At 38.0% G+C, this 60,189-nt stretch overlaps 1 protein-coding gene across 1 annotated transcript; it reads left to right on the top strand.

Annotated features, from left to right (window-relative positions):
• Positions 1-457: 457 nt before the first annotated feature.
• Positions 458-58,238, top strand: SLC41A2 (solute carrier family 41 member 2; the record flags this gene model as incomplete). The annotated part of the gene is made up of 10 exons (XM_082486999.1): positions 458-1,012; positions 3,747-3,854; positions 11,283-11,354; positions 12,219-12,363; positions 14,950-15,096; positions 25,099-25,246; positions 25,832-25,911; positions 46,815-46,946; positions 47,836-47,984; positions 57,997-58,238. 10 exons carry the CDS (start codon positions 458-460, stop codon positions 58,180-58,182), a joined length of 1,722 nt encoding a protein of 573 aa, XP_082343125.1. The 3' UTR covers positions 58,183-58,238.
• Positions 58,239-60,189: the final 1,951 nt, after the last annotated feature.

The following is a 60,189-nucleotide window of genomic DNA, read 5'->3' on the forward strand; positions in this document are numbered from 1 at the left end:
CACCGATTCACTTACAGTCCACATTGCTGTCTCTTTCTTTCACTGGAAAGTACACTGGTTTGTGAAACTTCCTCGCCCACCAACTCTCCCTTTTTACCTTCTCATTTCTTTCAACTTAGGTAGTTGAATGTTGGAGAAGATTGGTATTTCTATGAATACTTGCTTTGGAAAGATACTGGGTGATCTGAAAATGCAAACCAGTATCTTGTGTCTTCTGTAGAGTTAAAATATTTTAAAGCTTGAATATATATGTTTTTCTTTTTTGCAGATCCAGTCTTGCTTATGGAATTCTTGAAGATCTGAGATCAATGAAAAAACATTTTTGCATGCAAAAAAGGATCGTTTTGGTTTATTTGTTTTAAAATCATCAAGTGCAGGGCTTGATGACTCATCTACAAAATTTCTTCACTGACGTCTGAAGAACAAAGTGCTTTTCAACCTGTACTTCCGTAGCACTATGACTAACTGTAAAGGCAGATCTCCTATCTCCAAAACAAATAGCAAATTTCATGACAGAGAAGGTTTTGTAAACTGGACCATAAATCTCAATACAATTCAGTCCGATAAATTTTTGAGGCTGCTTTTGAGTATGGTTCCTGTTGTTTACCAAATAAACCAGGATGAAAGACATAAAAAAGCGAATGGTGTCTGGCAAGAGGGATTGCAACCAGCAGGACACAATTTTAATGTTAGGTCTGAACAACACACAGAGTACCATCACTTCTCAGAACCAAGTTTTCATGGTAGCAATGGACACAGCTCGTCTAGCTGTAGCCCTAAGTATGATGATTTTAGCAGTTATAATTACTGTGATGGAATGGACACTTCAGAAACAGATGCCATGTTGCAGGAAGACAACCTATCTAGTGACAGTAATGAAGATATCATTGTGGAAGGAAGTAGAAAACAACCCAAAGAATCCAGCAGTATTATGGCGTTACAGATACTTGTACCTTTTTTGCTAGCAGGATTTGGAACTGTTTCTGCTGGCATGGTTTTGGATATTGTGCAGGTTGGTATTTGCTTTGAAAGATGGCTTTTTAACAGGGTGAGGTTTATGTGGGGTTAATGATTCTGACACGTGATATTGTAGATGTTTACAATATTGAGGATTAATTAGGTCTATATATGGTTGTGCTACTATGAACTCCTTTTCCCCCAACCTCTTCTTAAACAGTTCCAATGTTTAATTTGGAGTCATGCAAGTCTTGGTAAATGTTGTCATTTAGCCACAGTGGGCTGGTGAATAAAACTGTTACCTTCTGCTTTAACTAAGGATAGAAATATACTAACGATTCAAAATTCTGTGGACACTAATAAATATATGGATAGTCAAGTGGGACTTGTAATTAACCATGGTGCCAGAATACATAGGTGTTTAAAAAGATTAGAAGAATTCATTGCATAATCTCATCTCCTTGCGTGGTTAAAGTCTATGCAATTTCTGAAATACTGTGTAATTAATTTGGTGCATGAAAATGCAGATGGTATATGAAAACGTGCATTGTATTTGTATGCTATATGAAATTCATATGAAGTGATTTAGAGCTTTTTTGAATATTCAGGTGTATGTAAGTGACTTTTTTATATAACATTAGGTATACTGAAGACCCAGAATTGCAAACATCAGTGGTGTGAACAGGGCTGCAAAGTCACATCCACCTTGAAATATAATTGTAGTAAGTCCAGAGCAGCCACATTATCTTGGTTTGTGGTAGCAGTTTTAATGATGATAGTTGTTCAGGAGTAAGCTAAATAGAACTTTCTCTGAATTTTAAGACTTAGTATTTTTAAAACCTGTTTTGGAGTATTATGTCACCAAGATCCTACTAATATGGAACATTTTTAGGACTGGTTTCTATCTTAACACAGTTGTAGGTGTCAACAGCATTTCAGTAGTGTTATAAGTAACAGTTGGTATGAAATAATTCTGTGGTGGTATTTGAAGAAAATTCTGGAGAAAGTAACAGTTAAGAAAGGTTTATTTGACTAGCATATTTTCTAGCTTTCTTTTTGCATTTTGAAGGCTATATTTGCTTTTATTTCCTACCTAATTTCTGCATTTAAAGAACAGAAATTTGTTAAATACAAACCTCATGGATTCTTATTCCTGTGTGAGTAGATTAACAAAAATTATTCAAAAATATGAAATAACCACAACATTCAAACTGAAAGACAGTAGAGAAATTAATCTGTTTTTTTTCTTTTTTTTTTTTTTTGTTTCATTCAGCTTTAGGGTTTTCTTTAGCAACACTGAAGGGTTTACAAAGATAATTTAAAGAGGAGTAAGAGGTGACCATCTTTGTCACTCAAAATCTTGAGACTGTAAAGGAAGCTTGGACTTCAATCACTTGCAATGAAAAGTCACTTTTATACAGCAAGGAAAAGGAAAATAAAAATTGACGTGCAAACTTTACTGCTTCCTTGCACTGTTTTACACCAATCTTGTGTTTTCTTCACTTGCATCTTATCAATTTATTCTTTATACAGATGCTTTGTTTGTATTCTGTTAATATATGATACTGCATAATGATCAGCCAAAAGAGGCAGTTGTGCCTACTGCCACTACTGACTTCCAACCAAATGTTTCCTCTTGCCTTCCTTCCCTTAAGGGAGTGTAAGTGTTTGCATAGCTGGGTTTTGAGCTGGATTGAGATATATCTTGATTTTTCCTTCTATATTACTTTTAATCTTGATTGGTTTCCCAGTCCAGTTCACCATGAGTGAGAGAGATGTAACACAAAGGCAAAAATAAATAGCTAGCGTCAGTACTACCTTTTTTCACCTTAAACTAAGATTAATCTGTGATATCAGTATAGCAGGATTTTGAAATGTGACAGAACACATTTTGAAAATGAAAATTTGAAGACAACAAAGCATTCTAAACTTGTTTTTTACAAACTATTTCATGGCTATTCATACAAGCCATTTCATGGCTATTCTTTCCCAGTTGGAAATACATATGTAACTTGACATATAGGAAATTCTCAGATGTTGTTTACTTTTAAGAATTGAATAATTTTATTTTCATTAATAATTTAAATGATTGCAAATCCATGAATGTAAAGACAATTCACAGTTTTGTTAGTTTAGTTAAAGTTGGTAAATGATTACAAATTAAATACATGGATTGAAAGATATACAAAGTAGCACAGTATTTCAGTGCTGAGAACTCAGTGCCCACAAAAAAAATTATGGGAGAGTTTGTCTTTGTTTGCTTTATAAAATCTGCATTCTGGAAAACTGTACTTTTCCAAATTTTATGCTTAGAAATAAAAGAATAAAGTGAAGCTATTTTTAGTTACAGGCTCTCTTCATTTGACAACTAATTCCTTGCTGTTTTTACGTGACGTTTCTACACAGCTGGAAGGGAAAAGATGAAAATATTATTGTAAATTAAGAGCAGAATTCAAGAACAGTCATAGCACCTGGTACTATTTTAAAGTCATGAAAAAAAAAGACTTCAAATTAATGACATCTTTTTTTAACTAGGTTTGTTTTAAGGCTAAGTTTTGTATCTCTTACTTTTCGTATTCTCATCTTTGAAGTAGTAATATGCAGTCATAAATCTATTTTGTCTAGACAGATAACAGTTCTGGCTTTAGACTTTTAGGTCCAATATAAAAAGATTGATTTTTTTTTTTTTTAGAGGCTTAAGTTATGAGTTGCAGGTTTTTTTTAATACTTTGTGGATGGTCTAAAGAGTATTTTTCAATTGAATGTTTCCCACTGTATCCTTTTTGTAGCATTGGGATGTGTTCAAGAATGTTACTGAAGTTTTTATTTTGGTTCCTGCACTTCTTGGTCTCAAAGGAAATTTGGAAATGACCTTAGCATCACGGCTGTCAACTGCTGTAAGTAACTTTCTCTTCCCCTTCACTCTTCAGATATATGTTGTAAATATTTCAAAAGGAAACAAATCTATGGAGCACAAGTGTTTTATGTTTATGGCTTAATCTGGCTGTGACGGGGGCTCTTTAAATCTGTTATTAAATTGGCAAAGTTAAAAAGGCGATCCTCTTCTAATGTCCATACATCAAAATTTTACTTCTTCAGTCTCTTCTGAGTCATCATTCAGAACAGATAAAGTAGATTTTTGAGATTTACATGTGTATTTTGTAAGGTTGACAAATCTCTTTGGCCTTGATGGGGTTTGAATAGGCTAACAAAATACGTACATTTTGAACACATTTTTCTAAAGACCACTTGTGTGGCACCAAAATAAAGCATTGCTAACATTGCTACTCCAGACCTTTGTTGGTCAAGCTGTAAGAAACTCTTTTGTAGCTTTCTGTCTAAATAATTTTATTCCCTTTTTTTTTTTTTGGTGGGTTTTTTTTTTGAGGGGTTTGCTTATTTTTTGTATATCTGTCAACACTAACATAGCATAACTACATTTTTTCTGTGTCTTCTTTCTTGCATATTTGTCATAGTTCTTTTCTGCATCTCGGAGAATGTTTCATTCCTTCCTTTTTCTAGCCTAGTCAAGCCAGATTACCTTACCATGTATTTTTTGTGTGTGCATGAATAACTATAGTCAACAGAATGTTATAATAACATGGCTAAACTATTTCTGGTACCTGAACTGGGTATCTCTGTAAGACACCGCATAATGCAGCATTTCTCCATTGTAAGATAATTTTTCCATTCTCCAGCAAGGCCCCCACTATTTCTCCTTTTGTGTTATTTCCAGCTGTCACTCCCATTTTCTGGAAGAAATATTATTAGTCCATAAGTGCATGACCTTGCATTTCTACTGTTGAATTTCATGTGTTTTCATTGTTGTAATCCTCAAGGTCATCCAATTTTGGTATGATATTACAATGCTTTGTATTGACAAAGTCTCTCAATTTTCTGTCATTAATAAATTTCATTGTCACATTATATTGAGTTATTGCCCAAATGCACACCGTGATGGACAGCCTTAGCAATCCTATGAAGGTTTGCTTGTGTCATGCCCATTATAGAAACTGATTACTTTTGCCCCATAGCCATTCTTTCATACATAAGGACTGACATGTTTTGTTGTATTTTTATTAATTTCAGCCTTAGCTATTCAGTCTTGTTTTCTGTTCAGTTTTAATGCTCTTACTTCTCTGAGTATTCTTACTGTTTCTTAACATTATTTTGTATTTAAAACTTCCTGCATTTACTGTCAGGCATGAATACTTTTGTCTTTTACCTCACTCTTTTTTGGTGTTGACCGATTGCTTAATTTGTTCCTGTGGGCTGAGGATTGAAAGTGCTTGTATTGCATAGTGAAAAATATAACAAGTCCAAGATCTACCAGTGCCTTACTAAAGGCTTAGAAAAAGAGGGTCAGAATCAGCTCCACCACTTCTGCTTCAGTTAATGAGTTGTTTTCTGTTCAGTTTTAATGCTCTTACTTCTCTGAGTATTCTTACTGTTTCTTAACATTATTTTGTATTTAAAACTTCCTGCATTTACTGTCAGGCATGAATACTTTTGTCTTTTACCTCACTCTTTTTTGGTGTTGACCGATTGCTTAATTTGTTCCTGTGGGCTGAGGATTGAAAGTGCTTGTATTGCATAGTGAAAAATATAACAAGTCCAAGATCTACCAGTGCCTTACTAAAGGCTTAGAAAAAGAGGGTCAGAATCAGCTCCACCACTTCTGCTTCAGTTAATGAGTTGTTTTCTGTTCAGTTTTAATGCTCTTACTTCTCTGAGTATTCTTACTGTTTCTTAACATTATTTTGTATTTAAAACTTCCTGCATTTACTGTCAGGCATGAATACTTTTGTCTTTTACCTCACTCTTTTTTGGTGTTGACCGATTGCTTAATTTGTTCCTGTGGGCTGAGGATTGAAAGTGCTTGTATTGCATAGTGAAAAATATAACAAGTCCAAGATCTACCAGTGCCTTACTAAAGGCTTAGAAAAAGAGGGTCAGAATCAGCTCCACCACTTCTGCTTCAGTTAATGAGTTCTTTAATTCTTTGTCTCAATTGAGCTTATGACCTTTGCCAGATCATCACTCCAGAACTTCTTCTCTGGGCCGATAAATGGCTGATTTCCTCATCTCATTTTTGAACCTCCCATTTGGAAAAGGGTCATGCTGGCCCGTTTTCTGCACTGTGAATCCTGACCTTGGTTCATAGTATCCATCAACTGTTACCAAAAGTCAAGGAGGTGATCCCCCTCACAGACACACAGAAAAAGAATAATGGAGTTTTCCCAGCATGTTCAGTGGTTACCTAAAGTTGGCATCATGAGGTTCAGGTCAATTCCTCTCAGCCCAAAATGGCATTCTTAAGAATATCCCTTTAACTGTGTGATAACATGATCTGTAGATGTCTTGAATGTGATTTTTCAGAGTCAATTTGTCCATTTGAAGCCTAGGCTCCTATCAAGACTCAAACAACAGCCCATTCTGAGAGGGCTTATTTTTAGGAGTGTTACCGGTGCCACTCACCACTGTCATTAAGTCTCACAAAGACATAAATCAGCTGATGCTTCAAAGGTTTTTAATAAAGCATGCTATGAAGGCTTCCTCCCTGGTAGCAGAAATTGTCATATGTCTGTCTTGGCCAAATCGCATTAGCCAGCTCTGTTCACGTCTTTCCACAATGAAGGTTAATTAACTGGCCACAAAGAGGTCAGTGTAACTGACCAGTGTTACCAGTGTTACCAGGCCAGTGTTACTGGCCTATAACCAGTGGTGTCCCCCAGGGGTCAATACTTGGTCCAATTTTGTTTAATATATTCATTAATGACCTGGATGAGGGGACAGAGTGTATCCTCAGTAAGTTTGCTGATGATACCAAACTGGGTGGGGTGGCTGACAGCCCAGAGGGCCGTGCTGCCATCCAGCGTGACCTGGACAGGCTGGAGAGCTGGGCAGAGAAGAACCCAATGAAGTTCAACAAAAGCAAGTGCAAGGTCCTGCACCTGGGGAGGAAGAATGTAAAGCACCAGTATAGGTTAGGGGCGGACCTGCTGGGAAGTAGCTCGGAGGAGAAGGATTTGGGGGTTGTGGTAGACAGTAACTTATCCATGGCCCAGCAATGTGCCCTTGTTGCCAAAAAGGCCAATGGAATCCTGGGCTGCATAGGGAAGAGTGTGGCCAGTGGGTCGAAGGAGGTCATTCTCCCCCTCTCCTCGGCACTGGTGAGGCCACAACTGGAATACTGTGTCCAGTTTTGGGCTCCCCAGTTCAAGAGGGACAGGGAACTGCTGGAGCGAGTGCAGCGAAGGGCAACTAAGATGATTAAGGGCTTGGAGCATCTGCCTTATGAGGAAAGGCTGAGAGAGCTGGGACTCTTTAGCCTGGAGAAGAGAAGGCTGAGGGGAGACCTTATTATGGCATACAAATATCTAAAGGGTGGGTTGAAGGAGGATGGAGCCAGGCTCTTTTCAGTGGTTGCCAGTGACAGGATGAGGGGTAATGGGCACAAGTTAGAACACAGGAAGTTCCGTTCAAATACACGGAAAAACTTCTTTACGGTGAGGGTGACAGAGCACTGGCACAGGCTGCCCAGGGAGGTTGTGGAGTCCCCTTCTCTGGAGGTTTTCAAGACGCGCCTGGATGCAGTCCTGAGTAATGTGCTCTAGGCAATCCTGCTTTAGCAGGGGAGTTGGACTAGATGATCTCTCGAGGTCCCTTCCAACTCTGAAAATTCTGTGATTCTGTGAAGTGTATTTCTTCAGACATTGCTATGTGGCATGTAGGAGCTCCAGTTTCTTTGGCATTGCCTGTAGTCACGGTCACAGCACAACTGGTACCAAGCTGCTTCCCAGCTTTGCATCAACAGGCTTGTGGGGTTTTTTTCGTTTGTTTTCTAACACCTCTAATTTCCTTGTATGACCTGTTTTCTTCAAGAATCATGACAGACCCTGGACTATGTTACAAGTAATTGAAATACTTTCCCGGACTTCCTTAGTCATATTGTGAGTTTGTTGGACATCCTTCACAGGGAGGAGGTAGAGGCTTGTCATGGTTGTGTGAACGTTCTCTCTCTCCTTTGCTAGTGGTGGCTCTAGTTTGTTTAGCTGGTGAAGAGCTCATCAGTAAATGTTGTAGAGTGTGTGTGTATGCGCATGTGCACAACACAGTTGAGATTTAAGAGAACAGTATTGTATAAAATAAGAATAGTATAGATAGGTCATTATCAAGATAATGCTAATAAGATTATATTTAGTATTTATATGTGAAAAAACAGGAAAAAAAAGGATTTTATCTTGCAAAGAACCTTCCAAATTATGTAACCTTTTTCATGCTCAACACCAGTTGCAATACGCAGAGCTTTGCGAGCTGGTGGATAGACAGCCACGTGCCCTGAGTGCTACTGCAAAGGCAAATGAATACACAAGAACTCAGTCATGTTTTTAATTGTTAGTTAAAAAACAACAAAACAAAAAACTATGGAAACCTGTTACATATAACTGCTTACAGGTGACAACTTTGGCTTAGTTGCCAGATACAAATTCAAACTCCAGGACATTGCCTTGATTGCTTTGCTTCCCCCAGGTTTTAAAAACAGGTACTGTGTCATACTGTATCATTCCTTACTGGAGAGTTTAATCAAAAAGCTTGCTAGTGGACCTGCAATTTATGTGCCAGTTCTCTCAGACCTCTATGAAAGAGGCTATTCTGTCCTTTGCACTCTTCACATTGATTTCATTGACCCCAACTCTCTTAAGCCATCCAATCTTTGGTTCTGTCATCCTCATCCTAAGAGAAAACTGAAGGAGTATATTCATTCAGGGGTATCTAAATAGTAATTTGGAGGCAGTTGTATGATTAATCTTCCTTTCTTTGACCTAAATTTGTAGTAACTGGCTCTGCTCCAGATACCATCTATAAAGTAAATGCAAGGCTGTGCCCCTGTGAATATCTTTACCTTCGAGGAGGAAGTTTCTAATGAGTTCAGCATTGGAGATAATTCATACCTTTCTTGCTCCGTTAGTTTATAATTGCATCTGAATTTGTAGACAGGTTTATGCTCTTGGGACTGTAAAGTAATTATCTTTACTCCATTGTAATTATGTAGTCAGCCATAAAGTAATGTCTTGTTAGCAAGTTTCTGTCATCCATAATATATCTGGGCTTGAGTTTTGCCTGATCACCTTCAGTCATCTTGTTGCCCAAACTCCTATTTTGGCTGCTTGTCACTCAAAATTTCCCATCCACTTTAGAATCAGTAATTTCACTAAACATATCTCAAGACTGTGGTTTTAATTTACCGCATGGCATAGCTTGTACTTCTTATGGCATAGCTTGTACTTCTCACTGGTATTAGTGTTAATTTAAACTGTTCTCCCTTCTTCCACTGCTGTGCTGGTGTAACTGTGTGAGGTGTACTTAGGTCAACTGCCCATTCAAGCACAATATTTATATTGTGCATTTTGTATTCTTCAGCTTTGTTCTGTAGTTTGAGTCACTCTCATTGTCTCAGTTCACACTGTTGCCTGTTCTCCCTATTCCCTTTTCTTTTTTTTTGAAGAGGAAGTGAAAAACCCCAACAAACCAACAGTAAAACACCACTCATCCAGTCATCCCTGTAAACTTTTGCAGGCTCTTGTTTTCACTGTGTGTTATCAGGGTTAGGCATTAGCAATATGACTTTACAAACTTTTTGTTTATATCCACCTATTCCACAGTATCACAGTAAACTTCATCTTACTTTATGGAAATCTGCAGCTGAAAGGAGTCAGCCTGCTGGTTTTCTCCCTCCTAAACCCTAAGAGCATTTGTGCATGGTTACATGATTGCATATGATAGATCAGATAATTTTGTAGAAGGCTGATCAGATAGTTTTTTTGGATAGATCAGATAACTTTGTAGAAGACAACCCCTTTTTGCTCCCTGAAAAAATGCACTTTCCATCAATACATCATGCAAATGTATTTTGCCATGAACTCACTCATGGAGTTGGTAGGTCAGGTTCAAGAAAGAAAATGTGACTATATAGCTGATAGTAGGGGTGAGAAGAACTATGCCTTTTGGCAGCAGTTCACTTTTAGGCTGGATTATGCATTTTGCAAGATTACTGTTTTAGCAAGGATTTTTTGCCTACTTTTAAAAAACTTCTTCAAAGGAGAAAAAGAGTGAAGGTCTCTGTAGCCTGCCATTTCATTCATTTAGCATATATATTTAAGAAGGTTGCAAAGGAGATTCTTATCTGCACTTCCTTAAATATTGCTGTAACACTTAAATTTGGTGCTTGTATTTGCAGAGCTTTGACTGTACTTTGAATACTGGAAAATATTTATAGTGTAGATTGAGATAAAGTGTCTTATTTTATTTCTAAGGTTTTAAGTCAGCGTTTCTTTTAATACTTTGTTCCTTGCAAGTCACTACTATCACAAAATGGAACAAAGTGGAAAAGAAATGGAAGTGAAACCAACTGGAAAGAAATTATCAGAAGAGGAAAAAAAAAACATTAAGACTTTCTGTGTTTTGAGACGTATGTTATCTTATAAATTAGTATTCTATGGGAAAAAACACACTAAAATTTGTGATCAACATAGAAAAAATTGTACGGTTATCACAAAAGGGAAGTTATTTTAAATATAGCCATACTGAAGTGGTATGTACAGTTTTTCAGCTCTTGTCCTCTAACTCAAAAAAATAAGTAAAAGTAGGAAACATAAAAGAGTATGTATGAACTTCTTCATTTCTTAGAATAATTTATTTGCTGTCTTTCCAGCTAAGGCTAGACTTATATAATTACAGCATCATAAGTCTCTAGCTGTATTGTATAAATGAAAAGTTAGAATCCTAAACAGTATTAGATGTGGTTTCTGATCTTCTTTAAGCACTTGCTGTTTCTCTGTGCAGGTAGTTTCATTGCAATCAACACACTTGAACGAGACTGTGTGTGTCCACACACACAGGTATCTACACATTTTTCTGTTGGCTCATAGAATTTAAGGGCCATAGAAGCAAGGTCTGTCTAAAGTGGCTGAACACTGATAAGTTTCCCTTCCAGACATTGATCTAATCACTGGTGGTGCTTGGACATTTCTGGAGTGTAAGGTGGCTAGTATACCTTGCACAGTAAGCTAACATTAAACAAGTTACTATGTGAAACTGCATCAAACGTATCTACTTTTGGCTAGATACTTTAAGTACAATTTAAAATCAACAGCAATGCTTGACTCGAACAAAAGTATAGGTTGGTTTTAACTTGCTTTCAAAATGTCTCTTTTTTGTGTGTGTGTGAGTTGAATTATTTATGGGTTTCTGCCTTATTGGTGCATTTTTAAGTAATACAATTTTAAAGGCAAATCTCTGAAATTCTTTTGTAATTTTGACAGGTAAATATTGGAAAAATGGATTCTCCCATTGAGAAATGGAACCTAATAATTGGCAATTTAGCCTTGAAACAGGTAAAAATAATGGACTTATTTGATTAATTCTTGTAAGCCAGCAAAGTTATTGAAAAAATCCATCACAAGCATTGGTAAGTATGGAGACAGACAGTGTTAATGGGAAACTAGCTCTGCTACATTGGCTTATACTTATCATACAATGTTTATATGACTGATGTTTTTGAACAGTGTAGTTCTCTAAAACAATATAAGCTTCTGTTTATCAGAATAAGAGGTAAAGTATTCTTTGTGATGGTATCAAGGATATTTCCTTTTTAATTTTTCTCAGAGAAGATCTGAGGATGATTAGAGAAAAATTTCAGATTTGGCAAAACCTTTTGAATTTGACCTCTTAAATATTTTCAGTATTGTATTTGCATTGGATTCAATGTTTAAAGGAAGTATGCAACAGAGCTTTTGGATAATAAACAATATTTTAAATAGCTGGGTCATTTGAGGAAAGGAGTATTTGTTCTCCAAAGCAGCTATTTCTTAAGATTAAGAACTATTTAATTTTCATGTGTTATAATACAACATGCTCAAAAAATAGTCAAAATGTTTATGCTGTAACTTTGCTGTTTTAAGTGGCTTAGAAGCGTCTTCAGGCATTTCAACTTTGGCTTCCGGTAAATCCTCCACAATTTTCCCTGATTTTACTTTTGTTATTCTTGAGTCTCTGAAATGTTGGCAAAGCCTTTTCTGCCAACATAAGATTTTTCTTCTTGATCATCCAAGGTTATAATCTCTACAAAATGGATGAGCACGCTGCATTAACACCTTGCAAATAAATTTAGATAGGAGGAAAAAATAAAAGAAAATGATTCTGTAGTACTCTTAAATCTATCCATTTAAAGAATTTTTCACCTTCTTTTTCTTTTCCAGGTTCAGGCAACAGTAGTTGGTTTTCTGGCAGCAGTGGCAGCAGTTATATTGGGCTGGATTCCAGAGGGCAAATATCGTTTTGATCATTCAATCCTTCTGTGTTCTAGCAGCGTAGCAACTGCCTTCATAGCTTCTCTTTTACAAGGTAAAAGGAGCATATATGTTACTCTTTACAGTTATTTATTTTTCTGTGGATGCTGAATGTATATTATGTTGCTATTCCTTGAAAATTTAAATCCAGTAAGACGCAATGCATCTGAAACTCGGCTGAATATAGGATGCCCTTTTGCAATTTCCATGTAGGCCTGCATATTGCAATCTCTCCTGTCATATTCTTCGAAAAGGCCCAATTTGCATGACCTCCTGAGCATATCTAAACCAAAAAGTTTTGGTTGTTTTTTGTTTGTTTTTTTTTTTTTACATTTTACCTCATGTGACGGAGTACTTTTCTCCCCTGCTTTGTATATTCATTAAAATACAAAATATATTCTTAGTACCAAACAAGTAGAACTTATTTGTAGTTAAGCTCAAGTAAGCATGGATGTTAGATCAGCTGAAGCCAAACTTCCTGGTTGCCTGTGCTGCTTATATGTTAGTTTGTGCTCTGCTTTGTATCAGAAGTGAACAAATGGGCTTGTTATGGAAAGGGTTTGGGCCAAGTTCAAGTCCCCCTCTACAAACAGTGCCAATGTCTGTCTGGAGCCACATGGCGTGATGAATTTAATCTTCTCCTGCAATTGTCAGGAAACATTTAACCATAAAAGATGGTACTTAATGGACATGAGGGGGGAAAAAAGTACCTCTACTTGAGATATATTCTTAATGAAAATACATAGTCAGTAGTCTTAACAATACCAAGTCAGATAAAATGTTTGCTTTTTTTTTTTACTAATCTGATATGCTTACTTATGTGAAAATTTAAAAATTGCTGAAGTTTTGCATGGAATTAAGAACACATGTTTTTTTTAGTGACTACAAAGCCATTGAGTTTGATCATGCACAGAATTAAGAGCGGCAAGAGAACTGAGGAACAGTGCCCTTTTTTAATGTCTCATGTAGAATTTGGACAGGGAGAGGAACTTTTGTTTTTATCTGGTGATGGGCCAGCTCAGGAAATTACTTTCTAAACTTCATCCTCCTACACATTAAACAGGTGCTTTTGAAATATTGTGATCCTACAGGATCATTTCAATTCTTTCTTTTGAGGATTTAATGGAGTGTAATGCTTTAGACAGTTTCTCTAGAAGTGAACTTCTAAGGTAGCCTACAATACATAATATTGCTAAAATACATGAAAATTGTAATACCAATTTTTCAAAAATTCTTTGAAATAACATGAAGGATGGTATACAGAGTTGAAGCTCTTATGTGTATTATGTGGTGAGAAGGAAATTACTGAAGTTATTGCAAAGAATGCTATTAATAGAATTGTGAATTTTATTTTTAGTAACCACTTGCATTCTGCAGAGAAATGCCTCTTAAAAAGTGTTTGTTGTAGACAGTAACTTATCCATGGCCCAGCAATGTGCCCTTGTTGCCAAAAAGGCCAATGGAATCCTGCGCTGCATAGGGAAGAGTGTGGCCGGTAGGTCGAAGGAGGTCATTCTCCCCCTCTACTCTGCACTGGTGAGGCCACAGCTGGAATACTGTATCCAGTTTTGGGCTCCCCAGTTCAAGAGGGACAGGGAACTGCTGGAGCAAGTCCAGCGAAGAGCAACTAAGATGATTAAGGGCTTGGAGCATCTCCCTTATGAGGAAAGGCTGAGAGAGCTGGGACTCTTTAGCCTGGAGAAGAGAAGGCTGAGGGGAGACCTTATTATGGCATACAAATATCTAAAGGGTGGGTTGAAGGAGGATGGAGCCAGGCTCTTTTCAGTGGTTCCCAGTGACAGGACGAGGGGTAATGGGCACAAGTTAGAACACAGGAAGTTCCGTTCAAATACACGGAAAAACTTCTTTACGGTGAGGGTGACAGAGCACTGGCACAGGCTGCCCAGGGAGGTTGTGGAGTCCCCTTCTCTGGAGATTTTCAGGACCCGCCTGGATGCAGTCCTGAGTAATGTGCTCTGGGCAATCCTGCTTTAGCAGGGGAGTTGGACTAGATGATCTCTCGAGGTCCCTTCCAACTCTGAAAACTCCGTGATTCCATGATTCCGTTGCTGTTTATAAGAAAAGAAGTGGAAACAAACATCCTCAATTTAAAATGTTTCAACTGTATAGCAAGTAACATTTTTATATGTTGCCTAGTTTTTAATTTATGATGTAGCTTCTTGACTATTGGTGCTAAGTCCACGACTGGAAATCTTGCACAATATCAGATGTTGAAGTTTTTAATCTTATGTTGTTTTCAGCCTAGTGTAATTTAAATTTCAGTCAGCTAAAGTTAATACGGTGTAGAAATAATACGTTGCATATTTTTTTCTTCAGGAAATGGCTCATTTACAATTTCAATAGTGCTAATTCTAATCATAAGCAAAATATTTCATTGTACAGAAGGCTCTTGATTCTTTTGTGTGTGTATGCTTATTGTATTTTTTTAATATATAAACTCATTTTTTAAAATGGCTAAAACTTAAAAATGTAGACATCAGTCAGGTGGGAAGAACAGTCACCCTGGGACAAAAGCACTGACTTCTTACTTATCAAGTTTGAAAGTGCCATTTTCTTGGAAATTTCTGTGGTGTTAGCACAGTAAATATGGTTACTGTTCTGTCTTCTTTGTTGATTGTAGGAATAATAATGGTTGGAGTTATTGTTGGATCAAAGAAGACTGGTATTAATCCTGACAATGTTGCCACTCCTATAGCAGCAAGTTTTGGAGATCTTATCACTCTAGCTATACTAGCATGGATAAGTCAGGGTCTTTATACTTGCCTTGGTAAGTATGTTTCTAAGTGGGTATGTATGTCTCCCTAGGAACCTCTTTTGGGTTAGGATGGTGGGGAGAAGGCAGGGAGGGAGAGATTTAGAAAACCTTTTTGTTTGACTGGCTTTTTTGTCAACATTTATACCGTTGAATGATTTATCTTGGGTTGCCACATTATGCCATGATCTTCTTTAAGATGATAGAAGTCGCTAACCACAGTCTTGGCAGAATATACTAGTATCTGGAAGACTCTTACAGTATCACAGTCAATCTACATGTGAATTCGAAACTGTAGTTGCTGAATTTACTCTGCTTTCTTAGGGGGGACAGAAGCTGTCTTCACCCAAGTTTTCTTGAATGCCCACCCCTAAATCAAATATTTACTTTTGAAGTGTTATCCTTGCACTAAGGGGAAGGAATTGAATTGACTGTCTTGATCAGCTACTGGGAGAGGAGTTCTGCTTTGAGAATTTTTTTTTTGTTAGGGTGTGGTTTTAGACAAAATTTGAATATATCTTGAGCTGCAGCTGTGCCCACAAATAAAAATAACAATAATTTAAGTACTATGAGTAACAATAGCAAGTCTACAAGTATGTATTCAAAGAAGTGAAGCCTAATTTTAGATAGATTTGTGCTTTGTTATTGCTATGACTTTTAAATTATTCACTCAAAGACCATTGTGAGTTTCCTTCTGATTCCTTCCAAGTGTTTTCCACCTCCCATTGCAATACCTCCTTGTTTCCTCATCTTTCTTATTCCAGCTTCCAATACCAGTTTCCTCAGCTCTTTCCTATCTCATTTCCCTCACAGTGTGACACTTCCACGTCTCTCCCATTCCCTGCGTCTGTGCTTGATTTTACCAGCATTTCCTTCTGCTTTTCACTAAACAAAGTAGCCACTTCCAGCTTCTCCAAATGATATGCCTACTCCCTTCTGTTTTCTTTGTTTTGTTTTGTGTCATAACATTCAATGACTATATTTCAAACATAAATCTGCTAATTTAGCTGTAACTTTCTACATAACAGTGGTTCTGCCATGAAAGATGAAACAATGTATAACCACTTTGAATAGCTAAGCAGCAAAGGGGAGGCCTTTGCTGACTACTGACTACAGAGGGCAATGATCTAATCCTACTTCATGGATGAATTCTGTCTGGCTTCTTGATGACACTTTTTTACTGCTTGCTTATTTTCCCACTAAAAGCTGTGAACAGGTGAATTACACATACACAGCTCCAAACTAATTTTCTGATTAATTACTTGTTGGGTTTTGTTTTTTTTTTTTCAGTCTGCAATTCTTCTCTTCTACTAGTTGTTTGCATGTTTATATAGTCTCTTTGAAACTCTTTTTCTGATTTCTAGAACTTGTACTGTCTAAATACTACTCTCTTAAAGGAGCAGACCACTGAAGAATGTTCATCATCACAATGTCTGCTAAAAAGGAATACACTTATAGTTATTATTATTAGAAGCATGCTCAGATAGTAGCTGATGTAATGAAATGCTTGGTTGTCACAAAGGAGGTGTGAGCTTGGAAAATGAGAATGGGGAACTCAAAAATCAGTCTTTTTCTTCCTGCTTCATCTCCCCCATGAAGAAACAAAAAGTATGAAAACATTTTCTCATAGGAGAAGAATGTTCAGAATAATATTTAAAATTAAATTATTGATGCAAATGACTCCTTCCATAGAAACATATTTAGAAAGTATTCATCCTGGGGTGCATCAAGAAGAGTGTGGCCAGCAGGTCGAGGGAGGTCATCCTCCCTCTCTACTCTGCCCTGGTGAGGCCACATCTGGAGTATTCTGTCCAGCTCTGGGCTCCCCACTTCAAGAAGGACAGGGAACTGCTGGAGAGGGTCCAGCAAAGGGCTACTAAGACAATTAGGGGATTTGAGCATCTTATGAGGAAAGGCTTAGGCACTTGGGTCTTTTTAGTCTAGAGAAAAGAAGAATGAGGAGGGATCTTATCAATACTTACAAATACTGAAAGGAAGGGTGCCAGGTAGATGAGAACAGTCTTTTATTTTAAGTGATGCCCAGTGATAGAGGTAACGAGCACAAACTTGAACGTAGGAAGTTCCATCTAAACATGAGGAGGGACTTCTTTACTTTGAGAGTGGCAGAGCACTGGAACAGGCTGCCCAGAGAGGTTGTGGAGTCTCCCACTCTGGAGACATTCAAAACCCGCCTGGACACCATCCTGTGCAACCTGCTGTAGGTGACCCTGCTCTGGCAGGGGGGTTGGACTAGATGATCTCCAGAGGTCCCTTCCAATCCTGACCAGTCTGTGATTCTGTGACTTGATGTCAGTTTAAATGTATCAGTGTGCAATACAGCCATTTTTAGTATTTTCAATATTTTTGTTGACTTAAATTGTATTGTTTATTTTGTAACTATAAATACTTTCTATTATATTCTAATAACTTATTTCTCAAATACTTCATTTAGATACTTCTTTTAAGGAAGTTTATAGACTTGCAGTGAAAAGAAAATTAATAAAGATTTTTTTAACCTCTCTTCTTTCTTTTTTCTGATGAGAAGAACAGAAAGGAAGTCTCTATTCTCATGAAATTTGGTGCCTCTAGCTAGTGCTAGGGCTGGGATAATAGAGTTTAGAGACTGTTTATCTAGATTAATTTCTGTGCCCAAAGGTCTTACCAGACTGGAACATTGGGTTGTTCTGCTTAAAATAGATCTCAGGTCCCAATAATTGATGTGTTTGATTGGAATTCAGTTCAAAATTAGGGTTTATGCTAGTCAATGAAGTGCCAGGGAAGTTGGTATACCAGCTATATGGAAAGGAGCTAGCTATGATTATTGGCATATACTAGCTATATGGGTAGGTGTGGAGTTGGAAGAGGTTGCCAAATTTGCATTAACACTGAGATTAGATTTGGGGCTAGGGTTATGATTAAAATTTATTCTGGTCAGGACCATGTTTGATTTAAAATAATTAATGCTAGACTTCAGGCTTTAAATATTAACTAGTAAGTATTTCAAACGATGTTTCTTAGAAACCTGTGCCCTATAGTTCAAACTTCATTTTAGTTTTTAAAATTTTGCTTTGTAAACTACATTGTAATGAATATTCCAGTGATTTTTTCATTTGTTTCCTAAATCTTTTCCCTATAAATATTAGTTTCTTATGTATTTGCATTGTAATGTTCTCTGTATAATTGCTTAAGTTGAACCCTTACGTCTCAAAGACAGTAAATCATGAATATTGAGTCTTACTGTTTTTAAACAGCTTCCTACTCCTTTCCATTTTTTTAATTGTGGCCACAGATAAAACTTAGTTACATGTACTGGTATTTTAATGGTAGCTGAATTTTAAAAGCAGCTACATTTGTCATTTGTAAATAAACAATATATATTATCTTGTGACTATATCTAGCACTGCTTCCTATTCTTTATATAAATTACAGATAATATGTTTCTTTTTTTAAAGTAGTAACTAATTACTACTAATATTTCAGGAAATTTCTAAAGCATGGGGGGTTTGCCTTTTTTTTTTTTTAATCTAAAAAAGCCAAACAAAAACCACTCAACCCCAAAAAGAAGATGAGGAAAGAAATTTGGACTTCTTTCTTCTTTTCACACGTTTCCAGAAATTTACATCTGTAGTTACAGGTGGCCTAATGTATCTCAGAGGAATAAAAAAAGAAGTGGGGCCAGTTTGAACTGACCTTTGCTACTTTTACAGCTGTCGTTTTACTCAGCCACTGCAGCTGAAAAGCAGATCCCACGCATGTGCAGGGGGAAGGATTAGTGCGCTCAAGTACACTTCTAAGAGTTATTCCCAATTTTCTTTCTATATGGTCTTCTGGAAATAATTCTCTTTTGGTGATGTATGTAATGATCTAGATACTGCTAAAATGGCTGCTTCTGCTGTTTATGGTTTTTTTCAATGTCTTTGTATTTCTTTCTTTTGGGAAACAGAGACTCTTTCTAAAGTAAGAACATACCACAAAGCCCTAGGAAATGTGTGGTTTCCAAGATGCATGTATTTGAACTATGAAATAGTAACAAGGAATAAAAGTATGGAGTAGCTTCAGGTCAGGAGAGGTGTATAAAGTTGTGAATGGCAGGGAAGAGGCATTCAGAAAATGATTAGGCAACAGGTTAAAAAAAAGTTAAAGAAACTTTATACACAATACAGGACTGGGATGTGGAACTTACTGCCATGATATATTAAGAGGACCAGAGTGATTTTAGAGACCTATTTGGATAAGTTAATCAGAGAATAATCCATTAAGCAGTATTGAACAGGACAATGCAGGCAGAAACTTGAGTGATGAAATCCCTGAGGCAAACAGCGGCAGAAGCTGGCAGAGCACACTGAAAGAAGCATCACTAAACTTGTAATTTTCTTTTCTTCTTTCTACAAGCCTGAACTGTTAACCCTAGTCAGACACAGGATACTGGACTAGATGAGACCTTTGGCATCACCAAGCACAGATGCTCTTACGTTCTTTCTGTCATTTCCCTGCTTTCTCAATGCCAGAATAACAAACACAATGGGAATGTTATAAAGAAACCCACAGTTTATGGGCTAGTAATGAAGCAGGTGAGATTCACTTCTGAACTGTATTCTGAATTAACTATTTTCCCCTATGATTTATTAGCCTAACTACTCAAATGTACTGAAACAAAGTGTACGTTTCTGGCTCCTTTCTTCAGGGGAAGAGTTGTTTTCAGATAACAAAACTGGAAGGGGGAAATTATTTACGTACAAGCTTTCCACTTGTCTGTAACAGAGCTGTACACCTGTCCTCAGCCTTTGGTTTGAGAAGATGCTCCCTGACATACCCAGAAGAGGCGGGGGAAAGGACTGTAGTATTTCTACCTAGGCTAGGGCCAAATCAAACATCTTGTTTGGCCACCATCATATATATATATAATTTCTTAAAAGTTCTTAGGGCCACTAAGATGATTAAGGGATTGGAGGATCTCCCTTATGTGGAAAAGCTGAGAGAGCTGGGACTCTTTAGCCTGGAGAAGGCTGAGGGGAGACCTTATTATGGCATACAAGTATCTCAAGGGTGGGTTGAAGGAGGATGGAGCCAGGCTCTTTTCAGTGGTTCCCAGTGACAGGAAGAGGGGTGATGGGCACAAGTTAGAACACAGGAAGTTCCGTTCAAGTACACGGAAAAACTTCTTTACGGTGAGGGTGACAGAGCACTGGCACAGGCTGCCCAGGGAGGTTGTGGAGTCCCCTTCTCTGGAGGTTTTCAAGACCCGCCTGGATGCAGTCCTGAGTAATGTGCTCTGGGCAATCCTGCTTTAGCAGGGGAGTTGGACTAGATGATCTCTCGAGGTCCCTTCCAACTCTGAAAATTCCGTGACTCTGTGATTCCGTGCCCTGAGTACTTGAAAAATAACGGCAAAGCTATCAAACACGGGGATTTAAATAGTAAAAGGTTATCAGGTCTTTTTGCCTCAACAGCTCCCTAAAAAGAACGATTATCTGTGAATCCTTGTTAAATAGCTGGGGGAAAGCACTAGAGGGCTCCCCAGGACCGTCTCAGCGACCCGGCTCCAGTTCCTCGAACAGAACACGGGGAACGCTCTGGAATAGGAAGACCCAGTGTATTTATCATGGAGGTCCGTGTTGCTTGTCATTTCTCAGTAATCATCTCAGTAATGACTTCGTTTAAAGCTTCCCTTTTTTTCTCACAGAACGTGGCTTAAATACATGCATTTATCTCTCATGCATGTTGGATCCAGGTTGAGAAGACAAATTGTGTGATTCACATTATTATTTTCAGGTTCCTAGCAGTTGCTTTGAAGTAGTATGTTTCCAATTTACCTCTAATTCCTACTAGAGGTTGCATTGTTTTCAGTGGCACTGCACTGAACAGTAAGTCACAGTAGATACCCGGCACAAGGAGTAAAACATTAAGCATCTGAGTTCTCTGAACTAGAAGATTAATTTGTATTACTGTTTACTGAAGACTTGAGGGCTTGAAGTAAATGAAGATCAGTAAGGACCCAGTTGAGAACCTCGTCTCTTTCCTATTTTAATTTAAGGTCACAGTCAGAAGCTCATTGAAGAGTTGAGTGCTTTTAGGAGTTGATCTTCCACTGTGAGATGGTACAAATTCTACAGCAGAGCCAGGTTGAGCAATATTCCTTTTACCATGTAAGCTACATGATATAAATCTGTCAAAAATGGAGTGAAGTGAGCCCTAAAAGAGGAGTAATTTATTCCTTCTTCCCATTCTCCAGCTATTGTAGAATACTTTTTCTTCTTCTGTGCTCTTTTCCCAAGAGTTAGACTGGAGCTGAGTAGTTTCATGGGTCTTGTAGGTAACTGGTGTCTATCATTGCTCACTTGTGACAGATTCTGTAATATAATTCTAAACTATTAGTTGTTTCTCTAGTTCTGTTTTTAATTAAATTTAATAGACAGGCAGTAGAATTTGAAGTTCTGGTAGGCAGCTGCCTTGCCTTAATTTTTACATAATCTTTGCCTTAAAAAATCTGAGCAGGGTGATCTTCAGTTGTCTAGTCTAAAACTTGTAAACAGATTAATAGCTATACCTGATTTCCTTCTTGTTTAGCAGCATGGGGATGATTGGTGACCTATTTATTTATTTATTTATTTATCATTCCCTCTAGCACTTTAGAACAGAGAATCCCAATAAAATGCTTATATCTTATCATAGCAGAAGGTTTTTTTAAAAAAGAATCTAAGCTGTGGCTGTGTCCTGTTCTTGGAGATCCCCCACTCCTGAGAGCCACTCCTGGATTTTGTTCTTTTCCGGCAGACTTGTGACAGTATTGCAAAAAATGGGGTAGCTTTTATAATCTGTTAATAGGACTTGGGTATAAAACCTATTTTGTAAGTTTTCTCTGTACTTTTCTCCATGGTGAAATGAAGACGTTTATATATACTAAAATGTTGAACAATAAGGCCAAAAAAATTAACTCCTTTCACTTGCTGTTAACTTAAAGGGATAAAGCTAAGCCATAACTGAGTAGTCTTGAAAGTCCTATCTTAGTGTGTAAAAAAAAAAAAAAACAAAAAAAAAAAAACCAACCCCCAAAAAACCAACAAAACACCCCTCCACAAACCAAAAACCACCATCACCAAAAAAAAACCCAAACAAAACACCAACCAAAAATTCCCAAAACAAAACAAAAACCTGATTGCATCGTTTCATGTCATTGTCTTTTATGTCACTATGCACCTTAGTTTTATTGCTATAAAGCTCATATTCGCTCTCTTGAAAGTTCATCTAAATTTTGCTTTGTTTCCTGTAAAAATGACAGTTTGTGTCATTTTATGGGTGCATATTTTCTTATTTCCTGTAGCTGCTGTTAACTAGCTTAAAATATGTTGAATTCAGCTAGTGAAAGGTTTGATAATCAGACATAGGTTAGTCATGTAAAGCTGCCCTTGCTTCTGGCTACTTGCTGACTTCTGAAATGGTCCTGTTGCACTGCAGATATGAATTATATTTATTTTGGTTATAATTCATGAATCATTATATACTAGTGAGACTGTCTTTTTTTTCTTTTTTTTAAACTTCTTACAAATAATTTCTGTAGCAGGATGATGTGTGTATATATATTTTATATTTTACATAGATATTATTTATTTAGAAGTTTCCTATTAAATAATTTTTGGTTCATATTCATTGTTCATTTGCTGGACTGATTTCAGTTTTATCTATGTGCGCTTTCTTCACCCACTCCCTCCTCCCTGCTCAGAAGAAAGGAATTATATGATACACTTCACTTATTTTTACTGTTCTTTATAATTCTTGGACTACATTCTTGGACTAGCTCTGCAAGCTTGGAGAGAGGCGCGGATAGTTAAATATTCTCCCTTTTTTCATTAACATGTTCTAACAAGTTCTTTAGTTGTTAGTGGGATTAAAAAAGAAATTATTGTAAAAGGCATACTTTTTTTGAACTATACTTTCTTTTCCTGTGTTGGTAGAAGTCCGGTAATAAAGAGTACAGTGGGCTAATTGTTCATGTACAAGTGAAAGAATTTCAAAAATCAGTGATTAATTAGGGAAATGCTCCCCATTACATTTGTATTTTGCTGTTCAATGTTTGCTTGCAACAGAGGATCTTTGCTGACCAGCAGATTTTACCTTTTAATAAAATTGGCAACCTCTCCAAAAATGTGGCAAAGACTCGGAACTTATTTTGTGCCCATTTATATTTTACTAAATGTACTACATTAGAGTCGTTCTCTCATTCTGACCCTTAAATCAGTTATTGGGTTTCTGGTACATACTAATGCTCACCTTGGTTCCATATGAGAGGAACAGACAGAGAGGAAGAAAGAAAAAGTAGCAGGGATGTAGTATGATTTATGTCTTGGGGGGAAAAAAAAAAAAGAGAGGGGGAAAAGGAGAGAAGTTTCAAAATTTTAAATAAATAGATGTAAATGAATGGTAGCTTTCCATGTGACCAATTTTAGTGCACACAGGGATCTTTCTTCATTGCAAGTAGAGAGAAGAATGTGTTTACCTAGGCAGTAGGTAGTTGAAGAACTTTACATCAGTATATTTTTGTCCTTTTTAGTAAGTTGGATAAAACAAAACTATAATTATCAAATAAAGGAATCATGTATTGTGTGTAGTCTTTTGAGTAAGATCTCTTTACATTAGGCTCACCGTGTAGTTCACAGAAAGAGGAGAAAGGAGGAAAAAAAGGCACCACAAAGGAAGAAGGAGATAATATACTGTAGAATAGTTAGATAAGGAAAGGAAAAAATTATTTCTCTTTTGGGCTTTGAGTCTCATTCTCATTCTAATAGCTTTCTACTTTTAGCTTACCCAGTGAAAGGTACCTTACTATCTTTTCTGCTGGCTCTGCTGCAGAGGTTACCAGTCAATGCAGAAGGATAGTAACTCCTAAAAACTCTACAGCAATTCTTCCAGGAGTAATTTTAACTCCACCAAGATAACATTAAAGTAGTAATTGCTTGAACTTGCAGCCTTTGTAATAAACCATTATACATGGGTGAGAATACTTTCTATATACTAAATATTATTCTTCTTTGTAAAGTGTTTGTATGCTTTACATTAAGTACTTCAACCTGTTAATTTAAAGCATATTTTGCTTTAAGACTTGTCCAAATTCTGAAAGTTTAGGCAAAATGTATTTAACATTAAATACATGACCACATTTCTCATAAAACTAAGTATATGTGAAAGTGAAATATTTGCATAGTTTATATATATATATATATATATATATTTGCCATTAGGATGATTTTTCCATTATTTACCTCACTGTTGAATTAGGAAGTCTTGGATCACTGTAATAGCTTCTGTGTGGATGGGATTATAAAACCAAGTAATCCAGAAACATAGTATTCTTTCTGTGGAGGCAGCTGTTCGCCTTATAAGATCAGCTTTATGATGGTACTCACTGCTGTTTGCAGTTGTGTTCCTATGAAATATGATGCAATTCTGATGAATAGGTGCAAGCAGCAGAATAGTTGCTGTGAATTTTCAGACTCAGGTTATAAAACAACTGAACTACTGATATAAATGTCTCAATATTACACATTGTGCTTGCATCATTTTAGCTATGCTATTTCTGGGAAGATTATCATATTATCTGTGCTTTGGAAAGAAGGGGGTGTACATATGCTATGAATTTGTGTATAAACAAAATGCGTTTTCAGTACATTAAGTTACTTTTTTTTTAGTAGATATGTTACAAAATAATGTTTTATATTCCACATCCTTATTGCATTTTTATCATAAAGCATCATAAAAAAACCCTCTTCAAAATTCCAACTTTGCACAGATAGTTCTGTCCTTGAGAAGATGGGAGACAGCAATCACAGATGGCAGATGTTAACCATCTTGTTTAGTGCAATAGTTGAAACTTTAGGTGCAGTAGTGATAAAGACTATTAAAATTCCTCAATTGCATGATGTATGTTAGAATTTATTTTAGTGTTCCAAATTAGGAAAAACTTATGTCTTGAAAGTAAAACAGGTTTGTGTTTTTTTTTTTTTTTCTATATTATTATTTTAGAGACATATTACTATGTATCTCCTTTGGTTGGTGCCTTTTTTTTGGCTCTGACTCCGATGGGGATTGTCATAGCTGCCAAACACCCAGCTACCAGAACTGTTCTCCATTCAGGATGGGAGCCTGTTATAACTGCCATGGTTATAAGCAGGTAAGTCTATTTGTCTTACTTCATCTTGAGAGTCACCCTGTGTCTCTATATATCTTATTGAACACCTGATTGTACTTAAAAGAAACATTTAAGGAGCCTCTAGAATGTAGAGTGTGAATAAACTGTAATCTTCCCAAAACAAGGAGGTTACAAAGTTAAGTCACAGGTGGGAAGGAGTTGAGGAGACAGCAGCAGCCTGTGGCAACAACTGAGCGGAAGTGTGCCCATCAAATGAAGAAAATGGGGAGCTATTTATCTCCTGCAGTTTCCAGTCAAGATTGCACGCAGATCTAAAAGATTACGTAGTCAAACGAATCTTAAAAATGAATCTTAAATGAATCTTAAAAGTGAAGTGATTGGCTGAAATTTTATGGTCTTTGTTATACAATAAGTCAATTTTGATATATAAATAACTATAGCAAAGTTAGTCTGTAGCTGAGAAAGAAGTAATGTCGGGGGGAAGATGAATTAAGAAGAAAATTGTGGCTTGAAGATGTTATAAGATAGATTGCTAAAAAAGTTTTGAAATACTAATTCATGTAACTACTTGCTTTATTTCAAATACTGTACTTTTTTTTTTTTCAGTATTGGTGGCCTTATTCTGGACACTACTGTATCTGATCCTAACTTAGTTGGAATTGTCGTTTATACCCCAGTAATTAATGGTAAGACTCTGGCAGGATTATGTGCTACTATAGATTAATTGATATACCTTGGTTTGAGAAAAGTCTATTACAGTAAATTTCTGTTATGTTAATTAGTATCTGGTATATTAATTTCAAGTGTTTATTTTGATGTCAACAGCTGTTTATTTGAACACTTAAGAAGTGCTTCCTGATCAATGATGAAAACATGATAGACAATGTGAGAAGTAGGCACCTAAAGCATGCATTAAGAAACTGAAAGTGTAAATAGTGAAGTAGTATATTAAAATGTTAAATGATCAAATATTATATTGAAATGGTTTTTCAAAGGATTTTCTTATGAATATCCAAGGACAAATTTTAAAAAAGTAATTTACTCTTTACATGTAATGTAATGTACATAGATATAAGGACTAACAGGAATGCTACGGGCAAGTAAATAGATTTCTCAGGAAAAAAGTCTGTTGTCTCCCATGCTTGGTATGCACTTTCCATGTGTGTAAGAATGTGTTTGTGAAAATTTGGTCCTTAAGCATTCTATCTTCTAACAATAACAACATGGCAAATTTTGTAAGAATAGTTAATATCTTAGACTGATGCAGTTTGAAAATGGTTGGGTTTTTTTTGTATCACAGGGTTGATACATATTTAGTTGCAATAATTATAATCAGCAGATCTGTTCCCACTGTAGAACAGCCTAGCTGTTCTTTTCCCCTTTTGTATTTCTCTGTTTGATTTCTTACATTATTTTGCACTTTTATGTATTGTTCATTTTTAAACCATTTCTCCAGTTACCAGGATGATTCTGACTTCTAATTTTTGGCTTACAGAGTGGTTTTTACTTAACTTGGCCTTTGTAAATTCCATTTGGGTATGTTCTATTCTGATCTCTAAGCTATCAATTAAATGAATTATGACCACTTGTTTTCCACCTTGATAACAAAATATTAATACGGACACCGAGTTTTAGTTTTGAACCACATTGCCCTGATACAACTAATTTTCCAGAGGCTGCTAATTTAAACGCAGCATAGGATAGCACCAAAACATTTTGATAAGCTTTACTACGGTTGAGAGTTAGTATATCTATTGCTGCGACCATTAGGCAAGCTGTTCAGTTAGAGGAGGAAACTGTATTGTTTTGACAGAAGCATGTTCTTGGCAAATTCATGTTATCTCTTGTTTTACATCTTTCATATTTTCTATATGCTTATAAATCGTCTTTTTAATACTTTGTTCTAATACTTATGTAGGAATATAAATTTCACTGATATACAGGTTCCCCAGATCATCCTTTTTGGCCTTTTTTAAAGATACGTTTTCCGTTTTCCCCATTACAGCCCTGATATACAGATTCCCCAGATCATCCTTTTTGGCCTTTTTAAAAGATATTATTTTCTGTTTTCCCCATTACAGCCTTCTGGTATTCTATAACCTCCAAGGTAATCAGTTTGAAAAAACAATCACTAATTCCTGGATTGTTGATCTAGCTCTCTAAGGATGCACTAAATTTAACTTACCCTCAGGCCCTAATACATACCACTTTGTGATCAGATACCACCATTTTTATGAAGGCAGCAGACAAAAGAAACTGAGTGTTTCAATCTTCCATAGAGCATGTTGCTTATTCTTCTTTCCCGTTAAGGTCCTGTATTTCCTTTCTTCTTATTTTTAATATGAAGCATTTCTATGTTGCCCCTTGTGTTCCTTGATAACTTTAAATTACTTTCTACACTTCAGCCTTTATGTTTTCTTGCCTGTACCTTAATTGTATATTCATTCAAAATTGCAAGTACTTGCACCTACCTTTTGTGTGTTTCCATTTTGATTTCCAGATACCTCAAAACCAGGGCAGACATGTTGATCTTAAACTTTTTTCTGCTTTACATCTGTAACATTTCTTATAATAGTCCTTTTTGGTAATCCTCTGGATTTGCTTCCTTAGAGAAGAGGATTGTTTTTTCTTTTTAGGCAGGTGTACCCAAATCCACTTTTATGAGTGGTCCTGCTTTCCTAGATGATATGCCTTGATTATAAAAGCCAACAACCCTCTGGTGATTGTTTCTTACTGTTTCCCCATAGGCTTGTATTTCCACTCCAGTGCGGTACCAGAATACTTCTGGATTTTCTCGGTAGACTCGCTTATTCTAGACTTCCTAAGTACAATGGATACAGGTTGTGTGGATACACACCTTTCTAAAGACCTCATGCTCCTTCCAGATGTTGCAATGATGATGATCTTTTACCCTCTAGCAGTTATGGACTGCTCTTGTAAGTGGAACTATGCATCCTATTCAAGGTCATTTTCTTTCACAGAAACTGGCTGTGAAACCTGGATTGCCTGTGTGTTTACATTTTACCTTTTTAACATTTTTAACATTTTTAGCTAATGATTGGACTTAACTAAATAATTTTAATTGCTAAGAATGACCACTTACTATAAACATGCCTCTAGAGAAAAGGGTAAATGTACCACTTTGTTTCTTTCATAAGTTTTTCAACGGAATTAAGGCAACTTGCATACATTCCTTTGAGCTCTTTAGAGAAAAAGAACTAGCCAAAAGCTATATGTAGACCTGGATTATGAGCTGACAAGTGAAAGAGATCCTTGAAGAATGAGGCAGATGGAAGAGAGGGAAAGCTGGGGCTGTTGGAGCAGGCAGGGAAAGAAAGAATCCTTCAAGAAGGCACGGACAGCCAGAGGCGTGCTTGTAGCTGTGGCAGTCCCACAGTGGTCCTCTGGTGATGATTCCTCTGGTGATTGTACCACCCACATTGAAAATATTGCTTTTTCATAAGAAGTTTTGCATTTCTAGACTGCTCTTGGCCTTTGCCATCTGCCCCCTGAAGAACTACACAATACCTGAGAATCTTATTTTCCACACCACACCACACTTCATTGTTCATCTGTATTTTTCATGCTTAGCTCCTTCTTTTTTTGTTATGCTTAAAGCAGTCTATTCCCAGCTCTCAAAGTTTAACCTTCTTCAGTGACTAGTAATGAACTGTCAGCGAGTTGTTTGTAGTCCTGTGTCTGTATTTTCAGGACCTTTGCTATTATCCCAAACTTAAACTGTACACTGTGAGAAACCTCATACCAAGCTCCATTTTGGAGCTCATGACAAGCTCACAACAAGCCTAATAGGCCAAGACTAGAGTCTTGCAACAGTACCATAAGGTAAAGCTCGCCTAAGCCCTGTGCGATAATGCTTTTGCGGTGCCACTGGGCAACAACAGAAGCACAAAGGAATTCTGGTTTTCCTTCATCCACAAAAGAGCAGAGGGGACCAATGTGTAAGTGTTGGATGTGCGTGTGCTAACCCCCTCAACCCTCAGAATTCTAAGGATAGAGGCATTTCTATTGGAAAATGTTGAGAAAATATGTTCGGTGTAGAGGATGCAGAGTGGCCATGTTTTATGGTACACCTCCTGGAAAAGGAAATTGTAGGTAGGTGATTTTTTGTGTTGCTGTTAGATTAGCCTCTCCTGGGTTTCATAATTCTACTAGCGCCTTCTGATATTGCTCATCAGTATAGTGTAGTAAACTGGAGTTTAGGAAATCTTTCAGTTAAAAAAGCACATCTGTTGACACTTTTTTACGGACACAAAAGGTGTGCTAGACCACTTAACAGATGGCTTTTTAAATATTACTGTTGCAGAAAGCTTTCTCTACCACTGCTTTTCTGGTCTTGGAATTCTTATTGTAAGCATAAGCAGTGAAAGAAGCTGAAGTTTTCCCCTCAAAACACTTCTTAGATGCCTTTTCCTTTCACTTACCTTAAAGTTTGTTACTCCTATGGCATAGAAAACCTGAAAGATGGTTTCTTCCAGGGAAACATGAAAGAAATATCGTAACCTATTGGGATTGTGTCCTGATTTGAGGACAGTGTAAATTTGTCCAGGATTTGAAGGTGACACTGTTTTTTTCAGTGGCAGTGGCCTTATCTCGAAATCCCAAACAGTATGCACTGCAAAGCTGTCAGGCGTTAGGCTTCCTGTGTGAACCATTAAGTAGCTTTCAACCTGGTCCTGTCTAGGTGACTTGCGTATTCTTAGATGTGAGACAAATTACTTTCATCACATATGTTACAGTGTGGAGCCATAAATCTTTTGGTTTAAGAAATATTGGTCTGGAATTTGAGCAACCTCAAAGGTTCCTACCCCTATTAACAATAACTGCAAATATTTGCCAAGAATATTAAAATAGTTCATAAGCAGGCAGGCATTTATAGTCAGCTTTATTGCTGGTGGCCAGGAGTATTTGACGACTGCTTTTCCAATTTCCCATGTTAATCCCATTTCTTGAGATGAATAATTATTTTTAATTCTGTGGTTGTTTGGGTTAAATCGTAACTCTGCTTTTTAAAAATAAATAAATAAATTTGTGGTTTCAGCCACTGTGGTGCTTAAAAACTACTTGAGATTTAGATGTCCGTGTTTGATGTGCTGAAGTTCTGAATAAAATAACAAAGCCCAAGTGTGGCTGTGCTTCAGCCTAGATACTCAAGTTGATCTTTATGTTTTTTAGTGGATGAGATGGTTAAAATTTGCAAATCCTCTAACCGCATCCCAGTGTGTTGAATTTGGCTCAGGAAGTGCAATTTGCAAGTAACTGAATTCCTTTTGTGCAGAAAAAAGATAATGCCTTAAACAATTATATGCTTCTGAATATGCAGCAGAAATGAACTAAGGTGCAGTTACCAGATAGAGCCACTTTCCTCTCCATTTTCATTGTATGCTTAGACAAAACATTGTGAGATAACTTCTAAGTATTTGCATTTCAGGAGTTACTGCATAAGAACAAATATTTTGGTAGACCTTACCCATTTTTTATGCATTTTGTAGAATGGGGGATCTGCAAATTAATTCTGAAAACATCTGAAAATCAGAAATGCTTTGCAGGTTTTATGTAGAAAAATTTGCCTTTGCAGGTGGTTTGAAGCGATACTCTTTAAGGGTAACATAAAACTGTTGTAGTGTTTCTTACTTATTGGCTGTACATATTGTAAGATTATTTGATATCTGGAGGGAATAAATGTAGATCAAGGAATATGAGAAACCCATATGAGAAAATCTAACACAAAACTTACTGAATGTCTATTGTCTGGGAGATGAAAGTTAAGCTTACATAGTATATTCCCCAAACCTTACCTTTTTTATCTATTAGTAGGACAAATTGCATGACAGACTTTCAGGTTTTTCAGAGAGCTTTTGCTGGAAATTGTTGGAGAATATAGAAAGAAAATACCCAGAAACCACTCCTCCTTGAAAAAGAAAATGCATTTTTTAATAACTTTTTATATCTTAATCTCTTATAACATAGTTGTACTCTCAGCTTTCATACAACAGAGAAGTGCTTTAATTAGAAGATAACCATTGTCTCAGACAGTTGAGCATTTGAAATTTGCCTCTGTAAATTACAAGGGAAAGCATTAGTGTACCTCTATGGTAGTAGAGCAATTTGGCTGGCTAGCAAATTAGTTTTTCTGTGTCCTGAATTGGAAAGAATGTGATAGTCTCAGAAGGCTCCTATACTGTACGAAAACTTTATCATTCAGTCTTTATTTTCACATGAAAAAAGAGGAGGGGTTTGATTCTGAATATTTAATTTCAATGCATTATTGGGTTATAGTTTTTCTACTTTTTAGTTGCTAGCCTTTACAGGTAAATCTGTATATTCTATGCTATTATAGACGTGTTCTTTCTTTTATATCTTACTTGTAAATTTTTTACAAGATTTCAGTAATTACTACTTTTCATGTCAAAATTATATCTAGAATATTTTCATTTTTTGACAATCAAGGAACAATTTTTACTTAGGTATAAGAAAGAAATTATTTATAAGGCAAACGAAACAGAAACTACTCCATTTTAAAATGTAAGAGTTTGCATATATAATATTGTCTCAAAGACTTCTCTTAAAAAACATCCCTAGAGGAAAAGCTAATAATTTCCAACTGTCTCCCCCCCAAAATTTTTAAGTGTTAAAAGTAATGCTATAAAATGCAAAGGAAGATAGAAGAAAAGCGGATGAAAAAACAACACAAAAAGTACCTAGTTAAGCTAGGCTACTATTCTAAGTATTTTACTTGCATAAAGCATGATTTTTTGAAGTTAGTGGTAGAGAGGTCAGGGCAAAAATTGATCTTGAATTTTCTGAAAGATAATCTGATTATTCAAAAATACAGAGGTTTTGGTCACTGTTGTAACTGAGATTCTTTTCCTTCCTTTTCATTTCATTTTTGTAATACAAATGACATCAAAGAGCAAGTTGTTGAACTCTAGAAAGACTAATTGGCACAACTGACTGTTTTGAACTACGGATCATATGCAGGAGTGCACAAAAGTGAGAATGTTCTTGCCTTCCTTCTCTTGATAGATTTATAAGAAAAATGAATTTGGGAATTGCATTGGTCTAATTCTTCCCTTATGTGGGTATTAATTGAGTTTTGTCCCATTGCACAAGCTATATTGCAGATGCTTGGGAAAGCAACATGGTATTCTGTTGCTGGCTAATCTCTCTCCATAGAACTGGATTGCTAAAAATCTTTGATCTCAATGAATTGATATGCATATGGTTTGCCATTCCTACATGATTATTTGTGTGTCACATCATACAACTGTTCTTTATAGTCTCGTGAACAGTTATAGCACTGGTCATTAAAGCTGAGTGTGTAGAGTTTATCTTGTGGTCTCAGTGCTTTCATAGGAGGCAGTTTTCTGCAGGAACCTTCTTCATTTATATATATTTAGGAAAAAGTAAAAAGGAAGCATGAGATGGTGACCTATGGGAGAGGAACTGACCTCATAAAAAAGGTAGTCGAATACTTCTTTGGAAAATCGTTCTTACCTATCATACAGTTCTTCACTGGTGCTAAACAAGTACCTTAAACCAGATTTTTTATTAATTAATAATAATTTAATTCTCTTTTTCTGGAATCCCTGATTAGAGATTCTGGATGTAACTCACAGAAATACTAAACATTTATTGGTACAAATGAATTAATTGAGAAGTCTGCTTTAAATACTAAAGCATTTTGGAAAAAAAAAAAAGACAAATATTTTACATTGGATATCCAAAACTGATAAATGCTCTTTGCAGAGAGTACAAAAATATGACTTCACAGGTATGTTTTAAAAATAAATGCATTAATGTTTGTAAAGCACTCAGATTTATAGTTACAAGCACCACTGAAAAGCAGAAAGGAAGCTAGAAAGTCTCTATTCAGTCCAAGCTTTGAACAGTGCATATTAAATAAGACTATCAGGTATTCATTGTATTCTAGGGATAACACAAATTATCAAAGTGATGTTTAGTTAGGCAATACTTTGTGGCACTGAATTAGAGGTCTGAGAGGAAGAATAGTAGTCGTATTATTCAACTGCATCATAATTTATTCCAATTCTACCTATGGAGCATTTACAGATAGGTTAGAGGCCTGCATCTACTATGAACGCTGGCTTTGGAACACCTTGATTCTGGGTGCCTGGTCTGCGGATAAACTAAAACCCTGAGTAAGGGGCTCCCAACAGTGTCTGAAAGACAGTGAGCTGCCTTGGAAAAGCACAGGAAGACAAATACCTTCTCTGCTCGAGATTCAAAATTTAGAGTCCCTTTCTAAGGTTATGTGGATACAGGTTTTCTTCAAAAGCAGTAAGTAAGTAGTGCTTACTCTGCTCATTTGAAACATAGCTGAAATAAAGTTGGAAGAGGTGGATTTATTTACTTTTTATAAAAACACAGAATCATTTAGGTTGGAAGAGACCTTTTGAGATGTAGTACAACCCCTGCTTGAGCAGGGTCCACTAGAGCAGGTTGTCCAGTACTGTGTCCACTATGGTTTTGAATATCTCCACAGATGGAGACTCCACAAACTTTCTGGGCAACCTGTTCCAGTGCTTCACCACCCTCACTGCAAAAAAACGCAGGGTTTTTTCTATTCAGATGGAATACCTTGTGTTTGATTTCTTTTTTCTCATTGCCTCTGGTTCTGTCAGTGGTTACTACTGAGAAGAGCCTGGGTCCCTTGTCTTCATCCGTCCCCTCAGGTATTTATATACATTGATAAGATCTCCCTGAGCCTTCTCTTCTCTAGGCTGAACAGTCACAGCACTCAGCTTCTCCTCATATAAAAGATGCTACAGTCCCTGTGGTCCTGTGTTGGACTCACTCCAGTAAGTCCATTTCTTGTACCAGGAAGCTCAGAAATGGACATGGTACTCCTGATGTGGCCTCACCAGTGCAGAGTACAGAGGGAGCATCACTGCTCTTGGCCTGCTGCTGATGCTTTTCCCAATGTAGCCCAGGATGCTGTCAGCTTTCTTTGGCATGAAGATGGATTGCAGGGTCATGGTGAACTTGTCCTCCAGGACCCCTGGGTCCTTCTCTGCAGAGCTGCTTTCCAAATAGTTGCCTCCCAGCCTGTACTGGTGCATGGGGTTATTTCTACCCAGATGCAGGACTTCAAGTTTCATCTTGTTGACCTCCATGAGATTCCTCTTGAGTCAGTTCTCCAGCCTATCCAGTACCCTCTGAATCACAGTACAACCCTCTGGTTTGTCAGCCATTCCTCCCAGTTTCCCCTGGAAAATGTTACCCTGTTTGTCAAAATCTGCAGTGTGAGATCTGAGGAAAAAAGCAGCCCAATGGGTTACCCAGAACATTGGATTGTCTTAGGCTAGTCTGCATCAGCAACACCCATCCAGCTTCCCTTAAGTTCTGTTTTTACCTGTAATGAGGGTTATGAGACACATATTTGCTCTGAAATATTCTTTAAGATGCATAGTTATAAAGTATTTCTAATGTGGTTTTCAGAATAACATGGTTACTTCTATTATTAGAAAAAAGTACTTTTTCTGGATAATAATTAAAAGAATCACGCCCATAGGCCTATTCGCAAGTACATGATGTGGTTTTGGCTCTACATTGAATATGGTTTTCTGTGCTTGTTATACAGAAAATAACTGTGATAACAATTTTCAGAAGTATTTATTCTTGCTTAGCCTTTAACTGGCTCGATAAAATGATGATCTCAATTTTCTTTTAATGTTGTGAGTCAACATGACATCTTTCACACTTTAGCAGACAATGTCTCTTCTGCTTATTGACAAAGTAGCACTCTCATATTGAAGTTAAACACATCTGCTGTTCTGAGAGGAATGCAGTAACAGTTACAGGATTTTACTTTTGAAAGAAATTCTTTTCCTCTGTGTTGTAGTTCTCATGAGAATGAAAAGAAACTAAGAAAGTTAGCCTTTATTATAAAGTATTTGCTATGACGACTGAAATACTGTTTTCCAGGAAAAAAAAATTCCTGACTTAAACGTTGATGGAAACAGGCCTCATAAATTTCTGCAGAGATTTTCATAGTATGAGCAGCTACTGAGCACACAACCATTTTGTGCATTCAGAGGATGCTGAGAAGCTGTCAATTTTGTGTATTGACATCTTGTCAACCTACGCAATGTTATCTGTTTTCTGCTTCTTGAAAGGACCTGATTAATCAAATACTGCCAAGATAACTTTGCATGCACAGTAACTGCTGTTACAAAACAAACTGAATATGTCTGTACATATTGAAGTGATTTATTCAATGCAAGCACAGCTTTATACAAGTCATTCTATGACCAGCAGAATAATGAAACCTGATTCCATGCTGATTTGTATCCTGAGTTTTTAGAGCACCAGGTAGCCCTTTTCAAGCCCCAGGGTTCCCTATGGCCTCGTGTCCCTGCAATACCCCCTGCTCACGACATTCTCTCTGTTGTCCCTCTGCTTTCCACAACATCATCGTTTCTGTTCTGTGTCACTGAACTACTGGATGAGCAAGAGGCATCATGCCTAGCTCCAAGCTAGGTGCTGACTGGCCAGCTGGCACACTTATACTGTTAACTATGCAGCTCATATTACTGCCTTTGTCTCACTGAGGGCACAGGTTTGAATCTTTCTCTTTATTTACCTGCCCACTGCTTCCTTTTTGTTAGCATGTTTAACCATACTTGGAGATGGTTAGTGTTAGTATCTCTAGGAATCCTTCTGTCAGACATGGTTGACATTGGCCCAAATGTTAAAAAATTGTTAGAAGGAAGAATTGGCAGCTGGGTGGACAGAGCGAAAAGACAGTGTGACTGCTGCTGCCCATCACCATACATTGCCAGCTGGTTGAGACTGAGCAGGATATATGGATTCTAGAAGCTTTTTACACTTCAGTACACCTGCCTGTCTCCTGTGAGTGTTAAAATATCCACATTCCACTAAGACTAGATTATTGAGACTAAGAACAAATGAAATTTAAAATAAAGTTTTTTAACATATGAATATTTCATTTCTATTTAGCTAAAATAGATTGCATATGTTCAACTTAGCTGTAGTTAAAATAGAAAAGAGTGTTACACCTCTTGAAATCACACTCCACACTGGCTGTTTTGGTTAGCGTGTCAGCTTCCTTTGCAGAGCAGATATTGCCTCCTTTTTACCAGTGTCCCATGGTGTCGTGGTTTGGCCTCAGCCAGCAACAGAGAACCACGCAGCCGCTCGCTCGACTCCCACAGCCGTGGGAAAAATCAGCAGAAAAGGGCAAAACTCGTGGGTTGAAATATTATAATTTAACAGAACAGACAAAGGGAAAAAGAAAGAAAAGAAAGAAAGAAAAACAATAACACCGGTAAAGGAATACAAGAACGCGATTACAGTACCGCCGCGAAGCGCACCGACCGGACCCGCACCTCCACAACCCGCCCCCGAGTGGCGACTGACTCCCCCGCCCCGGCTATCTCCTTTTATAGCGGGGCATGGGTCACGTGGTATGGAATACGTGCCTCCCCTGCCGGCTCCTTGGAAATTAACCCCATCCTTGCCGGAACCAGGACATTATCCACCCCTTATTCCATACCATCTATGTCATGCCCAGATCTTTCAGTTCTCATAGTCTATGAGCCATCCCTTAAAAATGTCCATTAAGCTCACGTAGTCCATGACGGTAGGCTCCAGCAGTGAGAACAGTCTCTCAGGGCACATAAGATGATGTGTAGTGCTGAACTGGTGGGTGCTGTATTTGCAGCTCGTGACTGGGGAATGCAATAATAATGATAACATACACCAGCAAGGTTATTTAATTTAACATCATAAAATTATTCACTGGCTATTCTCACCCAAAATCAAATCCCCATGAGGTACACATCGGACCTCCCCATCCTCTCGCATCACCCACCAAGTGCACCCGGGTCCTTGTGCAAAAGCAATCCCACGGATGGGTTTGCCTTTGCCTGAGGCAGGGCTAACCCAGACTGTCTTTCCTAACATATTCTTCATATGCACTACAGGGACTTTATCCCCTTCTACTGTACGTGGAAGTTTTGATTGGGCAGGGCCAGCTCGATTGGCAGATCCCCTAGTGTTAACTAACCAGGTGGCTTTTACCAAATGGGTATCCCAATGTTTGAAGGTCCCACCCCCCATGGCTCTCAGGGTAGTCTTTAGCAGTCCATTATATCGTTCTATCTTACCCGAGGCTGGTGCGTGATAAGGAATGTGATATACCCACTCAATGCCATGCTCTTTGGCCCAGGTGTCTATGAGGCTGTTTCGGAAGTGAGTCCCGTTGTCCGACTCAATTCTTTCTGGGGTGCCATGTCGCCATAGGATTTGCTTTTCAAGGCCCAGGATAGTGTTACGGGCGGTGGCATGGGGCACAGGGTATGTCTCCAGCCATCCAGTGGTTGCTTCCACCATTGTGAGCACGTGGCGCTTGCCTTGGCGAGTTTGTGGGAGTGTGATATAATCAATCTGCCAGGCCTCCCCATATTTATATTTTAGCCATCTTCCTCCGTACCAAAGAGGCTTTAACCGCTTGGCTTGCTTAATGGCAGCACACGTTTCACATTCGTGGATAACCTGTGCAATAGTGTCCATGGTCAAGTCCACCCCTCGGTCACGAGCCCATCTGTATGTCGCATCTCTTCCTTGATGGCCTGAGGCATCGTGGGCCCACCGAGCTATGAATAGTTCACCCTTACGTTGCCAGTCCAGATCCACCTTAGCCACTTCAATTTTAGCAGCCTGATCTACCTGCTGGTTGTTTTGATGTTCCTCAGTGGCCCAATTCTTGGGGATGTGGGCATCTACATGACGTACTTTCACAACCAGATTCTCAATCCGGGCAGCTATATCTTGCCACAGTTCAGCAGCCCAGATGGGCTTACCTCTGCGCTGCCAGTTGTTCTGCTTCCACTGCTGTAACCACCCCCACAGAGCATTTGCCACCATCCATGAATCAGTATAGAGGTAAAGTACCGGCCATTTCTCTCGCTCAGCAATGTCCAAAGCCAGCTGGATGGCTTTTACCTCTGCAAACTGACTCGACTCACCTTGTCCTTCGGTGGCTTCTGCAACTCGTCGTGTCGGACTCCACACAGCAGCCTTCCACTTTCGGTGCTTTCCCACAATTCGGCAGGACCCATCAGTGAACAGGGCATGTTTCTTCTCATTTTCTGGCAGTTCATTATACGGTGGGGCCTCTTCTGCACGCGTCACCTCTTCCTCTAGTGATATTCCGAAATCTTTGCCTTCTGGCCAGTCCATGATCACTTCCAGTATGCCTGGACGACTGGGGTTTCCCATTCGAGTTTGCTGGGTGATCAGTGCAATCCACTTACTCCACGTAGCATCAGTTGCATGATGTGTGGCAGGGACCCTTTCTTTGAACATCCAGCCCAGCACTGGCAGTTGAGGTGCTAAGAGGAGCTGTGCTTCAGTGCCAACCACCTCCGAAGCAGCTCGAACCCCCTCGTATGCTGCCAATATCTCCTTTTCTGTTGGGGTATAGCGGGCTTCGGATCCTCTGTATCCCCGACTCCAGAACCCCAGGGGTCGACCTCGAGTCTCCCCTGGTGCTTTTTGCCAGAGGCTCCAGGTAGGGCCATTCTCCCCGGCTGCAGTGTAGAGCACATTTTTAACGTCTTGTCCTGCCCTGACTGGCCCCAGCGCTACTGCATGAACTATTTCCTGCTTAATTTGTTCGAAAGCTTGTCGTTGCTCAGGACCCCACTTAAAATCATTCTTTTTCCGCGTCACTTGATATAGAGGGCTCACAATCAGACTGTAATTTGGAATATGCATCCTCCAAAAACCCACAACACCTAAGAAAGCTTGTGTTTCCTTTTTACTAGTCGGTGGGGACATAGCTGCTATTTTGTTGATCACATCCATTGGGATCTGACGGCGTCCATCTTGCCACTTTATTCCTAAAAATTGTATCTCCTGTGCAGGTCCCTTAACCTTACTTCGTTTTATGGCAAAGCCAGCTTTCAGAAGGATTTGAACTATTTTATTCCCTTTCTCAAAAACTTCTGCTGTGTCGCCCCATACAATGATGTCATCAATGTACTGCAAATGTTCTGGAGCTTCACCCTGTTCCAGTGTGGTCTGGATCAGTCCATGACAAATGGTGGGGCTGTGTTTCCACCCCTGGGGCAGTCGATTCCAGGTGTACTGGATGCCCTTCCAAGTGAAAGCAAACTGTGGCCTGCACTCTGCCGCCAAAGGGATTGAGAAGAATGCATTGGCGATATCAATCGTTGCATACCACTTGGCTGCCTTCGACTCCAGTTCGTATTGAAGCTCTAGCATGTCTGGCACAGCAGCGCTCAGCGGTGGTGTGACTTCATTCAGGCCACGATAATCCACTGTTAGCCTCCACTCTCCATTAGCTTTTCGCACTGGCCATATGGGACTATTAAAGGGTGAGCGAGTCTTGCTAATCACTCCTTGAGTCTCTAGTTGACGAATCAACTTATGGATGGGAATCACAGAGTCTCGGTTAGTACGATATTGCTGTCGATGCACCGTTGTGGTAGCAATCGGCACCTGTTGTTCTTTGACCCTCAACAACCCTACCACAGAGGGGTCCTCTGAGAGACCAGGCAAGGTGGATAACTGTTCAATTTCTTCCATCTCCAAGGCAGCTATGCCAAAAGCCCACCGGTATCCTTTTGGGTCCTTGAAGTATCCTCTCCTGAGATAGTCTATGCCAAGGATGCATGGAGCCTCTGGGCCAGTCACAATGGGATGCTTTTGCCACTCATTTCCAGTTAGGCTTACTTCAGCTTCCAGTACAGTAAACTCTTGTGATCCCCCTGTCACTCCAGAAATACAAATGGGTTCTGCTCCTCTGTAATTTGATGGTATTAAGGTGCATTGTGCACCAGTGTCCACCAGAGCCTTATACTCCTGTGGCTCAGATGTGCCAGGCCATCGAATCCACACAGTCCAATAAACCCGGTTGTCCCTTTCCCCCACCTGGCTGGGGGCAGGGCCCCTCTAATCCTGATCATAGTATACGTTACTCACTTGTTGCAAAAATGATTTGGAAGTCCCTTCAAGAGGATCGGAGGTTAGATCAGGCCTTCCATTCTGTCTGAGGAACTGTCTGCTGGAAACAGGAGCTGCACTTTTTCTGGAGGGATCCCCTTTTGTGTTTGTTCTTCCTTGCAGCTCACGTACCCGTGTCCGTAGTGTTGAGGTAGGCTGTCCATCCCACCTCCTCATGTCCTCTCCGTGGTCACGCAGGTAAAACCACAGGGTGCCTCGTTGTGTGTACCCCCTATACTCTTCCTCTTGAGTAGGGAAACGCCTGCTCCTAATAGCTGAGATGCTGGCCTGTACAGGTGGGGAGTAGGACATACTCTCTTCAAGTTGCTGGACCTTCTGGGACAGTTTCTCCACAGCTGAAACGAGGGGGGAAGATAGGCTTTTTTCATATTGACGGAGTCGTCCAGCCACCTCATCCACCGTTGGTCCCTCTTCACCTCTCCATTCCATCACTGCCAAGGAGTTGGCATATGATGATGGTGCGCTCCGTACAAACTTCCGCCATATGGGCCTTGTGCACTGGACTTCATCAGGATCTGTGGGTAACTGCGTGTTATCTGGGTCAAAGTAAATCATCTCTCGTACGGCTAATTCCCTTAGGTACTGGATACCTTTTTCCATGGTGGTCCACTTGCTTGGACGACATACAACATCTTCACTGAAAGGATACCTTTCCCTTACACCTGCCAGGAGTCGCCTCCAGAGGCTGAGGGCTTGTGTCTTTTTCCCAATTGCCTTGTCAATGCCTGCCTCCCTAGACAAGGATCCCAGCTGCTTAGCTTCCCTGCCCTCTAATTCCAAGCTACTGGCCCCGTTATCCCAGCATCGGAGCAGCCAGGTGACAATGTGCTCACCAGGAAGTCGACTGAAATCTTTTCGCATATCTCACAGCTCACTCAGGGATAGGGATCGGGTTATTACCTCTGGTTCTGTCTCTTCCTCCTGTTCCTTTGATGGCCCTGGTTCATCATCATCCTTTACTATGCGAACTGATTGCTTGGTGTATTTCTTCTTCTGTATAGGAGCAACTGATACTGGCACAGGTTGGTTGTCCAGTTCAGCTGCAGTGCCTGCCACTGGGGTTTGAGTGGCTGCATTGCCTGTCACCAGGGTTTGAGTAGCCACAGTGCCTGCCACTGGAGTTAGAGTAGCCTCATTGTCTGCCACCGGAGTTGGAGTAGGCATAGTGCCTGCCACTGGAGTTGGAGTAGCCTCATTGTCTGCTGGTCTGGCTTTCCCCTGAGGGTCCTGCATAGTACTGAACAGTGTTTGGTAGATACTGGCCAGGGCCCAACACAGTGCCATAAGTTGTGCCTCTCTGGAATAGCCACAGCATTTTCCTTTGAAATATTCTATTACTTTATCAGGGTCCTGTAGTTGTTCAAGGGTGAAGTCCCAAACCATTGGAGGTGAGAAGTTCTCTAGATACCTGCCGATGTTCTCCCACATCCCATGCCACCCCTGACTATCTGGCCTTGGGACAGATTTCTGAGTGGTAGTCTTAAACAGCTGTTTTACCCTAAAAAAGACTTGAAAAACATTCAGGAGACATAGCAATAGGAACACGCTGGTTTGAGCATCCCAAGGATATTCAAAATTCCTCAAGAGGTGTTATACCTGGCCCAAAGGAGAAAAAGGAGGCAAAAGAGCTGGGGAAAGTATCTCCCCCTGTTTCTCCCATAGATTGGGTGTGATTATTGATAACTTCTGAGAGATGGTAACCAAGGTATGGACAGGACAGCAATACTACATAGAAACCCCAACAAAGCCACTTGAATAGTGATGTTACCATATCGTAAGCTGATATTGCACAGGACAGCAAAATTATAGTCCTGATCCCTCTCCCTGAGATAACAAACAGCATCACAGGGAGTACATACAGCATATAAGAATTTACATAACACAGCCATGTAAACAAACGAAGCAACATTGTAACCGGCAACTATTTAACTAATAGGAGAAATACATATAAGAAACCCGTTTTAACAAGCTCTGGTCAGATCTGTCGTTATTACAACCCTTCGTGCCCCACGTTGGGCGCCAAAAAGGACTGTCGTGGTTTGGCCTCAGCCAGCAACAGAGAACCACGCAGCCGCTCGCTCGACTCCCACAGCCGTGGGAAAAATCAGCAGAAAAGGGCAAAACTCGTGGGTTGAAATATTATAATTTAACAGAACAGACAAAGGGAAAAAGAAAGAAAAGAAAGAAAGAAAAACAATAACACCGGTAAAGGAATACAAGAACGCGATTACAGTACCGCCGCGAAGCGCACCGACCGGACCCGCACCTCCACAACCCGCCCCCGAGTGGCGACTGACTCCCCTGCCCCGGCTATCTCCTTTTATAGCGGGGCATGGGTCACGTGGTATGGAATACGTGCCTCCCCTGCCGGCTCCTTGGAAATTAACCCCATCCTTGCCGGAACCAGGACACATGGCTGTCCAGTTTATTTTAGAATCGCTATTACTATTTTTCCTTCATTTTTCTTGGTATCTACATGCACAATAGGGCTTGGGGCATACTTTCTCTAAATAATGGTTATAAAAGTAAAAAGATTTTTGATTAATAGCTACCCATCAAAGGATTGACAACCAATCTCATACCTTCTTTCATGTCTCTGTTGTCCAGACAGTCTTTTTATTGCTATTTAAAATGGGCAAATTTCCATTGTCCTTAATTCATTTCTTTCACAGTTTCCTTTGTTATTTATAAGGGAAAGAGGTCCAGATCATCTATCGTATTTCTGATTGTCTGAATTTTTTGAAGCAGATAATTATCAGTCACAAGAGGAAATTGCATACATCCTAGGAAATACTTGAAATTTGTGGTTTTGTGCCAACATGGTTTGTGGTTGCATTGCTACAAACCTCAAAGTGTACCTTGAAAAACAGGTCTATTTATTTCTGTCTTTTATTCCTTCTCATACTGCTATAATAAATAGGGATAGTGAGAATAGTTTACAATTTTTTTCTTTTAATATTTTTGAATGTATCAGTCATATCAGTTGTCACCCTGCTTGTAATTACCCAGATTGCTTTTATCCCCTCTTCTTAAAGCAGAAACTGTTTCATATTTTCTAGTCATATGGCACCATCCCCAGCTTTGTAGCTTTATGAAGAAGCTGTTTTACATAACAAGTTTTTCATAATTCAGTCACAGAAATTATCTGATCCCCATCCAAATGTAGTGCATTGATCCTTGATTGTATCTCTGCCTCCCTTTCCATACCTTATTCTCATTAGTCAGAAATCTCAAACTTACTGTTCTCTATCAAAAGACAGACTTTGGATCTTACTTATATTTTTAAAAATCTGTTTAAACCTCTTTTGCAGTTTATATAAATCCCTTATTTTACCTCTCTTTCTGTACTTTGTCTGAAAAAAAGCTACTGTTATTTTAATTTTCTTTGCAAAGACTGACTCAACCTTTTTGTAGTTCATATTTTGTCCTTGTATCTTCTGACGGGGAAGATGCAGGTAAATTTGATGAACAGACCTTTCTGCCAACACTATGATTTTTTTCTAATACCTCATTTCCTGATTTGTATTTGAAGATTTTTCTTTAAAAGTCCTACTTCCTTGTTAGGTTCTGACATTAATTGCCTTTCAGCAATGATGAGGCAGGAAATCTTCTTTGAGTTCTCAGTATTAGGTCTTGTCTTAGCCACTCCATACTCACCAGAAGAATTTCGCAAATAAAATCATAGGATTATAGAATGGTTTAGGTTGGAAGGGACCTTAAAGATCATCTGGTTCCAACCCCCCTGCCATGGGTAGGGACACTTCCACTAGACCAAATTGTTCAAAGCCCCATCCAACCTGGCCTTGAACGCTTCCAGGGATGGGGAATCCACAACTTCCCTGGGCAACATGTTCCAGTGCCTCACCACCCTCAGAGTGAAAAATTTCTTCTTAATATCTGTTCTACCCTCTTCCAGTTTGAAGCCATTCCTCCTCATCCTATCACTTCATGCCCTTGTAAAAAGTCCCTCTCCAGCTTTCTTGTAGGTGCCCTTCAGATGCTGGAAGGCCGCTATAAGTCTCCCCGGGGCCTTCTCTTCTCCAGGCTGAACAACCCCAACTCTCTTAGCCTGTCCTCACAGGAGAGGTGCTCCAGCCCTCTGATCATCTTCGTGGCCCTCCTCTGGACCCACTCCAACAGGTCCATGTCTTTCTTGTGCTGGGGGCTCCAGAGCTGGACGCAGTACTCCAGGTGGGGTCTCACCAGAGTAGAGCAGAGGGGCAGAATCACCTCCCTCGACCTGCTGGCCACACATATTTGTTCTGCAACCAAACAAAGGCCTAAGCATCAGATAAACAAATCAGTTCAACTACAGTAAACGAGGACTTTTTCCTTCCTAAGTGGGGACAAGATCTGCATTACTCTTGCCTAATTGTGTCTTCTCAGAGCAGCCCATTGCTGTGTAAAGCACCTGGGGAAAAAAACCCCACAAAAGTATATGCTTGATATGCAAGTAGACAACTCTAGAGTAAAATAACAATAGGAAAATTTTATGCTAGCGCCATTGTGTTCTGTAATGTAGATATAACAAGCAGGTTTAGTTTTCTATTCATTGAAGTACAAATTTGTAGAACATAGAACAGCCTAGGTTGGAAGAGACCTTGAAAGATCATCTAGTCCAGCCTTTTGTGGGAATGGGAACTTAGATGAGGTTATCTGGCACCCTGTCCAGTCACTTCTTGAAAACTTCCAGTGAAGGGGATTCCACTACATCCCTAGGGTGCTTGTTCCAGTGAATGATTATTCTCACCATAAAAAAATTCTTTCTTATATTGAAACCTCTTCAGGTGCAACTTGTACCCATTTGCCCCTTGTCCTGTCTGTGTGGCTCCTTGTGAAAAGAGACCCTCTGTCCTCTTTGTATCTGCCCTTTAAGTACTAGAAAATTGTGATGTGGTCTTCCCTGAGCCTTCTCTTCTCCAGGGAGAAAAGACTTAGCTCCTTCAGTCTTTCCTTATAGGGCAGATTCTCCAGCTCTTAGATCATCTTCATGGCCCTCCTTTCAACCTTCTCCAGTTTGTCCACATCTTTCTTGAATTGTTGGGACCAGAATCGGACACAGTACTCCAGGTGCAGCCTGGCAAGTGCTGAGTAGAGTGGGATGATCATGTCTCTGTCTCTGCAAGTAGAGATGGATGCAGCCCAGGATCTGTTTTGCAGCACACTGCTGACCCATGTTCATCTTGTCTACCAGGACCCCCAGCTCCCTTTCAGCAAGGCTGCTCCCTAGCCACACAGATCCTAGCCTGTACTGGGCTTTTTGGGTATGTTGTCTCAGGTGCAGGACTTTGCACTAGTCTTTGTTAACCTTCATACTGTTCTTGCTAGCCCACTCTTCCGCCCTGTCCAGGTCTGTCCGTAAAATGGCTCTCCCTTCTGACGTGTCCACCTCACCACCCAGTTTAGTGTCATCAGCAAACTTGGTAAGGGTGCTTTCAATCCCATTATCCAGGTTATTTTTGAAGATGTTGAACAGTGTGGGGCTCAGTATCAATCCCTGGGGGACCCCACTTGTGACAGGTGGCCAGCCCGAGTAAAAAACATTGATCACTACCCTCTGAGTGCAACCAGTTAGCCCATTTCCTACTCATCTCACAAACTACCCATCCAGTCTGTAACCTACCAGTTTGTCTAGGAGGAAGCTGTGGTAAACTGTCAAATGCTTTGCTGAAGATGGGTGTGACATTTGCCCTCTTCCAGTCGTCAGGGATATGCCCTGATCTCCATGACTTTTCAAAGATTATAGACAGTGGCTTTGTAACAATGCCAGCCACTTCTCTTTGCACCATAGGGGGGTTTGTTTCATAGAAATTGTTTCATAGAAATCTTTTTTCCAATGGGAAGTATATCAACAGTTGTCATGGAGAAGGTAGAATCTCCATCACTACCATTCTTTTAAAAATCAGTTATTCAGACACTTCTCTTGTCCTTTCAACCTGAATTATGAATGGTAGAAGATTATAGTTAATCCTGCTCTGCGGCAAAGGGGAATGGATAGATTAGCTCTTGAAGTCTTTTCCCAGCCCTGTGATTCTGTGTGTGAAATCTGCATTTATGCTTGTGTTAGTGAGTGCATCTGCTTTGCGTTATTTATACTTGCCAGCAATACTGACCTAGTAGGGTAATCCAACAGTGGCACAACTATGTAGTACTTCTGTTGTTCCAGGAGGGATTTCCAAAGAAGAGGAAGCAATAAAAGGGAGCTTCACCTGTGAGACAGCAGCAGATTGAACCTTTTGGAGGAATCTTTTGCACTTATCATGTATTAAAACTGATTTCCAAATATTCAGATTTCCAATATGGATATTCCAAATATCCAGTGATACAAATTGTAGCTCAAGTTTTTTTACTTATTTTAGTGCTTGGTGTTAGCTTACCTATAACTAATATACATTCTAATAATGTTTCTCTTTTTTACTTTTGTGTGTAGGAGACTGTGGTAAATATAGAGGAGGCTGGTGAATTTGCAAAAAATATTGCCTACTAGCGGAAAACAATATTTGAAAATTTACCACTTGTTCTTTTTGTATTTCAGGTATTGGTGGCAATCTAGTAGCTATTCAAGCTAGCAGAATTTCTACCTACCTCCATTTACATAGCATTCCTGGAGAACTGCCAGAAGAAGCCAAGGGTTGCTATTATCCGTGCAGAACCTATTATGGTACAGGTGTGTATTAGTCAGTTAATTGTTAAAATAACTGTCTCATGTCTCCTCTTCCCCCCCCCCGGGTGGTTTCCTTTGCCTGCAGCTGTTTACCTGTGAGAATCACAAGGAAACCCCTGCAGGAGGTGATGCACGGAGAGGAACACAGGGAAAGGTGTAACTCTGTCAAGGGTCAAAGATAGGGACTGATGAGACAGGACTTTATGATACACACTCAGAAGGATTTCAACCTTCATCATTCCTTAGCTTGTTTACCTGCTCCAAATCTTTCTCATTTAACTCCAGAAGTTCAAACCAATCTCCTCTTACTTTAAATCTAACATTATTACTAAGCCAAGTCCCTGCTTTCCATTTCCCATTTGCCATTTTCTTTCTAGGTTTTTGCTTCACAGTTTGTTCTTCCCCTGTATTGCCTCTTTCCCAGTAATGTAGTAACTGTGATGAAATGTGATGTGTCAACAGCATGTATTACACTTTCATATGTATTAAATGAATTGGAACAGATGAGAAAATGAGAAATGTGGGATTACTTTTTAGAAATACAGGGTACTTTTAAGGATGTCTTGAATATGGTGTCCAAAACATCCTCTTTCCTAGGAAGGTGCTAGCAGGTTACTGAAGCTTCAAAAAAGCAGATGGTATTACATGAGTAGAGAATGAAAGCAGACAGGTTGCACCCTCTTCTGGAAGGGTCCTGCTTAATTTTTCTGACACTAAAAGTGGCTTTTTTCCCCCATGTGAAAATCCTCAAGATTTTAGCAGAAAATAATACTGGCTGTTCCACAATAGTCAATCCTGTGGAATTCCAAAAATGCTTTTCATATTAATAAAAAGCTGATGTAGTAATTGAAGAGCTGAACTGAATTTTGGATTATTTTTTTTTTTATTGTAGGAGTAAATAACAAATCAGCCCAAGTTCTGCTTCTTTTGGTGATTCCTGGACACCTGATTTTCTTGTACACTATCCACTTAATGAAAAGCGGCCACACTTCCTTAACTCCTATCTTTATAGCAGTATATTTGTTTGCAGCTCTGCTACAGGTAAGAACAAATACAAATTGAAAATGCTTGTATAAAATCAAGTTCTTGAAGAAAATTATGTTTTATCTTGTTTCTGAAATCTCATGAATAATACAAGAAGGTATGTGTTAATACAGGCTTTCAGTGCAGTTTTGAAGTAACTAATTATCTCCACATGTATATAGCTTACACAGGTGTATCTATATTGTGAATGGTTCTCTGAAGACGCTTGACTGTGTTATTCCCCAGTCATGCATCTTGTGCTTTCTCTTTCATGTGCTTCTTTGAACCATTGCATCTAAAATCCCCATCATTTTAATCATCTAGAGGGGAAATGGAGACAAGGAAAATGAATAGATCAAGGAAAACTCTCAAAGAAATCTAAAGTGGTTCACATTACTATTAATTAACATAGTCAAATATGCAGTAGATGAGAATGATATGGCTTACTAGGTGCATTCTTAATATTTATTAAAGTCGAAATTAGTCTGACAGCAATCACTGTACAAGAAACTGTAATTGCATTAATTGTTAAACATTGTTACATTATTTTGGCTGGTTTTACCTAGTGGCCTGTTCACACCCAGCAAGGGCAGTTCTTGAAAGATGCCTTTTGAAATAGCAATGTCTTAAGGTGAAATAATGTCACTTGGAGAAATCAGTAATACAAAATGAAATGTTTTTGTTAAATCCACAGCCATTTTTTAGCTAAAACCTGGCTGAATTGACTATAATATTTCATTGTACCTTAAAAAGAAGAATCGACTGTTCATGTTACGCAATAGAAATACAGTTGAAATATACATAAGTTAAATACACACACTGCTTCTAAAAGTGAGACCAATTTAGTTTTAAAATACAAAAAACATTATCGTCAGTCAATCCTTAATAAAAAAATATAATTTTTAATGTTCTGAATTGTCTTTCTGTGTATATCACAGCAGTATTTCAGTAAAGATAGGTTTCAAAAACTGTTAGTATTTTCATTTCATATGCAAATTCTATACTTTTTAGGTAGAATGTAACTGGTAACGTTCCAACCTTTGCAAGTGAGAATGTCATGCTAAAAGTCATAAATTACTTTTCATTTTCCTCTTACACAATATTCCTAGTTTCCAGCCTTATCACTTGTTTTATAATGTGTTTTCCTGAGGAAATGATACTATTCCTTCACTCTGTTCTGTTTGTCCTTTCTAATAACTTTTGAATCCTTTGGCCCTTTTCACTCAAGTTTTTCTAAGTATCAGCGCTCTCAGTGACACTAAGTTCCTGTAAGTTTAACAAAAACAGGCTGGGGAAAGAGTCCCTGTTAATGCCTCTGCTGAAGGTAAGACTTCAGTGTGATTTCAGCCATTATTAGACTTCAGAGATTTCACGTGGGAATCAACCTGAATTCATAAATCCTTATGAAATCCATACAGCCCTCCTGCTCACAGAACCGCAATCATAATACATTCAGGGATACAAATCTTTTCTTCAGCAGCAAAGAAGAGGGTAAGATGTCAGAAATGCAGAAGTTCAGCTGAAAACCAAGTTAAGGCATTAGGGCAGGACTTTCAAATCACCCAGTAATTCAGACCCAGAATATACACATGTAAAGCTTTTTGTATAAATTCAAGGTCTGATTAGAGTATTCAGTTTTGCAGTCATGCATCTCCATTGCAGTCCATAAGGTCATGCCTGATTTTCTCAATTTTTCGCCTATAAAGCAAACATATAGCTTTTTTTCTTTTTTTTACCGCTTCCTTTTATAGATGAATTTTTCCTCTTTAGCCATAAGAGACAGTTTGAGATGTATTTACTTTGAAACTGTGTAACAGTATTGCACACTGTAGCTTCTCATGGGTCTTGACAGATTTATGATTTGGAACCCTCTTTTTTTTAACACCTTCTGAAAATATTTAATACTTTTCCCCATTTTAATTATTCTGGTATTTTCCTAGTGGTGATTATTGTAGATTTGCATACCTCTAATTCGAGCAGATTTAAATTTTTCAGACACGATTCTTGATTTAACCCTTAAATACTGAACATATTTTATTTACCTGTCGGTCTGAAGCACTTCCCTTATGCAGTTGCGTGCTTTTAAGTTTCTCCTTGCTCAAGGAAAGCACTTAAATATTTGTACTCATTCCTCTTCCCCCTTTTCAGTGACATCATCTATGCACCTGGTTATAGCAAAGAACAGTTTTCAAGCTGCTGTTTCTTTTGGCATAAGCCAACATCTACTGATCTCATTTTTCCAGAATTCTTTTCTGTTTTGTCCTCCTAATGAGAGCTTTTCCTGTTCTGCTGTAAAACTGAAAAAAACTTACAGCTAATTATTGTAATTTCAATTATCAACAAAACGAATCCATTGTCAGTCTTTTGAGCAGAGAGATATCTGCATTCTAGGCCTTTTTTATAATACATTGGACTTTGCATTTATTTTCGCTTTGCATGGAAGGCATATGAAAATGGATGTCAAAAATCACAAGCCTGCTTGCAGGCTATATCTTCTATGTTTGCAGTGGTAGGTGATAATTTAACAGAACATAGTGATTCCCAAAGGTAAGAGTTAATTATAGGCAGTCCTGTGTTTGAGGAGGTTTGATATCAGTACTTTGCCCTTTTCAGTTCCTTATTTATATTGAGCTGGGGGGCCGAAAGGGTAGCTGAATAATGATTATGGCAATATACCACCTATTTACATTTTTCCCCCACTATGTTAAAAAATTAATGCTAAATTAAAAAACAACAACAGCAACAAAGTGAATTTTCTGTCTTTAAAATTCAAGTGAATATTGTAAGATGTTAAATTATTTAATGACATATTTTACAGTGGACTCAAATATATTGTTAATTAACTTCAAGATCTGTTTATTATCTCTGATTGTCCAGCTTTGACTATGTTTAAAATGGAGAGGAAGGGGTTAGGGAAATGGCAAATGTAGAACTGGAATATTATAGTAAGGTGAAGAAAATCAAGGAAATATTAACACAAAAATTTTAATTATGACTATTATATTCCTCTCTTTCTCTGCCATTTTATGCTATTGCACATTATCTTTACAGTAAATTTGTAACATACATATGAATGCTATTTGGCATTTTAACAAGATTTTTTCAGATTGCCTGTAAACATCAATATTCTTCTTCCCAAAGTGACAACATGGAATTTATTTCCATTGCAAGATCTATACAGTATTACTGAAGTTCCAGTCAGAGGGTTGATTTCATTTTCATCCAATTCTGATACTTCCATGGTTTGAATATTTTTTTTCACTACCCATGCCTACCAGCTTTTTTCCTCTCTTCTCCCTACCTGTTCTTAGATATTCTTTCCCCAGCATGTCATTTAATTGAAAAATTTATGGGAAATAAGCGGCAAGCAAATGTGCATTATTGAAAAGCAGTATATTGATTTTAAATGTGTTTTGGATTTGGTGAGTGACCTCTATTTGAAAGAACTACTCTTTTCTTGAAAATTTTACAAAAAAGAGTCACACACAAGCACATACCAGTATGCTACATGCAGTTACAATTTGGCGTTTGACCAACAAAGACAATGTTTGTTGAAAACCAGTCCTGCTCTTATACCTCACAAAGGCAGAAGTATTTTTTAACTGTATGAGGCTATGCACTGAGCAAAGTTTCATCCTCTGTCTCGTCAACCTGCAGCAGAGTGAGAGCAGCCCTGGAACTGTGAAGAAGTCCGTCCTGGCACAGGGCTCTGAGCATTCAAAGGCGGCCTCTGTTCTGCAAGTTCTCACTGAGCCAGTAAAACGGCCTCTAAGGAATTTTCACACCTCCTAACCAAGTCTGAGCACACAGTTAAGTTAAAGACTCGGGGAATAAACAAACAATAGGAGATTCCCAGCTATTTGCTATTACCAAGCAAACAAGTAATTCCAAAAGGCAGTCCTCCTTATCTGATGAAGGTCAGATGTCTACTGCTGTAAAGCAATTTTTGCAGTGCTTCAGGCTGTTTGGGGTAATAGAAAACCAAGAATTCAGCAGTGTTCATAATGACGTCCTGCTCACGTGTAAAAAGTCTTGGATTTCTCACTAGTGTGAGGATTCTAATGATGACATGGGCCTCTTCAATGTGGAAAAATAACTCATGGGGTATACTCTATAGAGAAATAAGGAAGGTTGTGTTTATAGAGAAAATATTGATGCATTTTAAATAGTGCTTTTTCGAATAAGAAAGGTTACTTCTGAAATGTAGTGATGTAACTGCTAAAGAGACTACATGATTCAAGGAAATACAGAAACTAAGGTCCAAACCTGGACAGTTCTTCATGTTCGGTGCTTTCTTATTGCAGCATGAGAAGCAGACTTGCCGGATCCATTGGGACCTGAATGTGGGTATCACCTGCCTCTTCACTTCCAGGCATGTTGCTGTCTGTGGTAGAAGCCTGGCTTCTACCAAGTCGTTAGCAGGGATATATCATTTTTGCTTCCAGAAGGCTGAGCTCCAAGTCCTTATGTATGTAGCATGACTCACAGGGTTGTGCTACAGCTATTGCAGGTTGAGCACATCCAAACACTTAATGGTCTGGTTGCGCTTCTCATTCAGACAGCTGACAAACAGCCTGAAATTAGGACTGCCTTGGTCAAACCAGGGTGTCTGGCAAAGCTACAAAGAAATCAAGAAGACAGTCCGAGGAATTTGGATTCAAACTGTGAAATAAAAAAAGTTCCCTCCCACAAAATTACATCAATATAATCAAATTGATTTAGAAACAACTTCGGTTAAAATGGTATCCTCCTTTTTATGTAGTTGAGGTTTTAGTTGTACATAAATGTATGCTATGCTGTCTGGGTACTTGGGTACCGTAGTGCAGCTACACTTAGCTACAACACGAACAACAACAGCGTGAAAAAACTCGCTGTTCAGTGGTTTCTTTGCAGCCAGGCGTTGAAGGAAATCTCTGTATGTTTGGAGGAAAGAGTGACTTGTTTCCCCTGGACATGACACACACCAGATATGCTACCTGAGAAGATACTGGGAAAAGATTTCTTTTGAAAAATATATGTAAAACCTACTCTGAGACTTCACTTGACTACAGAAGTCTATCTAGCTGTAGACAATGGAAATTCAGCAAGTAAGTTCAGTGTAGATCTATTACGAGTGCTTTACAGTTACTGCTTAGCTTCACATGAAAACATCAAAAGCCATTTAAAATCTGAGAAATGTCATATATAATTTAAAAATTAACTTAATGGAGAGTCAAAACCATGAGAGGACCTATACCATAAATCTGGTGAGAATGATGTCAGAGTCAGGACACTCAGTTTTTAGAGATAGTTTTTAAAAAAAATGAACTTACCTTTGAATTTCTGGATTTATAAGAGTGCTTATGCAGTAATTTTACCAGACCTTGTCATGGTTAGATTATAGGTGTATTTTGAGTCAGTATAAGTTTGAGAGTAAAGCAGAATTAAAATACATTTGAAAAGACGTTACAACAGTTTATTTGCATCTGTGTTTCTTGTCTAAAGTAACAGAATGAAACTTTTTTCTAATGCACCTTCACATGGAAACAGTTTAAGGTGAAAAAGCAGTACTAGTAACATGCAGGAGATCCTATTCATCAAAGGCATGCTAAATAGACTGCTAAAAGGTCTTGGTTCTACATACTAAACTTAGAGTAATCTTTTGATAATGCCTGTGTGAAAAAACGTGCAAATATATAACCTAAACTTTCTCATTCCAGTCTGGTGTTGGAATTCAATAATCACATTGACCAATGTATAAACTAATATAAACATGAAAGATTCAAACCTGTTTTACAAATATTATGCATTTGAATGTTATACTTTTTATCACTGTAAATTTGACGTGAATTCACTGATGAAATATGGTCATCCCAGAAGAAAGAAACAATAAAAACATTAGAGCATCCTGCAACATATCAACTAGGCTATAGGAGGCTTAGACAGTATTAAGAATGTTTGAAGGGAGTTACGCATTTTTATTTTAAATAATAGTTTCATTCTTTTCCTATCTCGGAAAACATGAGGAATTAATTACATGAGAAAATGTAGGTAGCTTTCAGGGGTCTTTACTACATTCAAAACCTAAAATAACTTTTCTTAGCTAAACTTGTTATTTGTATCTAAAGATGTGCAATGAATGGAAGTAAATTTTGTGCCCAATAACAAAGGAGAAAACCTGCTTTGTAGTGTATAAAGGTCCCATTTCTATTCTTGCAATCATAAGATTTGAGCTTTAACTAGTGAGGCTCACTCTTATTGCAGCATTCATATTCAATTTCAGCTTCAATCTGATTTTCATAATTTGAATCAGAAAGTTCAATGTTAAGAATTACTCTCTATTTCTGTCCTTTGTTGTACAAAATGGTATATGTCCTTATACTCCTTATTTTCAGATTCTTCATCATTAGGGTTTGATAAAGACTTCACTCTTGATCTTTCCCTCGCTTGGTTCCTCTCTCCCCCTTTCTCATTCTTATGGCTATATTGTGTCTTATGAGGACCTCTTTTGACAATGATGTGACTGATAAGTCTTTTTACAAATGCACATTTACAAATAGAAAATATCAGTCATTATTGGGATACTTATTTCATATTTTGACAGTCTAAAACTGATGATGTCTTTAGTTTCGTTTTCCTCAATTTTGATTGTAATTTTTTCCAGAAGAGTAATAACTTAGCATGATCTTCCTTTTAAAATATCAAAAGATCTGGAGTGTTGCCTGTATTTTTACAATCCTTGCTCTGGGCTTTTTTTTTTTTTCTTGATCAGTGATGATGGAGTGTCTCCCTTTTCTTAGATTTTTTAATGTATATTGATATTTAGTTATTTTTTTACCCTTCCTAAACCTCAAGGTTATTTAATTCTTCAGTCTGGAAGGATTCCTAGGGCTCTGTTTCATAATTCTACTACTACTCATCTCTTTTTTGCAAAAAACACTTCATTGTTCTCTTCCTCTCTCTATTATATAATTTTAAAAATACTAGCTTATATCTTGAATAGTTCTGCATATATTTATAAGCTTTTCTTATCACTTTTCTACAGCAATTCATGTTAACAGATCATTTTTGTACTATCTTATTAGGCTTTTCTGTAATGTTGATCCCTTTATTTTTCCCTCAAACCCAGCTGGTTTTCAATTTGAAGTATGAAGGCTTTCTTCTTCATAGAACGAGTGCAGAGTAGAAGTACACAGTATTTGTATTGCTATTCCATCTGTGTGATTTTGCTGAAATAAGTATAGGTCACTGATAAATCCCAGAAAATGGGAAGTGTTGTGCCCCTTAAAGTAACAAGTCTTGTAATGTCTTTTGCATTATTTTTCTCTTCTTTTTACCTCTGACAGATCTTTGTGAGTGATTTTTCTCACCACTTGAAATTCAAGGACTGTCTTACTTTCGAAAATTAGCAAACTCACAGTAGGGCTTTTGCTTACCTTTTTTTCAAGAATAAAAGTTGATTGATGACTTTAATCACTCCCTTTTAACTTTGATAAGAAGTAAAATCTCATTAAAGATTTAAGTCGCATGGATCTTGCAACACCAACTACTGTGGCCAAATAAGTAACCATTTCCAATGTCGGATCTGTATAATTCTTAAATGTTCGTGAGTTTCTAGCTGTGCAAATGCATGATGTGACAGCATTATTCCTTCAACAAAATACAGGCTAGTGAACTGCAGTCTTATTCCACAGGCAGTAGGTCCCAGCTGCCATCATACGCTTTCGTAAGCATCGGTTAATATAATATGCTATAACTTTTTTCTTATTAGAGAGGCCAGGTTTGTTATAATTTGTGTTATGTGTAAATGCACCTGTAAGTTAATATGAGCTAGTTCACAAAACTTAATTTCCAAACTACCTATTTCTCACAATAGTCTAAGTCAGTTATTTTAGGGTGGAAAATATATATACAAATTAAAGGCTTTTATGTCATGATTTTTAAAAGCCAAAAGTGCATAGTGTCTTCTAAATTGAACTGTATATGCTATGTCTATTTGGTTGTGTCATATAAACGCATTATAAATTATTCTTGGAATGGTGAGGGGTCTGGAGCACAAGTCTTATGAGGAGCGGCTGAGGGAACTAGGGTTGTTCAGCCTGGAGAAAAGGAGGATGAGGGCAGACCTTATCGCTCCCTACAGCTACCTGAAAGGAGGTTATAGAGAGGTGGGGGTCGCTCTCTTCTCCCAAGCAGCAAATGACAGGATGAGAGGAAACGGCCTCAAGTTGCACCAGGGGAGGTTTAGACTGGATATTAGGAAAAATTGCTTCACTAAAAGGGTTGTCAAGTGTTGGAACAGGCTGCCCAGGGAAGTGGTGGAGTCGCCATCCCTGGAGGTATCTAAGGACATGTAGTTGTGGTGCTGAGGGACATGATTTAGTGGTGGATGTGGCAGTGCTAAGTTAACGGTTGGACTCGATGATCTTAAAGGTCTTTTCCAACCTAAACGGTTCTATGATTCTATGATCTTCTAATAGAACATGCATAACCATTGTTGAAGTGGGGCGCTACAGAGTATTCCATGCACATCCTGCAGGAGATGTTAATGTACAGTATCATTTATAAACAGGCCTCTCTTTGTCTCTGTTAGAAGAAGGAGCTGACTCAAAGAATCTGATAGTCTTCCAAAGAAAACATCTGTTTTAAATATATTTGTTTGGATTCCAGTCAGCACACCTAGGACTTGCATAATTAGCTTAGACTACAGAGTTCTCTTTTCAGAAGATATGTTTATATAAATAAGCCATGCATTTTTCATTAAGCAAATACTCCTCCCCCCCCTTTTTTTTTTTTTTTTAATTAGAAGTTCAGGCTTGTGTTTTAACATATGCTTTTGCAAAGCAAAGATCAATTGAGAAATTTTTTCAACACTTTTTTTGTATTACACTCATTTTACTGTATTTACTATTGTGGAGAAGTGTCTTGCAACCATCTTATCAGTATTTCAGTAAATAAATTACATTTATAAATAAATTATAAATACATTTACATTTATAAAGATGCTTTTGATACCAGTAATTGATCATTTACTAAGTAAAAGATGAATTTTGTACCTTTTACTACTTCTGATACTGCATATTGTTTTCAATGTACTTTAAATAAATGAATTATGGTAGTAACTGTCTTAAGTTTACCCTTCCTAAAGATTTGATTAACTAAAAATACATGTAGTTGAGTGTTTATTTCATCTTAAGCAGCTCCTTAGGAGAGACAAGAAGAAATGGAAGCTCAGTTAGTGGTCCTTTCTCCATTCATCTCGTGCCATGCCACACCACATGATTCCACTGAACCAGAATCTCTTATCGTACAGCTGTGCAACATTAAAAGAATTCTTCTCTAAAACTGGATTAATGATTATGCATACCTTTGGTATTAAGATCAAATCTCTCGATAGTTCAGACTGTCACAGTTGGGAATGAAATCTTTTGCTTCGGGACAAATTCAGCCTGGAGTAGCAATTTCATAATACATATTACAGGTGTGCCTTATTACAGAAGGGCTGAAGCTGGTATTTCAATCACAAAAGTAGCTTCTAGGCCATTTTTGCAGTTCATACAATCCAGATAAAGTGTTCTAAATCTGACCTGGTATTTTTTATGTCACATCTGATTTCAGCTCAGTTCTAGTCCTGTTGAAACAAGAGTTTTCATCTGAGGCAACATCAGTCTGTTCTGAATGATCTCGAAGCCCCGCTTATGCTCTCACTGTACAGAATGATGTCTTGTGTGAGAAATACAGTCACATATTTCACTGGAATTTTTGCCTTTTCTTGCCATTTTCAGAAGTCCTCAAGCATAGGCTCAGTGGATGCTGTCAGTGATTCAATGTGTTCTTTCTAACTGTGCAGGTGATTGAGAGAAGTTGGCCAAGTGTCCCTGTCTCTAGTTGTGAGGAGTGTTTCAAAAAGCTATTTTTTGAAAATAATTTTCAAAAGCAGCTGTATACAACAGTGCTAAGTACTAAGGAGACAATGACATTGCCTGTTGACTTCCTTTCAATATAACTTAAGTGATAATAATACAGATTTTGCTTGTTTGATGTTCCATAGGTGTTTACTCTGTTATGGATTGCTGACTGGATGGTGCACCATTTCTGGAAAAAAGGAAAAGACCCGGACAGTTTTTCTATCCCTTATCTTACTGCACTGGGAGATCTGCTTGGAACTGCCTTATTAGCTATAGGTTTTCATTTTCTGTGGCTCATTGGTGACAGAGATGGCGATGTTGGAGACTAATTATTCCAAGGGATGCAATGACTTTTCCTGGAATATTGACAAGACCATTTATTCCACTCGAAGGTCCTCAAAGTGATTGTTCCATTTGGTATAAGTAAATGAAGTTGGCACAGGTATAAAACAGCCTTAATGATTTTAGTTTGATTTGTTTTTTTAAAAAATAGGACGGAACTAGGAGGATACTTGAGACCTTTACTCCGAAACTAGGGTGGATTGCTGCTAGTTGAAAACATCTGAGTAGACTCAATGAGGATCAATCCTTTACCAAGTTTTAAATTTTGTAAAGATCTGGTCTTTTAAATGAACAGCTCCTTACCTGTATTGCAAATCTGAACAATCTCTAATTGTTCATTCACTGGTGATGAAGAAGAGGGTAAGACCAGTCAGTGGCTTGCCTTGTCTTTTCCCCCCAGGAAAAAAGTGGGCATATATTTTCATTTTACCACAGAAGTGGTTAGTAGACCTCAGATGAATTCAGTTTCACAGACATTACCTGATTAGTTGATATGTTCTTAACTTGCAATTTCAGTGCTGTAGTGCTCTGACCATTGCAGACTTGATATTAATAATAACTGTTATGGTGCTTTGAACCCTGATTGTCTAAACATTTGTCACTTTATTTTATGTATACTAATATGACCATCAGCATTTATAAAATTAGACACTTGAGAAGCACCTTGTGCTAAAAAAAGCAACCTAATTATTTTGCTGTTGTGATTTATTAGAACAAGAGCATAGTAAAGACAAATAATGTGACACTGACCTGATCAATAATAATGGATGAATGATTATAAATCTTTGTGTTGGAAAGTGTATTTTCATTTAGCAACTGAAAAGATGTTTAACTAACTGATATTAATGGTGTTGTGATGGCCAGTATCCTGAATTTAATGAAGTATTTAGAGGTGTTGATTCAAATGTAAATACTGATCCCTGATTAAAACTTGGGGTATGAAAAATTATGTTTCTTTTTTACGCACTTAGGAAGTTACGTAAACTTCAAAAATTCCAGAGCTATCTGTGTCATCCATTTCTAAGCAGAAATCTCTGCTAACAGGATTTCTGCTTTCAAACTATGGAAGTAATATGTTTAATAATGAAAATGACTGCTTCTGAATGATTTCTCTCCTTTGCATACCTCAATATTTCAAATAATACATTGATCATGAGGACTCTGATTGCTACTCTGAAAAAATGTAATAATCGCTCTGTTTTAAAATCTAGTGGGAGTTCCTCACAGCATATGTTTTTAAAGACTATAGCATACATCCTAAATGCATAATTAAATAAATAACTCATATTTTAAATGTCGTGATTGAAATTTTTAAATTTTGAGACTTAAATTAGACAACTAAATCTATATATCAGCATATGTTGTAATCCTGTAAACATTAGTCATGTGATTTATGCATATAAATCCTCCCTTTTAATTTGATGGACCTACTCAGATGAATTAAATTATGTGGATAAGTGTTGATGGGACTTCTATAGGTGTCGGTCACCTTAAACTCTGTGGAAGTTAAAAGTGTTTGCCATTCTGAAAATTAAACCAGCTATTCAGTGCCTACACATGGATTTAGATGCCTGACTTTTAGCTCCCTCATTTAAACACTTTTATTTAAGCTTTTTCTTACAGTTATGATAATATAGTTGTTTGAATGAATCGTATGTATTATGTCTTTTATTATGTGAGAGAAAGATGAAATCTTTCTGACTTCAGGTTCTCTGACTTTTCTTAGTTTGTATTAATGTTATTTAAAATAGTTTCTTGTATGTAGCATTGCGGGAAATACTCCTATTAAATTGTTTAAAATGGACTAGATGGAACTCATTTTTAATTTTTTTTTCATTAATTTTTTTTTTTTTAGAGATGATACAATTTTTTTATTCTGATAGAACTGCCACCTGAATCAACTGAGCTGCCATTTCGAGCACTTTTCTCATTAGAGTTACTGGATTTTAAGATCCTTTTTAAATGAATTGCAAGATTCTTAAAATTTATAATTT

Source organism: Vanellus vanellus, assembly GCF_965231255.1.
Source record: "Vanellus vanellus genome assembly, chromosome: 1".
NCBI lineage: Eukaryota > Metazoa > Chordata > Aves > Charadriiformes > Charadriidae > Vanellus > Vanellus vanellus.